The sequence below is a fragment of the Onychomys torridus genome, chromosome 9, assembly GCF_903995425.1.
Source record: "Onychomys torridus chromosome 9, mOncTor1.1, whole genome shotgun sequence".
NCBI classification, from domain to species: domain Eukaryota; kingdom Metazoa; phylum Chordata; class Mammalia; order Rodentia; family Cricetidae; genus Onychomys; species Onychomys torridus.
Window position 1 is genome coordinate 99,034,107 of NC_050451.1, and position 72,089 is coordinate 99,106,195.

At 35.7% G+C, this 72,089-nt stretch overlaps 1 long non-coding RNA gene across 1 annotated transcript; it reads right to left on the reverse strand.

Moving 5' to 3' along the window:
- Window positions 1-48,505: 48,505 nt before the first annotated feature.
- Window positions 48,506-56,099, reverse strand: LOC118591526. Its single transcript, XR_004945939.1, has 3 exons — window positions 54,415-56,099; window positions 53,134-53,184; window positions 48,506-48,534 (listed from the first exon to the last, which is right to left on the reverse strand). It is a non-coding gene; the product is annotated as an uncharacterized LOC118591526 (long non-coding RNA).
- Window positions 56,100-72,089: the final 15,990 nt, after the last annotated feature.

Genomic DNA, 72,089 nt, shown 5'->3' on the forward strand with positions numbered 1-72,089 from the left:
ACCACTTTTTATTACAAACATTGGATCAGATGGCACTGCTTCCAGTTGTAACTTCCATGGTCCTGAAGGTGTGAGTGATTTGTAGTATATCTACTTTCTATGATCATTCTATGTGAAGTGCTCTCTCCTTGTCCATCTATGAAAATGCAAAGTTCTTGCTTTATTGTAGAACTCACGCTCAAAGGACTATTCTTAAAATTATAATCATGAGCAATTTTTACCCGTGTGAGTATTAAGATCAATCAGAATTGGCTGAATTTTTCTGTTACACATCATTATATTTTAATTCATGATCCTATATGTTGAAAATAGAAAGAAATAGCTGTTTGACTAATAATGATTAAAAAGTATGTATGTATAGGTATTAATAAAAAATTAAAACTAGTGTTTTCAGTCAATGCTATAATAAAGTCTCTAATACATATATATCATTGAAAATAAATGCATAGATTTTAGATGTAGCTAAATGCAGGATAATTGTTCATATTAACAAACTTGAGAAGCTAATCTCTGGAAGTATTTTTTTTTTATTTTAAAGTGTAGACATAACTGTATCAAAGCAAAGTTTTCACTAATTATTTTTGTATTCTTCCTGAATATAGTTACAGTTTGTTATCATCCAAAACACTAATTGGTAAGAAAAATGTACACAATTAAAAGTAATAATAGCATGCTGAGAAGGTGATTCAATAGTGATAGTATTTTCTCCATGTAGAAAGGAAATGGAACTCCTCAAATTCCATCCTCAGTAAGCAGAAACAGGGTATGCATGAAGCAAACTGGCTGGGTAACTATAAAAGTGAGCTCTGTTCCTCAGTGAATAAAATGGGGGAAGAAATCATGGAATATTTCTAACATCAACTTTGGGGCTCTATGTGCACACATATTTGCAAACAATAGGTGCCCACAAAATATGTGAACATGTAAATAAACACACATGTCGCCTAGATGTATATGCACGAAAAGAGAAAATAATGGTACTTCATGTACCAGACATGTTTTCCTTCTTCTTCAGATGCCTCAGCTCCACACAAAGAACTGCAGGAACAAGAGAAAGTGTTTTCTTCCAGAGCAGAGCACATGAATTGGTTGTCCAATACAAAATAGCACTGAAAAACATATGTATGAGTAATGTTATACACACTGAGGAGGTTATAATTAGGTTATAATTAGAGTTATAAATGTATGTATATATGTATGTATATGCATGTAATAACAATTATGAAAAAACAGGCCTTAAATTTGGAAAAGAGAAAGCAGGGATATATGAAAGGGTGTGGAGGGAAGAAAAGGAAGGGGGATTGATAAGATCACTGGACAATATTATAATCTCAAAAATAAATCAAATATGAAACTAGAAAGTAAAGCATATATACAGAAAAAAATGGTATTTCAATCTTGATTTCTATTTCTCCAGAAACATCTTTGTCTTTCTTCTTCTTTTTTTTTTTTTGACAGATACAGAGAGAGACAGGAATTTAGCAGGAAAGAGAGAAAAAAAAAACATAAGAGAAAAAAAGTCAGGTTGCTGGGGATGTAAGGAGGGTCTGGGAAGAGACGCAGGAGGGAAAATCTGGATCAATACAGTTTTGTGTAAAAACAACTACATTTAATAAATAAAATTTATTTTATCTCAAATATATTTATAAATAAAAACATTATTTAAGAAATAATTTAACAAATAGAATAAGGAACTAAAGTAGCTTAAGATATAAAATATGCTGACCTGATCATTTTCACACTTTCATGAGGTTAGATAAATGTTATATTGCTTTATGTTGATGTAGATATTTTTTTCATGCACATATTCATTCACATACATTTGTGTATATTATGTATAAGTCTATTTATATAAACAAAAGACACTTTCTCATCAGAATTTAAAAAAATTGTTTAAGTTCTTAAAATACATAATTCATGTCATTTAAGTTGACTAGTACATAGTTTTTTTTAGAAGCTCCTGAAAAATCTAACAGAATAAATTTATTACCTTTAGCTAACTCACATCTTTTAGATATCATCATATATTTAATAAATGCTTTAAATCATGAAAAGCTGTGTAAATTATTAACTGGAAAACAAAAGCTTGTTCTCTCAATTTTAAAAATTTCCAAATCATTAACAATGTATCATTGCATTTATGATGCAAAAATGTTAAAATATATAGCCTCTGTTGTCATCAAAAATAATATCAAGTTTGTTAATTTTTATTAATTTTCTTGCTAAGGAGGCTCCACCATAATGAAGTTATACAAATTAACAATTTTTAATGAATTTTGAAGCTCCATTTTCTTCAGGTAATTTGTTTGATAGGCTAAAGTGATATCACAATCCTACATACAATAAAGAAGCCATTAACTTAGTCAGTTTCATGATATCTTACATAAAGAACATTTAAATGAATTCAGGTCTACACCTATTAGTAATATAACTCAGCAACCAACTTCCTCTAGGCTGGATTAGAAACAAGGTAGAATATTGCTAATAGCTGTCACCTCAGAGAAAATATTTTGAAATGACAGACAAATAGTCATGAAAGAGAGTCTATAGCCAGAGATAAGAGCTGTTTATGCCAGCAGGAGGGTCCTATTTCTTACATGCTTCTGAGGGCATTGGAAAGGCACTGGAGAGTGGTGATATTTTGTTTCTGCACCCCAATAAAGCTTATCTGAAGATCAGAGGAAAAAGCCAGCCACTATATTAAACATAGAAGTCAAGCAATGGTAGCACATGCCTTTAATTCTAGCATTCGGGAGGCAGAGACTCATCTGGATTTCTGTGAATTCAAGGTCACTCTGGGAACAGAGCCAGGCATGGTGGCACATGCCTATAATCCCAGTACAAACCATGGAGGTCTGGAGTCTGTACATACAGACAGGAAGTGATAGAGCTAGGCAGAGAGAAGAAGTGAGATGGCAGTGACAGAATGGATATAGGAGTGAGTGTCCAGGAAGTAGCCCTCTCTTTAGCTGATTTCTAGTAGTGAGAAAGTGGCTGGCTTCTTTCTGCTGCCCTGATCTCTCAGTTTTTAATCTCAATATCTGGCTCTGGGTTTTGTGTTAATAAGACAGTTTAGCAATTCATCTTACACTGGACCTTAACTTCTTAGAACTTCAGGCATTATACGGTTCAAAGTGATACCTAAACTTTTAACATTTCCAAATATGATAAAAATAATTCTGAGTATTTTAAATCAATTTACACACTAATGTGAATTTATGTATTTATATAAGAAAACATGCTATTGTAAACAATGATTTGTACCATAGAAACCCACTGTTTAACAATATTTAATTAAAATCACTTGGTTGTTTTTGTTTCTATTTCCATCCATTTGGCTGCAAATTTCATGATGTCATTGTGTTTAACAGTTGAGAAGTATTCCATTCTGTAAATCTACAACATTTTCTTTGTCCACTCTTTGGTTGAGGGGCATCTAGATTGTTTCCAAGTTCTAGCTATTGTGAAAAAAAAAAAAAAAACTGCTATGAACATAGTTGAGTAAGTACTTCTATGGTACAACTGAGCATCATTTGGGTATATACCCAGGAGTGGTATAGCTAGATCTTGAGGTAGATAGATAGGTTCCCAACTATCTGAGTAACTTCCACATTGATATCTGAAGTGGCTATACAAGTTTGCACTCCCACCATCATGGGGGAAGTACTCCCTTTGTTCCATATTCTAGGCAGCATGAACTGTCACTTACGTTTTTGATCTTAACCAGTGTGACAGGTGTAAGATAGAAACTCAGGGTTATTTTAATTTGTATCTCCCTTATGGCTAAGGATGCTGAACATTTCTTTAAGTGTTTCATAGACATCTGAGACTAGAAAACAATCATCCTGAGGCAATCTAGACCCAGAAAGACAAACATGATTGGTGCCTAACCCAAATGTAATCAAAGAGGCTTTATCCAGAAACTAATGGAAACAAATTCAGAGAAAGACAGCCAAACATTAGGGAAAGCTCAGGGAATCCAACAGAAGAAAGGGAGAAAGGATTGTAGAAGACAGAGGAGTCATGGATATCACAAGAAAAAAGAAAAAAGAAAAAAAAAAACAGAATCAACTTCACCTTGCCCTGCTAGAGCTGTTCTCTCAGAAAACTCATGATTTTGTTTCTATTTTTGTTTTGTTTGTTTATTCCTTTTATAGTATTTTTTGGAGTCTTTCAAATCATGATTTGTTTAAAATACCTTCTACCTCAAGGTTTGGCTTCACCCTTCTTCCACCTTAGAGACAGTGTAGTGTGGGAGTCATAGTACTGTACTTTCTGTGTGCGTCAATAAGCATGGTATATTCTTCCTGCAGGTGCTGACCAGCTTGTAATTGGATGCTCATTGTTGGATGTCAGAAGAGAACCCCACACTAGTATTCTGCTCAATGCATACAGTAACAAACTGCCACCAGAGCTGTTATCTTTATACCCATGGATAAGTGCATCTCTCAAGACTCATTATAGTAACTTCCGTTTGTGGTAGATGATAGCAGATACAAAAATGCACAGCTTGTGCAGACAGTAGGAGACAGTGGAGTGCCCAGCTCTAAATGGAGTATCCATATCACCTCTGTCTCCAGGGCTCAGGAATAATTGCAGAAGAGGGAGCAGAAACATTACAAATGCCAGAAGCAGTAGACATTTGCAAGCCAACAGTGTTTGCCACACATGACTATGCATACCTTTGCACACATGGCGTTCCATTGGCTTTGACTGTATACATCTGCAAAACTGAGGCTGCTAGAATGGCAGCAAGCAGAAGTGAGGAGTCAGAACGTCTTATCATTAGGTACTGTAGAACTCAACTGACAACTGATGGCAGCTGTGAGAGACACAATCAGATTTCTTGGGAGATGTGGTTCCTGAGAGGCTGCCTGTGCTCAGGATATGGCCTGACATTTGCATACAGACAACATTAAATGACCTTGATGGCTTTTGCTGTTTTGTTTTGCTTTTTGAAAAGAGATAATATGAATTTCTGTAATGATAACGCTAGATGAGAAAGGGGAAAAATTGGGGGTGACTTTAATATAAACACATTAAATGCATGTATGAATACTAAACATATATTTTAAGATATTAAAGGAAACAGTTACATCAATTGACCTAAAAATTCCATGATTTGATTTTTCATTACAGCTGAATAGAAATCCTTTGTGTGTATGTAAACACATTTTTCTTACTAATTCCTCAGTTGATGGACACATAGAATGTTTCATTTCCTAGCTATTGTGAATAACTAGGCAATTGACATGGCTGAGCAAGTGTCTCTGTAACAGTATATCAAGTCACTTTGGCGTGTGCCAAGGAATACTAGAGCTGTGTCACATGCTGGATCTATCTTTAGCTTTTTGAATTTTTTCATACTTATTTCCATAGTGACTGCAAGAGTTTGAAACACCATTACCAATAAATTAGGGTTCCCATTCCCCCACTACCTCAGCAGCATTTGTTAATCAAACCTTCAGCTTGAATGAGGTTTAACAGGTTTATAAAAGTATTCCAGAATATTTCAGATTAGCAAGAATATTTTCATATGTGTTCTGTTATTAGGACAGCTTGAGCTATTTACCTCCCCCCAGCTCTTCCTAGAACTTTCCCACCTAGAACATGATAACTTGATTCTTTCTCTCTCTCTCTCTCTCTCTCTCTCTCTCTCTCTCTCTCTCTCTCTCTCTCTCTCTCCCTTTCTCCCCACTCTCCCTCACTCAAAAACATATAAAACAGTAACAAAGCAAAACATAAAAAGAAAACAAAGGAGAATCAATAAGACAAAACAAAACATGGAGCTTTGTGTCTCTTGCCTTTTATTTTTCACTAAACTAGGATATTTCTATTTTTATTTTTCACCTTTTTTTTAAATTAACCATAATTACATTGTTTTGCTTTTCATTTTCCTCCCTACACTTCTTACTCTATAACCTACTCCCAACCCTGTTACTTGTTCTCTCCCAAATTCATAGCCTCTGCCTTATTTCTTTCTTCTGTTGGTGTGTGTGTGTGTGTGTGTGTGTGTGTGTGTGTGTGTGTGTGTGTAAATTTGCAGCAAATAAGCAAATGATTATAAAATAAACTCTGAGATATCTTTATTTTCTTTCTCTCATTAAACATCTTACATTTGATGATTTCATTATCAAAGTCAAATTCATATTGCCATTTCCCTAATTGTCTCTTTTTCTGTCATACACTCATGATAAAATATTTTTTAAGATCTATCTGTTGGCCAGGTCCTGGTGTCACATGCCTTTATCCCAGCACTTGGGAGGCAGAGCCAGGTGGATCTTTGTGAGTTCCATGCCAGCCTGGGCTATGGAGTGAGTTCCAGGAGAGGCACAAAGCTACACGAAGAAACCTTGTCTTGATGAGGGGAAAAAAAAAGATCTATCTGTTGGACACTACTTATCTTCCTGTGGATACATTGTCTCAGACATCATCAATTGTTTTTGTATGGGACCAACAGTATTCTGCTGGTCTATTCTGGTTTTGTCTTTTGGTTTGTTTATTTGTCACAGTGATCCAAGAGTAATCAATGAAAACAGCAAGGGTTTATTTTCATTAAATGTTTCAGAAACTTCATTCTATGGTCAGTTGGTCCAAATTTTCTAGCTTTTGGACAGTCTTATAGCTAAATAAAGTTACTTGCCTCATGGTAGCCGAGATGTAGCAAGAAAGAAGTGGACAGGAAGATACAGGTGGGGGAGTAGTCAGGCTCCATCACCCAGAACAGTGTTACTGACTAGGACAATGCCTTAAATACACCAGTGTTTGGAAAACACCCAAACACCTTATATCCACACAATATGCTACGGAGGACTCTTCTTTTGAATTCTGATTAGTCACTGAATTTGGGGATAATTAATTGAAATTTTTGCTTCACCAGGTGTTTCGTAGAGATGATTTTACCTAACTAAATATTTTGTTGAGTGACCTCTTTCCTCTCACTCCTAATATATGTGTTTGTGTGTGTGTGTGTGTGTGTGTGTGTGTGTGTGTGTGTGTGTGTTTTTCTTCCTCCTTCCCCTCTAACTGTATTCCCTCAATTTCATACTTATTTTCTACCTTATTAATTTTCTTTGGTATATGAAATTGAAATGCTCAAGACAATTTCAAGTATTTTCAAAAAAAGAAATCTGAGAAATATCCCTCCACCCATTAGCCTATTGAAACACTCAGCTAGATATGTTTAAATGAACCAAGTGGTTGAACCCATTAATTGTGTTAAGCTGCCCTCCCAGCACATTTATTTCCAGCCTTTATCCATACACAATTCCATTAGTATTCAACTTTAGTCTACAGTGTGTCAGTATCCAAAGCAGGAGCTAAAGTGCATAGACTGGATACTTTGTAAAATTTTAAATTTTTGGTGGTATAGGAAAATTATAAAACTATTTCATTTATTTCAGGCATTTACACATAAATGATATTGGATTATTGCCTACTGTAAAGTTGGTTATAAGATGAATAAGATAAGAAACTGAAAGAATTGTTGAGACCAAGATTGGAAAAAGCACAGGGACAAATAGCCAAACTAATGGAAACACATGAACTATGACCCAAAGGCTGTGGAGCCCCCAACTGGATCAGGCCCTCTGGATAAGTGAGACATTTGAATAGCTTGAACTGTTTGGGAGGCATCCAGGCTGATGAGCTGGCTGTTTGGAACCTTGGACTTACACAGGGACACTTTGCTCAGCCTGGAAGGAGGGGACTGGACCTGCCTGTACTGAATCCACCAGGTTTAAATGAATCCCCAGGGGAGTCTTGGCCCTGGAGGAGATGGGAATGGGAGGGAGGGCCTGGGGGGAAGGTGGGGGCAGGGGTGGGAGGGGGAGGACAGGGGAACCCTGGCTGATATGTAAAATTAAAACACAAATATAATTTTAAAAAAGTTGCTTTAACTCTCCCAAAAAAAGAAACTGTATTTTAGAATAATTAATATTATTTTACAAAACTGAATAAAAGCAGTTAACCTTATCCAATTTGGATAATGCTGTTGTGTCCTAAAGTTTTAAAAATACACTATATTAAAAAACAAAACAAAATAATAACTATAATAAACCATTACTTTTTATAACTTTTTTCTTTATTATTATGTGTTTTAAATTTTATACATCAGCCATGGGTTCCCCTGTCCTCCCCCCTCCCGCACCCACCCCCACCTTCGTCCCAGCCCCTCCCCTCCATTCCCATCTCCTCCAGGATCAAGGCACCCCTGGGGATTCATTTAAACCTGGTGGATTCAGTACAGGCAGGTCTAGCCCCCACCTTCCAGGCTGAGCAAAGTGTCCCTGTGTAAGCCCAAGGTTCCAAACAGCCAGCTCATGCACTAAGGACAGGTCCTGGTCCCACAGACTGTGTGCCTCCCAAACAGATCAAGCTATTAAATTGTCTACTTATCCAGAGGGCCTGATCCAGCTGGGGGCTCCACAGCCTTTGGTTCGTAATTCATGTGCTTCCATTCGTTTGGCTATTTGTCCTTGTGCTTTTTGCAATCTTGGATTCAACAATTCACGCTTTTGCAGACCCTCCTCTTTCTCGACAGTTGGACACTTGGAGCTCCATCTGGGGCCTGGTTGAGGATCTCTGCATCCACTTCCATCAGTTATTGGATGAGAGTTCCAAGATGACTGTTAGGGTGTTTAGTCATCTGATCACCAGACTAGATCAGATCAGGCTTTCTCTCAACCATTGCCAGCAGACTACAGATGATATATCATTGTGGATTTCTGGGGACCTCACGAGCACTCTGCCTATTCCTTTTCTCATGTGGTCTTCATTTATCATGGTCTGTTATTCCTCATTCTCCCTTTCTGTTCTTGATCCAGCTGGAATCTCCTGCTCCCCTAAGCTTTCTTTCTCTCAAATCTTGCCCTTCATTACTCCCACTGTTGTCCAGGTTGTTCATGTAGATCTCATCCATTTCTCTTTCATTGGGTGATCCTTGGATCTTTCCTAGGGTCCCATTTTCTAGGTAGCCTCCCTAGAGTTGTGTAGCAGTCTAGTCATCTTTGTTTTACATCTAGCATCCTCCTATGAGTGAGTACATACCGTGTTTGTCCTTCTGAGTCTGGGTTACCTCACTCAGGATGATTTTTTCTAGATCCATCCATTTGCCTGCAAACCATCATTTTTAAGAGATAACCAATCAGCTGGGATTGATTTTTGTAAAACAGTAAACAAGTTGAAGTCTTCCTTCTATGTAGATATAAAAAGAACAAATGATACAGATATTTTAAAATAAGTTTAAATATCATTGAGAATAAAATCAATATAAAAGGGTTGGGGATTTAACTCAGTGGTAGAGCGCTCGCGTAGGAAGCTCAAGGCCCTAGGTTCCATCCTCAGCTCAAAAAAAAAAAAAAAAAAAGTTTTGAATGTGCACAAACTCACTTTGCATCCTCAAGTCTGTCTTGGGAATTTACTGGAGGGTGAAATTCAAGCAGCTACAAAATGACTTGGTAGATTACAGCCAGGGGCTACAAGTGATAACTGGATATATTTCCACAAGTAATATATTAAAGCAAGTATAGGTTTTTAAAATAATGAGATTACTGAAATGCTATACCTTTTAAATATGCAAACATATTAAAAACTAGAACAAATTAGCTAATAAATAAGAGATTGTGTGGAAAATGAGTTCATGATTTGTTCCTTCTGTAATATTGTGAACCAAGTGATATGACTTCATTGGAATGTAAGAATTGAAAGAACAAGGAATACAGATATTTGTGAGCATTATTTTGCCCTGGTTGAATGTATGAGAGTAATATATATATATATATATATATATATATATATATATATATATATAGCTTTTGATCTTATTTGCATAGTGTTCATGTATTTTCATACTTGTTCATGTATCTTATTTCTCTAGCTAAGAATTCAAGAAATGTATTGAACCAAATTGAGGAGAGGAGACATCCTTGTTGCCTTCCATAACATACTGGATATGCTTCAAGTTTTTTCTCATTTAGCAAAATGTTGTTTGTGGGGGGCGGGGGTTATGCATATTGCTTTTAATATATGTCACAGATATCCCTGAATTATGCAGGAATTTTAACATAAATGCATGCTAGGTTTGTCAACATCCATTTCTTTATCTAATAGGATGATTATGTGATTTTTGTCCTTGAGAGTATTCATGAAGTGGATTTTCTTCATTGATTTGAATATATTGAACCATCTCTGGAAATAAGTGTTGAATCTCTTCACAAAGTTGCAAGTAGATCTATACCATGATCCAGTAGTAACACTCTTGATCACATAGCTAAAGGATTACATATCTTTCTGTAGAGATAACTGTTCACCCATGTTCATTCTTTTTATTCACAATAGCTATTAAAAGGAAAGAGTATCGACAAGTTGGAGCTGATAAGTGGACATACTTGAGTCATAGAACATGAAGGAAAAACAAAAAACAAAAACAGGTCATCACCTGGTAGCTTTATCTCATTGGACAGTTACCCTACTGCTGGAAGGTACTATACATGTTATGGCAAGAAACTAAAAGTCATCAATATTTCTCAGCTGAGAGTTACTACAACGACTAGCCTGGCAAGTCACATGCTTCAGTGCAATATTGGCATAAATATTATGGGAGTAACCAATCACTCTATGATTGAATTTAAGGCATGCCCCACAAAAATTAGTCCCATTACTCATGCCATTATCAGGAAAAATAATCTAAAAGTAGACCGATTATAGATCCTAAAGCAAAGCCTACAGCTATTATTCTGTTAAGTAGACATAATGTTAAGTTTATTCCCAGTGACTTTTCATTTTGAGAAACTTCTATTTGTAGTAGTGAGCGATTAATACAGAACCTATAACTGGCCACAATTCAGATAATTATAGACTGGAGTATAATCAGAAATAAAAGGAACATATATTTCACCCTTCACCCAAGGATTAGTGATATTTGAGAAAAGGAAAACAGTCAAAGCATAACAGCTAGAGATAGTAGGTTACTATATATAGAGATAGTAGGTTACTACAAAGATAAAATGTCTTCTGGCAGTGAAATCATTTGTGTATAGTACAATTCAGTCTATATTACATGAAGCAGAAAAATATGTGTTCTATAAATTTTTTTGCTTGTATCCTCTCTTTCTTCCCATCCCAGAAACTTTTCCTGAAAAATTTGGATTTTCGTGGGATTATTTCTTTTGAGTTAGATAGAATGAGCTTGCTATTAAAATGCATGGGGAAAAGTTGTTCCTATTCAACCAATGTTAACTTTCCTGGACTGCATTTATTGTGTTAGTAGAAAAGGTTTATACAAATTAAAATCAGTGGAATGCAAGTAAAAGGTAATTCTTGCATTAGGCAACTCTCAGCAGCTGAAAATGTTCACAGAGTAGTATGAGGAGAGGACTCTTAGGAAAAACAGGAGTGTATGCAGTATAGAAAGCATTTGATTGTTTACACTTGGATCTCCTTTATTCAGGGAATATGTGATTTAGTGCCTGAAATCATATAACACCTACTTAATAGTGACTCTTTGAAACTCAGCTATATTTTCTTTTGGTTAGGTAGTAGTATTTCATCCCTGTGCTCAGTAATGCTGTAACATTTTATCTAGAAATTTGACCTGTGGACATAGTATTAGTTTCATTGTCTACCTATTTAGTGGAAGAGTTTAGTTCATAATACACCATCCTTTGTTGAACAAACAAAGCAATGTAGTCTGCACAGGCATCTGGAATTCCAGAGAAATCTGCAAAGAGAGGTATTCAATTGCATTGTTACTTTTGAAAATTACTTTGTTTTTCATTATCACAATTAGAATCAACATAAAATTACTCAATTTATAAGTATTATCTTAGATATCTCTCATTTATATTATCTGCTTGATATTACATAACTTTTTTCTAATTAGGTAAGGCTTTAAAAGCCATGGGTATAATTTACTTTACCAATATGTTCCTTGCACTGTTGCTTCCAATTCTCAACCTAAAATATCTAAAATTTCAACTAAATATATTTTTAAAGGTATAAATAATTAAAGTAGAGAAGCAATACTGTGAATGCTTTATAAATAATTTATTCTATTATAGTCAGAAAGGCAATTAAAGTACATGTACAGTAAATATATAAAATTGAGGTTTGGATAGACTGGAGGCAATAGAGACTTCTAAATGTTGTTAATGTTATTAACAATAATATTTCAAATCTAGCTTAATGAAATTGATACATTATTTTGGTGTTGTTAAAATATCATTTTTTAACTATTTCAAGTAAGAAAACTCACTTTTGATTAAAACAATCTCCCTGCATTAAAAATAATTAAAATAGAACAGTCATGACAGCTGTTACAAAGTTGTCTTTAACATCTGTCTTAATTAGCTAACATACCCATTTGGATCAATATCTGCAGTCACATTTTTAAAACATATTCATATGTGGAATTCAGAAAGATGGATATCAATGAATCTATGTAAAGAGAGCATTTCACTAAGAAACTGAATTTACCAACTTTGCCAACTTTAAGGGTCAAAAATTAGTATCAATAATTAAAGTGCTGAGGTACATTTTCTGTGAATGTTCTAAGAAGTTGGTTCAAGCATAAAGAGCATAAAGAAAAGGTTTTACTTTGAGATGTCAATTATAGATTCTATTGAAATTATTACAGAGCTTATTAAAATATTCAAAATCTCATTTAAGTGGAAATTATTATGTAAAATTCCATTAAAATCATTGCTGTCCTGGTAATCAATGTTCAACGGAAGAATGATTAAGCCTAAATTTAAGAATCTTTCTATTTACAGACAATCTTTATAGAAAAGAATTTTAATTATTTTGGCACACCCCACTTTCTTGTTTAATCCAGAAGAAAGTTATATGTTTCACACAACTTCTGCCTATAATATTGCATGTATATGAAGTTTGATCAATGAGAGGTAACAATTGTTGGGAAACTCTGAGTAGAAGTTCATAAGGGGTTCCTCTCATCCATTTCTGCAAAGAGTCTTCATTTTAGTTTCTTTTTCGGAGGGGGGGAGAGGTTGGCTTTTTGATTTTTCAAGGCAAGTTTTCTCTATATAACACCTGTGGCTGTACTGGATCTCGTTTTGTAGACCAGGCTGGCAGGCTGGTCTCGAATTCACAGAGATCTGTCTGTCTCTTCCTCCTGAGTGCTGGGATTAAAGGAGTGCATCACCAAGACCTGGCTTGATTTAGTTTCTTAAAATGTAAAATGCAGATAATTTTTCTTCTTTCATTATGATCCAGAGAAGTAAGTGATATGATTTGTTTGGCAGTTAATCAAGTATACACAATCACTTAGGTTATTTTTAGAGATTAGATGAGATAATAAATTGTTTTACATATTATAAACATCAAATAAAAATAATCTAGATGTCAGAAAATAATAGTTTCTACAACTTATATGTTTTCTGAAAACAGACAATATGCAAAACCTGCCATTTATTATTTATTGAAGTTAGAATGTGCTGTTTGAAAAATATTGCTTCCATATAGTGTCTCCTTTTAGTGCCAACTTAATTTATTTTAACCTAGTAAGCAATTGAACATCAATTACAGTTAGTATAGCTACATGATTCTCAGTTTGTCTGCTTGCTGGACTCTGTTGTAGGAATACTGACTAAGCACCAGACCAAGCTCCAGGACTCCAGTCAAAGAGAGAAGAGGGATTCTATGACCAAAGGGCATCAAGATCATGATGGGAAAATGTACAGAAACAACCAAACCAAACTAGTGGGAACTTGTGAACTGTGGAACACTAGCTGTGGAGCCTCCATGGGACTGGACTAGACCCTCTACATAGGCAGACAGTTGTTTAGCTTGACATGCTTAGGGGCCTCTGACAGTGGCATCAGAAACTGTCCATGCTGCATGAGTGGGATTTTTGGAGTTCAGTACCTATAGTGGGACACCTTATACAACCTTGGGTCAGGGGGAGGGGCTTGGACCTGCCTCCACAGAATGCACCAGGACTTCTTGCCTTGGAGGAAGTAGGAATAGGGGTTGGAGTGGGGGGAAGGAAGGAGGAGAGGGGAACTGTGGTTGGTATGTAAAATAAACAGAAAATTTCTTAATAATGAAAAGATAAACAAATAAAGCATTAATCCCAGATCATCCTTAAAAAGTTTACCAGAAGCTCTTACTTACAAAGTGATTTATAAGTATGGAAACTGGCACTTCAATTCTGTTTTAGCTGTAGGCTTTAGGAAAAATCATACTCTAATTAATGAAAGCACAATTTCAAAGGGAGAAAAATCAGAGTGTTGTAAGAACAAACAAATGTTCTTTATGAGATGTAACATTTGAGTCTTCTAAGAAATATAATTTCTGAGTCTCTAAAGAACCTTGGAAAATTGCAGTTTCATTGAATGGGTTAGTACTAAAACTTTAGTTGATATATGACTATTCTCTGAAAGCTCAAAGGCTTATTAAAATTAGATGGGTTTACAGGTTTTTATTATTCTTAACAAATTGCTTGTGAATTGATTTGGGAGAGTAGATGGGATTTCAGGAAATTCCATCTCAACTGCCAATTTTTCTATCATTGATATTGTTAAGTACATTGCAAACTCAATGATAAGAATTTACAATGTACATCATTGCCTATACACTCATGTTATATGTATGCATACATGAACATTTGATATTAGCCATGGAATACAATTGCAAATCCATCATCAACATTTAAGCAAGATCTCATATAAACTGTCTAGTACTATAAACAATGTAATGAAGATATAACTTCTAAAAATTACATAACTGTATTGTCAAATAACCTGTTTGAAATGATTCTTTATACCTCTAAGACTGACTTTCACTATGAAAATCAACTTAGTGGTTACAAAGTCAGATTAGGTCTTAGTTGGTTTTTCCTTTTAACATCATATTATGGAATAGCTTCACAAAGCTAGTTGAGGATAGACCCAAACTGAAAGCTGCAATTTGTAAACAACAGCATGTAATGTGTATTTGAAGTGAAGAATTTAATGAAAAGGAAAGCTTGGAATTATTCAGAACTTTGCTGGGTGTACGATAAGGACCTGAAGGGCATCAAACAGGTGAGCGCGTCCTTTTCGCATGGCCAAAGCGACCATGCAGGGCAAAGATAAAAGAAGTTAGCAAATGTGTCTTTTCCCATTTGACCTACATCTGTGTCCGAAGCCTTATCTATCATACTTGACACAAATGAAAATTATAGGCATATATTTTGTTGGGATGTTTCTTTTTTGGGGAGAAACAGGAAATTGAAGTCACAAGTCTGAATAAATTCACCAAAGAAAATCCAAAGTGATGGATTTTAGCAAGACACTAAATATGGTGTATTAAAGTCTCGATGTCTTTTTAAGATTTTTCAGAATTTTATAGCTTATCAGACAAAATAATGTATATTTTGCAATAGTTTAAGATATGTTTTAAGATAGGAGACAATAATAATAAGAATAAATTAATTGAATATAGCCAAGTATTTTAAATGTGTATGTTTTTCAAAGTTACAGTCATTAGAGTAAATCTGTCTGTATATCAGAAAGCAGGAGATATGATATGTATGTACAAGTAAAAACTCAGTACTCTAAAATTCTAAAAGTGACACAATGAGTCAAAAGCAAGGAAGCAGGTCTGGAAACATTGCTGAGTGGTTAAGAACACTGTATGTTCGTTCAGAACTCTGGTTTGATTACCAGAAACAACATGCCAGTTTACCAGACATAAATGAAGGAAAATATTCTTGCCCATAAAATAATAAAATGAAATAATGATAATAATAATAATAATAATAATAATAATAATATCTTAAAAAAGAAAGAGGGCTGTGTTTTTCCATCATCTCTGGTTTTTAAATCCTCTAATATTACAATAATTTACTTAAAGCTAGGTCTGACTTAAATCATTACCAAAATAGTTCTATATTTTTGGATAATAGATAGAAATGTTCTTATTATTTTTCTTAATTTTTATTCTCCTCTTGTGCATTACATCCTGACCACAGTTTCCATAACTCTACTCCCCAAAGTTACTCCCTACACCACCACTCTCCCCATATCCAAATTTAATGAAGAATATGGATACAACATTAACTCAAAATATCAGTAGCCCTATTCTATTCAAATGACAGGTGGGCTGAGAAATAAATCGGAGAAACTGTACCATTCAAAATAGCCACAAATATTATAATTTATATGGGGTAATGCTAAGCAAGTATGTGAAAGACTTGTGTGGCCAAAACTTCACGTATTTGAAGAAAGAAACTGAGGAATGTATAAGAGGATGGAAAAATCTCCCATGCTTATGGACTGGTAAGATTAACATATTAAAAATGTGTATCCACCCAAAAGCAATCCACAGATTCAGTGCAATTTCCATCAAAATTCCAACACAATTCTTTACAGAACTTGAAAGGACAATATGCAACTTCATATAAAAATCGAAAAACCAAAAGTAACTAAAATAATCCTGTACAACAAATGAAATTCTGGAGGTATCACCATCCTTATTTTAAGCTGTCCTACAGAGCTACTGTAACAAAACCCACATGGTATTGGCATAAAAATAGATAGTTTGGTCAATGGAGTTGAATTGAAAACTGAGACACAAATCCATATACCTATGAACACTCTATTTCTGAAAAAAGAAGCTAGAAGTATCCAATGGATAAAAGGACCTGGTTGAATCAGCATGGAAAAGAATGCAAATTGATTCATATTCATCACTCTGCACAAAACTTAAGTCCAAATGGATCAAATACCTCAACATAAAACAAGAAGATATACTGTTCTTATTCTTAAATGACACAAACAAGTGTAAAAGATAAGAATGAAAAGAACTTGAAAAACCTATGTGAATTTGAAGGTATCTGGAAGCATAAATCTCTAGGTAGGAACAAATGCATAGTTGTAATATACCATGGAGTCTAATGCATTTATTCATACAGCTTGGGATGGTCAACACAGATTTGGAGTCTTCCTGCCTGGCCAAGAATGGCAGGATGTTCTCTTGTTCTATTAGATATACATTATATGCAATTAAAATCTGTAGTCGTGGATTATTTCTTAAATTAACATCATGGCTATATTTGCTTCTTTGATTCACAGCTTTATAATTTACTATTCTGTATACTACAGTAAGTTTTGACTCTTTCCATATGCAGTTTAATAATTCTCCCCAGATTATTTTTTCTGTCTGTTCCCTCAAAAGTGCTCTACACAACAAAATCCAAAAGATGAGATATTAGACTACAAACACTCCCAAAAAACTAATTGGAGAAACAAGGTCTCAAATATACTTAAACTTTCACTTTGCAACTTGAATATTCTGAAAGCTATGACTTTCAGGGTTTTTTTTAATGTTACACAAAATCGTATAAAAAATACAAAAGTCTGGGTTTTATCTTCACTCATCTTCATCTCTATCATAATTCACATAATTTATTTCTAAATAAAAAGATCTACTTGTATTGATGACTTTCTTATTTAAGTCCTATTGTTCTTTAAAGTATTAGGATTCTATGTTTCTTCAGTAATTTTATGCTCTACTTCCTCAATTATTAGCTCTAGCAATGCAATTTGCCATTGTGAAGATGGTCCATAAGTCATAGATTATGTGCAAAGATTTTCCAGATGACATTTGTGTGGTAAAACATTACTATAACCTTCTTACCCACATTGTCCTTTAGTCTTACAATGGATTCAATTATATAAAATGCAATAGAATTTTCTAGTACAAATTTATATTGAAGAAACAAAGATAGCATCATTTGATGACTGAAAAAATCAACTACACATTCACATTTAAGAAGTCACAGCACTGTTCTTCCCTTAATCTTTTATATTTATTATTAGAATTGATTTCTGAGTTGCCTGCCCATTATGGATATACCAGGAGGATGTAGTTTTGTTTTGTTTTTTATCTTACAGTTTTTCTTTAATTTTGATATTATAATATCATTACATCATTTCTCCCTTCATTTTCATTCCCTTAAGCCCATCCATATGTCCCTCTTTGCTCTATTTCAAATTTAAGGCATACTTTTTCATATATATAAATATGAAACTCTCTTGCTCTTTCTTTGGAAAAGACTGTTTCTCCCACTCTCAGAAGTCCTCAGTTGCCTCTAGTTCTTTGTGCTGTGTAGGATTATTAGCTCATGGACTTTCTCTACTTTCTCCACTTTGGGCGGCTTTATCTTTTGTTTGGTTTTTGTTTTGATCTTTTATTTCAGTGTAATGATGGTGATGATAATGATGATGATGATGATGATGATGATGATGATGTGTGTGTGTGTGTTTCTCTCTCTCTATGTTTATCTGTGTATCTGTGTGGCTTATCTGTGAATGTATCCATACCTGTGTTTTCATGCTTGAAAGCAGGAGGACAACATCAGGTTTGCTGCTCTAACATTCTCTACCTTCTTCACTTGAGGCAGTCTTTCCATTAACCCATAGCTAAGCATGGGACCTGTTGTCTCTAATGATACTTTCTGTCTTCCTCCCTCAATGGACACAATGGACATATCTGGCTTTCTAAGTGGCCTTGAGTGATTTGAGTTTACATCTTTCTGCTTGCATATCAAGTGATTATATTCACTGAGCAATTTTCCCAGTAGCTTTTCTTTTAAATCACAAATACAGAAAATCTCAGATTAATTTTAACAGAACTTAACTTCATATCTTACTGTTAATAAGTCAAAATCATTGCCTTTTATGTTGACACACCCCTGTAATTCCAATATTCAAGAATTTGACAAAGTCAGAAGTTTGTGTCCTGCCTTGCCTATAATGCCAGTTTAAGACTCATATGGGTAAAATCATAGCATGAAGCTGTAATCTAAATCTTTACAATGATGTATTCATAAGAAATTTCTCAAAAGCTTTCCTAAAGCAGTATGGTAAAAGGTTCTTGAAGACTATTTTTTGTATAACACATTGATAAATGTTAAATGCAAAATTCCAAGTCAAAAATGTAGAAACATATCTTCTTTATGAATAGCTATCATATGTTCATTTACAAATAAACTCCAAATACTTTAGTGAATTTTCAAATAATTTCTGCATAATAACTAAGATATATATTTTTATTGTGAAACTCTATATTCCATTACATTTTCATATGTGTGCAGATGAAAAGATATGTATTTTTACACATACAAAGGTTTATTATATAATTTATTAAAATAAGTTATGCATAGTATATAATTTTTATTAAGATTTTTTTTTTATTCATTTTACGTACCAACCACAGATCCCCCTCTCTTTCCTCCTCCCACCCACTCATACTCCCCTAACAACCCAATGCCCATTCCTTCCTCTGACAAGGTAAAGCCTCCCATTGGGAGTCAGCAGAGCCTAGTACATTCAGTTGAGGCATGTCCATCCCCTCTTCTGCATCAATGCTGTGCAAGGTGTACCACCATAGGTAGTGGGCCCCAAAAAGCCAGCTCATGCACCAGGGATGGATAGATCCTGATCCTACTGCCAGGAGCATCTTAAGCAAATCAAGCTACACAACTGTTTCACTTATACAGAAGGCCTAGTCCAGTCTCATGGAAGCTCCACAGCTATTGGTCTAAGGTTTATGAGTTCCTACTAGCTTGGGTTGGTTGTCTCTGTAGGTTTCCCCATCATGATCTTGATGCCCCTACTCATAGAATTCCTCTTTGGACTCCTGGAGCTTGGCCTGGTGCTTAGCTGTGGATTTCTGCATCCATTTCCATCAGGTACTGAATTAAGGCTCTATTATGACAGTTAGGGTAGTCATCAATCTGATTACTGGGATAAGACAGTTCAGGCACCCTCTTGACTATTGCTAGTAGTCTACAGTGGGGTCATCCTTACGAATTTCTGGATAGTTCCCTGGAATCAAGTTTCTCCATATCCCCATGAAGTCTCCCTCTATCATGGTATCTCTTTCATTGATCTCTAGATAACATCATTGCAGTGGATAGCCATCCCAGCATTGGCCTGAAGTTCCAACCCCCATTGAGGCTTCAGTAATGATCACACCCACAAGGCGGGGCAGAGGAGGGAGCGGAAGACTGAGGATCAAGAGGAGGGCTCTCTCTTGGTTCCGGGACCGTGGACACTGGAGGTAGACTGAGCAGAGTTCTCCAGAGAACACCGCCGGACTGTGCTATACCTTTGCCAGACCCTGCAACCTACCCCTTCATTTGTAAGTTACCCCACAAAATAAACCTCCCTTTTAACTACGTGGAGTGGCCTTAATAATTTCACCAATATCTGGCACCCAATGTGGGGCATGAACCCATGACCCTGAGATTAAGAGTCCCATGCTCTACCGACTGAGCTAGCCCATATATTCCTTCTCAGGTCTTTGATGAGGTTGGAGATTAACAGTTATAGTTACAACTTAGTATATATACATATATAATATCTTAGATAGAATATATTAAGTATTAGACTCAGGTTCTTTAGGATAGGACACCTTTTGGAATGATCCTTGTAACATGCCACCTACCCATGCCCTAGACTTCCCTGGATTTTACTATGTGTTTTTTGCTTGATATTGTTTGCACTTATTGTAATTCCAACTTATCTAAGTCATAATCCCTCATTACTCCTGGACAATATTTGATAACCATCTCTTTGTATATAGTCTTGTATTAGGTTAGAACTTTCTTATTTAGATAAAAGGGGGAGATGTAGTGGATAGCCATCCCCACATTGGCCTGGAAGTTCCAACCCCCATTGAGGCTTCAGTAATGATCACACCCACAAGGTGGGGCAGAGGAGGGAGCAGAAGACCGAGGATCAAGAGGAGGGCTCTCTGTTGGTTCCGGGACCCTGGACACTGGAGGTAGACCAGGCAGAGTTCTCCAGAGAACACCGCTGGACTGCGCTATACCTTTGCCAGAACCTGCAACCTACCCCTTCATTTGTAATTTACCCCACAAAATAAACTTCCCTTTTAACTACGTGGAGTGGCCTTAATAATTTCACCAATATATCATCCTGAGTGAAGTAACCCAAAATCAGAAAAACAAATATGGTATGTCCTCACTCATAACTGGATACTATATGTAAAGGAAAGGATGACTAGATTAGAACTCACAGCTCCAGAGAAGCTAGCAAACAATCAGGATCCTATGAGGGACTCATGGACTACCCTGGAAAGGGGAAACAAATGAGAACTCCATGAGTAAACTGGGGGTGAGGGGGAGCAATGGAGGGTAGGGAATGGGGGATAAGAACATAAGGGAATGGGATGGTCAAACTAGAACAGGAATGGAGTGGGAGAATAATTTCAAAATTGTAATAAGGCTCATGAAATTCTTTATGTCTAATTTAACATAGTTGGAAAATTTTCATACACTATTTCAATTAGTTTTGTAAAATATGTCTAAGTATTGAAGATCCCACTCCCTTGGAGAAATCTAGTTGATATTCAACTAGAAGCTTCATCCCTACTGGCTTGTATTCATGATGCTGGAAGTTGCTATATACATGACTAAAAGGGAAAAGTAAGCTTCAGTCACATCAAACTGTGAGCCCTGTGTTGACAGTGATGACTCTCCTAGCAGTAAATGCTCACTCAAGCAACAGTAACACAAACATCATGAGACTAACTAACAATCTTCTGCTAGGACTAAGACACACTTCACAAGAAAGAACCCTGTCTGTTAGCACTATTTTGTCAAGAACATAAGGCCAGGCCAGGCAGCCTACATGCTCTAAGAAAGAACCTACTCTTATTACCTTGTTAAAAGGACATGATATTAAAGCAATTACTAATGACTTACTATTCTATCCATTAAAGTAAGAATTTCTCAATCCACCATCAGAAAGGCTTCTATTTTTATTAGATGATGACTAACACAGAGACTCACACCTGTCCAAAGGGAAGAGAATGAGAGACTGAAAAACATTCACCCACAAAGGGAGCATACATACCAGAGCCCCTATTCCAAAGGCTCAAGCATCATTGCACATCAGTGAGCAAAAAGTATGTAAGAGATAGAAGCAATTGATGGGTACAAGAAAATAGTATTTTCTGTACAGAGCTGAGTTTATGGCCTCAAAATGCATTGTAAGAGAATGCACAAGATGTTTCCCTGATGGATAAGAACTTTGAACAATTTTGTAAGTATTTTCAGGTGTTAATAATATTGTTTAGATCTTTATGCCATTTTAATGGGATTATTTGGATTTTTGTGATCTAGTGTCTTTAGTTCTTTACACATATTGGATATTAATCCTTTCTCAGATGTGGAATTGGTAAAAAAAAAAAATTCCTATTCTGTAAGCTGCTGCTTTAAACAAATGGTGAGTCTTTGTCTTACAGAACCCTTTCAGTTTCAGAAGGCCTGATTTTTTAGTTGTTGATCTTAGTGTCTGAGCTATTGGTGTTGTTTTCAGAAAGTCTTATCCGGTGCCAATGAGTTCTCTGCTATTTCACGTGTTCTCTTCTATCAGGTTCAGTGTATCTTGCTTCATGCTGAGGTCTTTGATCCACTTGTGCGGGAGATTTTGTAGAGTGATAAATATGGATTGGTTTGCAGCATTCTACATGAAGATATCAGTTTTGATCAGCACCATTAGTTGAGGATGATGTCTTTTTCAGTGTGCAGTTTTGGCTTATTTAGCAAAAATTAGGTGTCAGGAGATGCATGGACTTATGACTAAATCTGCAGTTAGATTCCATTGATAAATGTGTCAGTTTTTATGCCAGTATAAAGCTGTGTATAGCTTTGTAACACAACTTGAAATTTGGAATGATGATACCTCCTGCAGTTCTTTTATTGTTGATCATTGTTTTAGCTATCCTGGGTTATTATTTTTCCATATGAAGTTGAGAATTATCCTTTCACAATATGTTAAGGATTGAATTTTAATTTTGATGGGGCTTTCATTGAGTTTATAGATTGCTTCTGGTAAGATGTCAAGCTTTACTATATTGTTCTTATAGCTCCATGAACATGGGGGATCTTCCTGTCTTCTGATTTCTTTAATGTATTTCTTCAAAGACTTGAAATTTTCATCATAAAGTTTTTTATTTGCTTGGTTAGAGTTACCAAAATATATTTTATATTATATGAGGATATAGTGAAAGGTGTTCTATTCCTGATTTTTCTTTCTCAGTAAAATTGTCATTTGTTTATGGGAAGGCCACTAAATTTGGGGGTTAATTTTGTATACAGCTACATTGCTGAAAGTGTTTATCAGCTATAGGAGTTTCCCAATTGAAATTTTTGAGTTATTCATGCATACTATCATATCATCTGTCAATTAAGATACTTTTGCTTTTTTCTCTCCAATTTATATCTCTTTGATGTCTTCCAGTTTTCACATTGGTCTAGCTAAGACTTCAGGAAATACATTGAACATCTATGGATATTGTGAATATCCTTGTTTTGTTCGTGATTTTAGTGGAATTGCTTTGATTTTCTCACCATTTAAGTTGATGTTGGCAATGGGCTTAGTGTAAACTGCCTTTTCTTATGTGTAAGTATGTTCCTTATATACTTAATATCTCCAGAACTTTTATTATGAAGGGGTATTTGATTTTGTCATAGGCCCTTTCTTCATCTCATGAGATAATCATGTGGTTTTGTTTCTTTCAGTTTATTTATAAGGTTAATTTCACATATTGATTCCCATATATTGAGTCTTTTTTGCATCTCTGTGACAAAGCCTACCTGCTTTGTCATGGTGGCTAATTTTCTGATGTGTTCATGCATTCACTTTGGAAGTTTTTTATTCCATATTTTCACATCTATGTTAATAATGAAAATTGCTTTGTAATTCTCTTTATATAATCTTTATGTGGTTGGGTATCAAGGACATAAAATGAACTTGGCAGTGTTCTTTCTGTTTCTATTTTCAAGAATAATTTTAGGAGTAGTGGCATTAATTATTCTTTGAAAGTCTGATAGAATTCTACACTGAAAGCATCTGACCTGGGGCTTCTTTATATTTTTGGGGGGTAAGAGGTTTTAATGATTGCTTCTGTTTCACTTGGGGTTATAACTTTATTAATCATTTATCTGATCTTGATTTAGCTTTGGAAAGTGGTAACTATTGAAAAATTATCCATTTCTTTTCTTATTATCTAATTGTTGTAATAAAGGTTTTAAGTATGTCCTTATGATTCTCTGGGTTTCTTTACTCTCTGTTGTAATGTCTGCCTTTTCATTTGTGACTTTATTAAGATATGCCTTTCTGGATTTTAGTCATTTTGTATAAGAGTTTGTAAATGTTATTGATTGTCTCAAAAAAAGAACCAATTTTTGTTACATTGTTTACAATGTTTTTTTTTTTTTCAATTTTATTCATTTTTTTGTTTTCTTTTGGTTCTACAGATATCATGGGGGCTAAGTTTCTTTTTTTCTTTTTTTGTTTTTGTTTTTTTGTTTGTTTGTTTGTTTTGTTTTGTGACAGGGTTTCCCTGTGTAGCTTTGCACATTTTTCCTGGAGCTCACTTGGTAGTACAGGCTGGCCTTGAACTCACAGAGATCTGCCTGGCTCTGCCTCCCAGGTGCTGGGATTTAAGGCATGCACCACCAACCCTGCACCCCTCCCCCACCCACGGCTGAGTTTCTAATACAACATCTCCCCTTTTTCTTTTCAATGTAGTGCTTGAACTTTCCTCTTAGTACTGTTTTCATGGTGTTCCCCATGTTTTGGTATGTTCTGTATCTATTATCATTGAGTTCTAGGAAGTCTTTCATAGCTTTCATTATTTCTGTCTTGACTCATTTTTAATTCAGTAGAGAGTTGTTCAATATCCGGAAGTGTGCTAGCTTTATCTTGGTTTTGTTACTGTTAATATAGAGCTTTAATCCACGTAGTTTGATAGGAAGTAGGAAATTATTTTAATTTTCTTGTTTTCTGTTGAGACTGCTTTCTGTCTGCATATGTGATCAACTGCAGAGAAACTGCCATGAGGTTTACAGTAGAACGTATATACTATTGTGTTTGGGTGGAATATTCGACAAATATCTGTTAGAACCATTTGATTGATAATTTCAGTCATCTCCAGCATTACTCTTTTTATGTTTTGTTTTATGATCCTTCTATTAGTTAGAGTTTTCTGGATTTTAGATTATCCATTGTGAATCCAGGCATAATTCAAACAGATATACCTATATATGCTCCTTTTTTGTAGTTTTTAATACTCTTTCTTTGTTGAGTACATTTAGTTTGTTGATTATAATGTGCTGAGGGGACTTTATATTCTGGGCCAATCAAGTTCACATTCTGTATGCTTCTTGTAGTCTAATAGGCAGCCCCTTTAAGATAGGATAATTTTCTTCTATGAATATGTTGAAATTATTTTCTGGATCTCTGAACTGCTTTTCTTCTCCTTCATCTATTTCTGCTATTTCTAGATTTGGTCTTTCCATAATTTCCAAAAACTTTTTGGAGGTTTTGTGTCAGGAGGTTTTATATATAACATCTTCTTTGACCAATATATCATTTTTTATTATACCTTTAATACCTGAGACTCTGTTCTCTGTCTCTTGTATTCTGTTGGTGAACCTGGCCAATGTAGTATTTGTTTGAATTTCTAAATTTTTTATTTAAAGAATTCTCTCAGTTTGGGTGTTCTTGATCCTATTTTCTTTTTTAAGTTTGAAACAAATTTATTCTCTTCTTTATAGTGTTTACTTTTGTTTTCCTGGATTTAAGGGACTTTGTATATGTAACAGTCTTTTTAAAATAAGATACACAGAGCCAAATGCAGAGTTAATAGCCTGAGAGGTCAGAGAAATAGCTAAGAGCTAAAAGCCCTTTCTTACCCTTCACTGCTGCTGCTGTCCTTCTCCTCAGAGAAAGAGCTACTTCCTGTGTGTCTGTCCTTTTTATTGACTTTCTGTTCTGCCTTCTCATTGGTTGTATACCCAACCACGTGACCTCCTCATCACTGCCTGTCTGTACAGACCTCCAGGTCTTCTATGGTTGGTATTGAGATTAAAGGCATGTGTCACCATGTTGGCTGTATCCTTGAACACACAGAGATCTGCCTAGCTCTGCCTCCCAAGCGCTGCTGGGATTAAAGGCATGCACCACCACTGCCCAGCTTCTGCTATGGCTTGCTCTGACCCCAAGGCAACTTTATTTATTAACATACAAATATAGTCACATTTCAGTACAAATAAAATATTACCATATTTCCCCTTTTCTATTTTAATAAAAAGAAAAAAGGAAAAAAGATATAACTAATATAAGAAAGACTATATACAAAAGTACAATAACTATATACCATATATACAAGCAATAAATACCAAAACAATGTCTAGTCCATTTGTATTTGACAAATTCAGAGAAAATAATTCCATTGTCTATCCTATTTTGGTAAGTGCAAGATGTATCTGATTTACTTTCTATCCTAACTTACATTACTAACAGAACTATCTTGTAATGTCTTTCAAATGTATACACTTACGCCTTAACAAGGAAAACTATAACTATAACTAACTAATCTTCAACTCTCTCAGAGACCCAAGAAGGAAACATTATTACCTAATAAAAAATCATATATATATATGTTGACAGAAACAGCCAGCTGCCTGGACAGTCACCTGAGGTTTCTCCGCAGTGTTGGGGCATCATCTTCAACCTATAGGCTTAGCATATCTGACAGACTCATTTGTGAACTAGGATGTACACAAGGTAAACAGTTCAACCTCACAGTTAGTAAAAGCAGTCCATGTACAAGAAACACGTGAATTCCACTAGTGTTATGTCATGATTCAGGATTTTAAATTCTGGAAATTGTTGATTTTTTTCAATTCAGCTGTCCATTCTTCTTGTCTGTGTGTGTGTGGATTCATCTCAGCATCCCATTCTTCTCCACATCCCTCTGTTAAATGCCAGTCTACTATTGAGCGGTATGAGCATAGTTACTCTTCAAGAATAACTGTTTCAGCTGCTATTCCACTGCACCTCCAAAGTAATCAGTCCACTGCCTGTTCAGCTGCCTTTGAAGAAAAGGGCACTGTATGTTTTCTGGATTACAAAGGCCACTTCAGGAATGGTGCCATATTGTCCTGGCCTCAGAAGATGCCTTTTGTTAAAGCCAGAACCACAGTTGTTTTGGCAAGAATTGGTAGTCCTTTGTTTCATGTCCTGTTTGTCAGCAGTTGATTCAAGGATACTTTGTTGTCCAGTGGATAACTTTTACCACAATGAAAGTTAACTCCATATACAGTTTCTTCAATGCCCATATTTTCTCTGAAGTAGATTGGTACTGCCAGGAGCCGACATGTCTCATAGTCATAACAAAAAAGAATTCTAAGTTATAAAAACATTTTAAATGTCATATTCGGTAGATCTCTGAAGGGTTTGAAGATGACATGTCTATCTAAAATATATCTTCTCAATCTTGCAAATATACCTAATATGACTACATGTTTGATTATAATGTCTAACTACAAACTTTCATGTCTTTGTATCCTAATAGTTGGTAGTAATAACATTTAAGGATCAGCAAATTGCTTTCATTGCTAAATGAATGATAAAAGTACAATATCTTGAACAACATTAGAAATACACATACAGCATTTTCTAACAATATCTATCTGTATATCTATATCTATATCTATATCTAAATGTGTAATTTATACACAATATAAAAAATTCAATGCAATGTAAAGTATTTAAAACTAGTAATTGTCATTCTCTCTTTTTTAAAACAAGACTTATATAACCAGCAAAACTTTCAATCATCATAGATGAAGTGAATAAGACATTCCAAGACAAAGCCAGATTTAAATAATACTTATCCACAAACTCAGCCCTACAGAAAGAACTAGAAGGAAAATTCCAACCTAAGGAAGTCAGATATATGCTCAAAAACACAGGCAACAGATAACACCACAGCAGTAAACCCCAAAGAAGAGAAGTACACACACACACTACCACCGGGAAAAAAAAATGGAAGCACATGAATTATGAACCAAAGGCTGTGGAGCCCCCATCTGGATCAGGCCCTCTGGATAAGTGAGAAAATTGAATGGTTTGAACTGTTTGGGAGGTACCCAGGCTGTGGGGCCGGGACCTGTCCTTGGTGCATGAGCTGGCTGTTTGGAACCTTGGGCTTACACAGTACACTTTGCTCAGCCTGGAAGGAGAGGACTGAACCTGCCTGTATTGAATCCACCACGGGATTCAGCCCTGGAGGAGATGGGAATGGAGGGGAAAGGCTGGGGGAAAGGTGAGGGCAGGGATAGGAGGGGGAGGACAGGGGAACCCATGGCTGATGTGTAAAAGTAAAACACAAATACAATAAACAAAAAAATAACAGGAATGAACAATCACTGGTCATTAATATCACTTAATATCAATGGACCTAATTCACTTATAAAAAGACACATGCTAACAGAATGGACACAGAAGCAGGATCCATCTTTCTGCTGCATACAAGAAGCACACCTCAAACTCAAAGATAGACACTACCTAAGAATAAAAGGCTGGGAAAAGCCTCTCCAATCAAATGGTCTTGAGAAAAAAGCAGGTGTAGCCATCCTAATATCCAGCAAAATAGACTTCAAACTAAAATCAATCAAAAGAGACCAAGAAGAGCATTACATAAACATCACAGGAAAGATCCACCAAAATGAAATTTCAATTCTGAGCATTTATGCCCCAAACACCAGGGCACCCACATATGTAAAAAAAAAAACAAAAAAAAACAAAAAAAAAACATTACTAGAGCTTAAATTACATATTAAACCCCACATGTTAATAGTGGGAGACTTTGACACCCCACTTTCACCTCTGGACAGATCTGTCAAATCCAAACTTAACGGAGACATAAAGGACTTAACAGATGTTATGACACAAATGGACTTAATCGATATCTACAGATCATTCCATCTTAACAAAAAATAATATACCTTCTTCTCAGCACCACGTGGAACTTTCTCTAAAATAAACCACATACTTGGCCACAAAGCAAATCTCAACAGATAAAATCAATCGGAATATCCTCCTGTATTCTATCAGACTTCCATGGCTAAAAGTTAGATTTCAACAACAACAAAATCAACAGAAAGCCTACAATCTCATGGAAACTGAATAATGCTCAACTGAATCACCAATGGGGTAAGGAAGAAATAGAAAGAAATTAAAGATTTCCTAGAGATCAATGAAAATGAATACACCACATGCCCAAACTTATGGGACACTATGAAAGCAGAACTAAGAGGGAAATTCATAGCACTAAATGCCCATATGAAGAAACTGGAGAAATCTCACACTAGTGACTTAACAGCACACCTGAAAGTTCTAGAACAAGAAGAAGCAAAGTAACCCAGGAAGAACAGATGCCAAGAAATTATCAAATTGAGAGCTGAAATGAATAAAATAGAAACAGAGAACAATACAAAAAAATGAATGAAACAAAGAGTTGGTTCTTTGAGAAAATCAACAAGATAGACAAGCCCTTATCCAAACTAACCAAAAAAAAGAGAGAGAGAGCATCCAAATTAACAAAATCAGAAATGAAAAGGGGGACATAAAAACAGACAATGAGAAAATCGAGAAAATCATCAGGCCATCCTTCAAAAACCTCTACTCCAAAAAACTGGAAAATCTAAAAGAAATGGATAATTTTCTGGATAGGTACCACATACCTAAGTGAAATCAAGACCAGATAAACTATTTAAATAGTCCAATAAACCCTAAGGAAATAAAATCATTCATTAAAAGTCTCCCAATGAAAAAAAGCCTAGGACAAGATGGTTTGAGCGCAGAATTCTACCATATCTTCAAAGAAAAGTGAGAATCTATACTCTTTTGTTCCACACAATAGAAGCAGGAGGAATATCTAATATCAGGCTACAATCACCCTAATTCCTAAACCAAACAAAGATGCAACAAAGAACGAAAACTACAGACCGATATCCCTCATGAACATTGATGCAAAAATACTCAGTAAAATACTGGCAAACCGACTCCAAGAACACATCAAAACAATATGCACCATAATCAAGTAGGCTTTATCCCAGGGATGCAAGGGTGGTTCAACATACAAAAGTCCGTCAATGTAGTGCACCATATAAACAAACTGAAACAAAACAAAACAAACAAACAAACAAACAAAAAACACATGATCATCTCACTATATGATATAAAAGCCTTTGAAAAAATCCAACACGCTTTCATGATAAAGGTCTGGGAGAGATCATAGATACAAGCAAAATACCTACACATAATAAAGACAATTTACAGCAAGCCAACAGCTGAACATCAAATTAAATGGAGAGAAACTCAAAGCTATTCCATTACAATTAGGAACAAGACAAGACTGTCTACTCTCCACATGTCTATTCAATATAGTACTTGAAGTTCCAGCCAGAGCAATAAGACAACAAAAGGAGATCAAGGGGATACAAATTGGAAAGGAAGAAGTCACACTTTCTTTATTTGCAAATAATATGATTGTCTACATTAGTGACCTCAAAAATTCTACCAGGTAAATCCTATAGCTGATAAACTCTTTCACTAATGTGTCAGGTTACAAGATTAACTAAAAATAAAAATCAGTAGTCCTCCTAAACACAAATGATAAATGTGCTGAGAAAAAAATTAGAGAAACACCACCTTTTTCAATAGCCATAAATAATATAAAAACCTTGGATTAACTCTAACCAAATAAATTAACGAACTGTATGATAAGAACTTTAAGTCCTTGAAGAAAAAAAATTTGAAGAAGATATCAGAAAATGGAAAGACCTCCCATGTTCATGGATAGGTAAAGCCAACATAATAAAACTGGCAATATCACCAAAAGAAAACTACAGGTTCAATGTAAGCCCCATCAAAATCTCAACATAATTCTTAACAGACCTGGAAAGAACAATACTCAATTTCTTAGGGAAAAACAGAAAACCTAGGCTATCTAAAACAATCCTTTACAATAAAACAACTTCTGGAGGTATACCATCCCTGACTTCAAGCTCTACTTTAGAGCTGTAGAAAAACAAAACAAAAAACAGCTTGGTATTGGCATAAAAACTGACATGTCTACCAATGGAATTGAATTGAAGATCCTGGCATTAACCCTCACACCTGTGAACACTGGATTTGAAAAAGAAGCCAAAACTGTACAAATGAAAAGAGAAACCATCTTCAACAAATGGTGCTGGCATACTGGATGTCAACATGTAGAAGATTACAAATAGATCTATATCTATCACCATACACAAAACTCAAGTCCAAGTTGATCAAAAACCTCTACATAAATCTAGCTGTACTGAACCTGTAACAGAGAAAGGTAGGAAGTAGTCTTGAATGCATTGGCACAAGAAATTACTTTGTAAATATAACACCAGTAGCACAGACCCTGAGAGAAACAATTAATAAATGGGACTTCCTGAAACTGAGAAACTTCTGTAAGGCAAAGTGAATAAAGCAAAATGAGAACCTACAAAATAGTAGAGATAGAGATCTTCACTAACCCCACATCTAGCAGAGGGCTGATTTCCAAAATATATTAAAAAACTCTACTGAGTAGTACTCCATTGTGTATATGTACCATGTTTTCTTTATCCATTCTTCAGCTGAAGGGCATCTAGGTTGTTTCCAGGTTCTGGCTATTACAAACAATGCTGATATGAACATAGCTGAGCAAATGCCCTTGTGGTATGATTGAGCATTCCTTGGGTATACACCCAAGAGTGGTATAGCTGGGTCTTGGGAGAGATGGATTCCCAGTTTTCCAAGGAAGCACCATGTTGATTTCCAAAGTGGCTGTACAAGCTTGCATTCCCACCAGCAGTAGAGGAGAGTTCCCCTTGCTCCACATCATCTTCAGCATAAGCTGTCTTCAGTGTTTTTGATCTTAGCCATTCTAACAGGTGTAAGGTGGTATCTCAGAGTCATTTTGATTTGCATTTCCTGGATAATTAGAGATACTGAGCAATTCGTTAAATGTCTTTCAGCCATTTGAGCTTACTCTGTTGAGATTCTCTGTTTAGTTGTATAGTCCATTTCTTAATTGGACGGTTGGACATTTTGATGTCTTATTTCTTGAGTTCTTTGTATATTCTGGATATCAGCCCTCTGTCAGATGTGGGGTTGGTGAAGACCTTTTCCCATTCTGTAGGCTGTCACTTTGTCTTGTTGACCATGTCCTTTGCTCTACAAAAGCTTCTCAGTTTCAACAGAACCCATTGATTGATTGTTTCTCTCAGTGTCTGTGCCACTGATGTTATATTTAGGAAGTGATCTCCTATGCCAATGTGTTAAAGACTATTTACTACTTTCTCTTCTATCAGATTCAGAGTAACTGGATTTATGTTGAGGTCTTTGATCCACTTGAAGTTAAGTTTTGTGTACAGTGACAGACATGGATCTATTTGCAGCCTTCTACACATTGACATCCAGTTATGCCAGCACCATTTGTTGAAGATGGTTTGTTTTTTTTTCCATTGTACATTTTTGGCTTCTTTGTCAAAAATTATATGTTCATAGGAATGCAGGTTAATGTCAGGGTCTTCAATTCGATTCCATTGGTCCACATGTGGGTTTTTATGCGAATACCAAGCTGTTTTTAATTAATGTAGCTCTATAGTAGAACGTTAGGTTGGGGATTGTGATGCCTCCAGAGAGAAAAACAATGACATCGTGAGATTTGCAGGTAAATGGATGGACCTAGAAGAAAATCATCCTGAGTGAGGTAACCCAGACTCAAAAAGACAAACATGGTATGTACTCATTCATAGGAGGATACTAGATGTAAAACAAAGATGACTAGACTGTTACTCACAACTCCAGGGAGGCTACCTAGAAAACAGGACCCTAAAAAAGACACAGGGATCACGCAATGACAGAGAAATGGATGAGATCTACATGAACAACCTGTACATGAGTGGGGGTAATGAAGCCCAAGGTTTGAGGGAAAGAGAGCTTAGGGGAGCAGGAGATCCCAGCTGGATCAAGAACAGAAAGGGAGAACAAGGAATAACAGACCATGATAAATGAAGACCACATGAGAAGAGGAAGAAGCAAATGCTAGAGAGGACCCCAGAAATCCACAATGACTACTGGCAATGGTCAAGAGAATGCCTGAACTTACCTAGTCTGGTTACTGGTTGGCCAAACACCCTAACTGTCGTGCTAGAACTCTCATCCAATAACTGATGGAACTGGATACAGAGATCCTCTGCCAAGCCCCAGATGGAACTACAGAGATCCTCTGCCAAGCCCCAGAGTCTAACTGGTGAGAAAGATAAGGGATTGTGTGAGTGAGAATTGTTGAGTCAAGGTTGGAAAAAGCACAGGGACAAATAGCCAAACTAATGGAAACACATGAATTATGAACCAAAAGCTGTGGAGCCCCCAACTGGATCAGGCCTTCTGGATAAGTGAGACAATTGAATAGCTTGAACTCTTTTGGAGACACCCAGGCAGTGGGACTGGGACCTGTCCTTAGTACCTGAGCTGCCTGTTTCGAACCTGGGGCTTATATGGGGACACTTTGCTCTACCTGGAAGGAGGGGTCTGGACTTGCCTGTACTGAATCTACCAGGTTGAGCTGAATCCCCAGGAGAGTCTTTGCCCTGGAAGAGATGGGAATGGGGGAACAGGCCGGGGGGTGTGGGGTGGGGAGGCTGGGGAAGGAGCGGGACGGGGGAGGACAGAGGAACCCATGGCTGATATGTAAAATTGAAACACAAATATCCATATAAAAAATAAAATTTGTAATAAAAAATAAACTCAAGAAACGAGACAGCAAAATACCAAGCTATCTAATTATAAAATGGGCTACAGATTTAAACAGTGAATTCTCAACAGAAGACTCCTAAATGTCCAAAACACATTTAAGGAATTATTAAAATCTTTAGTCATCAGGGAAATGCAAATCAAAATGACTCTGAGATACCATCTTACACATGTCAGAATGGCTAAGATCAAAAACACTGATGACAGTTTATGTAGTGTAGATGTGGAACAAAAGGAACACACCTCCACTGTTGAAGGGAGTCCAAACTTGTACAGCCACTCTGAAACCAGTATGGTGACTTCGCAGAAAATTGGAAATCACTTCAAGACCCATTGATATCACTCTTGTGTATATACCCAATGGGTGCTCCATATCACTGGAAGGACTTTTGTTCAACTATGTTCATAGCAGCTTTATTCATAATTGCCAAAACCTGGAGGCAAACTAGATGCCCTTCAACCAAAGAATAGATAAATTAAATGGGTACATTTATACAACGGAGTACTACACAGCAGGAAAAAAACCAATGACATCATGAAATTTGCAGAAAAATGTATGGAAATAGAAAATATCATCCTGAGTGAGGGAACCAGACTAAGAAAGACAAACATAGTATGTACTCATTCATAAGTGGATACTAGATGTAAAGCTAAGGATGATCAGACTACTACCCACAGTTCCAGAGAAGATAGAAAATAAGGAGAACCCTAAGAGGGACTTAAGGATTGCTTTGGGAAGTGGACATAGAGATCTTCATGAGTAAACTGGAATTGAGGTGGGTAGGTAATTGAGGGTAGGGGATGGGGATGAGAACATGAGGGAAGAGGATGCTCAAGCTGGGAGAGGGACAGAGTGGGAGAATAATGAAAGGTATCTTGATAGAAGGAGACATTATGAGGTAAGGGAGGAACATGGAGCTAGGGGAATTTCCAGGAATCCACAAGTATGATTCCAGATTAGACTACTTGCAATAGTGGTAAGGGTGCCTGAACTGGCCTACCCTGGTAATCAGATTGATGCATACTCTGTCATCATAGAGCCTTCATCCAGTAACTGATGGAATCAGATGCTAAGATCCACAACCAAGCACCAGGCCAAGCTATGGAAGTTCAGTCGAAGAGAGGGAAGAGGGATTATATGAGCAAGGGGCATCAAAATCATAATAGAGAAATCTAAAGAGAATACTGAACCAAGCTCATAGGAATTCACCAACTTTAGACTGACAGCTGTGATATTTGCATGGGACCAGACTAGACTCTCTGTATATGGGAGACAGTTGTGTAGCTGGTCTGTTTGAGGGGCCCCTGGCAGTGTGATTGGAATCTATCCCTGGTGCATTAGCTGGCTTTCTGTATCCCATTACCTATGGTGAGACACCTTTCTCACCCATGGGGCATGTGGGAGGGCCTGAGTCATGCTTCAACTGAATGTACCAGGATTTGCCATCTCCTCATTGGAGAACTTTTGGAGGAGGGAATGAGGAGTGGGTCAGAGGGGCTTAGGTGGGGGTGGAGAGAGCAGGAGGAGGGATGAGAGAGGGATCTGTAGTTATGTAAACTGAATTAAAAAAATAAAAAGGTTTATGTTTTGATCAGTGGTAGATCTTCACGAGCTCCTTACAGCAGATGCATTTAACTTCTACCCTGGATCATGAAACATTTTCATGAAACATTTTCTGTTCTGAAAATTTTATATCTGATCTCAGTAAGTCCCCTGACTCATCTTCTAGAGATGAATCAGAATTCCCTCACTAACTGTGACACACTGAAGCTTAAGATGAAAATTATCAATAAATCAAATCACAAAGATCCTGGGCATCCCATGGCAGAATAACTTCATTTGGTCTGCTTCATTGTGTGGTAAAAGGAACAGTCCGTTGCTAAATCTTTCTCTTTTGTGATTTACAAAGACTTTGGAAAATAAAAAAAATCTATCCTTCAACTTACCTAATGCTGGTTATGTTAAATGATATTATAGTACACAGATGAAAAAATCATGCAGATTACTGAAGCTGTTGCATACATTGTTAAAAAGAGAAAATTAGAATGAATCTCTTAATCATGAGGTATGAATAAAACATTTTCCCTCATTTTTTTCTTCACCTTTTCAGGAAACTTAATTTCTTTAGCTTTTCTCATTTCACATGGATATTCATGAAAAGTCTGCTGAAGTGTCTGTTCTGAAGTGGGATTCTTTAATTATTTAAGTTTAACCTTTGTTTTTATTCTTTATTTATTTTATTTACTTAAATACATTTCTTTAAATAAAAAATATTTATTATGCTGTGTTTATTTTAACACATACAATACAGGCTTATAAGTTTTCTCATCTGTAATTCCAACATTAGTTCACTTAAGGAAGAAGACCAACTACAATAGTCTTGACACTGAAAAACTGCTTCGTTCACATTTATTTAGACCCTCAGTGAGACAGTCCTAGAGAAAGAAATACCCAGGCCTCACTACTACTTACACCTCTGAATTCTGGTTTGGTAAAAATTATTAGTTATCAGAGACCAATTGGAATTAATAAAGTAGAGTTGGCTAAAATATTTTATGTTTTTTTCTTTCTTTTTTTTATTATTATATTTGTGTTTTAATTTTACACATCAGCCATGGGTTCCCCTGTCTTCCCCCTTCCCGTGCCCGCCCCCACCTTCCCCACCCATCCCCTCCCCTCCATTCCCATCTCCTTCAGGGCCAAGACTCCCCTGGGGATTCATTTAAACCTGGTTGATTCAGTACAGGCAGGTCCAGTCCCCTCCTTCCAGGCTGAGCAAAGTGTCCCTGTGTAAGCCCATCCTGAGTGAGGTAACCCAGACTCAGAAGGACAAACATGGTATGTACTCACTCATAGAAGGATACTAGATGTAAAACAAAGATGACTAGACTGCTACACATCTCCAGGGAGGCTACCTAGAAAAAGGGACCCTAGGAAAGACACAGGGATTACCCAATGACAGAGAAATGATTTTTAATATTGTACGTCTGATGTATTATACAACTTCAGACAAACTAAAATGAGGGATCTCAAAAAAGATATTCATCGCTTTCCTGTATTAGTCAGGATACCCAAGACAACAGAAATAAAGAACTTTTGAGTAATTATACTAAGGAGTTTTATGCTAAATATATACATTAAAAAATCTTAGAAAATAAAGGCTGGAGAGATGCTTATAAGAAATGGTGATTACCAACTGTAGGGGACCAAACACTTCCTGATGTTCATAAGCACACACATACATACATAGTTTCACACTCATGAACATACAGACACACTTACACATGTTCATGAACACACACACATAAGTAGAAGTAAGCTAAATCTCTTAAAATATCTTAGAAAATATTTAATGTAGGACAGTCTTTATCATGAACAGAGTCACTCTCTTAGTTCTGAAATTTATTTCTGCATTTTAATTAATTTTAATTAAAATTAAAGCTAAACATTTTAAGTATTTTCTCTAAATGTATAATATATACATTTTCATTATGTCATAGATTTTATTTTATGTTTTCTTTCTGGCTTTCTTGATTAATAAGATGTCCACAAATAAAATGCTAGCCCTCAGCACCATATTGCATCATTGCTGACAATTACAAAGCTAAACAAACTCATGAATATTTAATGTTTAATAATAATATACAATATTAAAAGCTATAATAATCAGAAAGGATTATAGTTCTTAAATTAACTTTCTTGCAACCAACTATGTAGCACAAATGAAAACATCAGAAAATACATTAAAAAAGAATTAGTTTGTAACCATATTTTAATAACATTTTCAAAACTAGCTATCCTGATTTCTGTGAACCCAACATCTATCCAAAATGTTGTCTTCATAGGCAGAAACTCACTGCCAGGTTTTTTTTTTACTTCTTGGAATTTAGATTGAAGACCAATATTAAAATTAGTTGCAGATGACCTAGCCATGAATAAAAATGCAAAGGGCTAATAAGGTTCATTTCATTAAGCATGCAATGAGGTTGAAATTCTCTTCTCAGAATGAAAACTGACATGATTTTCAGTACTAATCTTATACAGTAAAATTAGCCTGTGACTAAAATTTTAATATTGGTTTAAAATACATGAGGAAAAATCTTGAGCACAGATTTCACTTTCTGATTTTTTTTAATTCTACCTAAGATTTTATAATTAAATTTAACTTATATTGATATGTGTTCAATATTATAAAATCATCTTTCCTCTATAGGTATGAGGAAATAAGGTTTAATAAAAGATATGACATGTACATGGTGAACATTTTATTAGAGTAAAGGGTCATAAAGTATAAAAGGCCAAAAGATAATTAAGGACCCAAATATTATCTATACACCCAATAAAACTCTTGTACTTACAATCTCATAACAATGCAATTACCTATGCTGGTCAATACAAGATAGGTGCTGTCAAGAGTTAATCATTTGTCAGCTTGGCATATGCTAGAATCACCTGAAATGAGTATTGATGGATGATTGTCCATTTTGGGTTGACCTGTGAGCATTATTGGGAGAATTGCTTTAATTAATATGAGAAGATTCATCTCTGTATTATTCCCTATACTAGGGGTCTAGAACTGCCTAAGAATACTATGGAAGTACAGCTGGGTGACTGCTCCCACATTTTACAACAGGGTACTCTTGAGGAGAGAGGGATAGGAGATATTAGATAGAAAGATGGATGGGAGCGAAATAAATAGAAACACAGGATAGCCTTGAGAAGGACTGGATCATTATCTACCAGCCCCTCTTGTCTCTTCTAAAGGGCTATTTAAAGGAATGCCAAAGGGTGGAGCAAAAGACTTCCCCCTAGCATAGCCAACTGCAGAGCCTTCCAATCACTTGGTTGTAACTTCCTGGTAACCATGCACATGGTCAATCAGTTCTCTAATGCAGCCCTGTTGGGTAAAGCAACCTCAGATATCACTATGAAACCTTTATGTGCCTCCACAACTCCCCCTTCTTCATATAATGAAGAGCTCTGAGGCCCCTCAGATAGACTGTGCCTGTATTAGGTCATTCTTGTTGATTCATTTCACAAACATACATTCAGGAAGCTATCAAGAAGGAAGTTGTCTGTCTTTGGCTATTAGCCTCTGGCAGGAGCAGGTACAGAGCTCTGACTCAATTTCCTACTAAGAACATTCAAACATCCACAGTGATCTCCATAGCTGCCATACCTCCCAGTAAGGGAGTAGAGGATAATAAAGATGGAATATCCTTTTTGGAATGGGTCTAAGGTGATTAAGGCAGTTTAGCTACACCAAGCCCTTTTCCTGGATCAAAACTCTCTCCTAAAAGATGTTCATTAAATCTTCAAGAGACTATTTTAATTCCTAAGAGAAAGCAGTTATTTCAAATCACTTCAAAGTATTCACTCAAGTATACATAAACCAATCCTAAATATAAAGTCAATTTACAAACTAACTCAACTGTGGGAGGCTTATCTCTTTGTGAGAGGCCTACCCCTTTCTAAACAGAAAGAGCAATGGAAACTTTTAGAAAGAAGAAAGAAAAACTCCCCTAATTATGATTATTTTGCTTAAGTTTTCCAGGGCCCACTGAGATCATAAATTATATTTTAAGCTATCATAAAAAGAATTCCAATATATTTGAGGGTAAATGAGTAATAAAAGCAATTCTAGTATGAACATTACTATACACATTTTACAAACTTACATTCAACATTTACACTTTTTATGAACTTACATTCAATATTTAGACAGTTTACATATTTACTAGCATGAATATCACTATATATTTACACTTTTTACAAACTTATATTCAAAAGAAAACTATAGAATTTACAAACTTATCTAGAAGAATCTCTTTTTTAAATATTTTTGTTTTATAATTAATTCAATTTTACATATCAGCCATGGATTCCCCTGTTCCCCTTCCTCCCACCCCCCAGCCTTCCCCCCTAATCAACTCCCCATCCCTACCTTCTCCAAGGCAAGGTCTCCCCTGGGGAGTCAGCCCAGCCTGGTAAATTCAGTTGAGCCAGGTCCAGTCCCTCCTCCCTACACCAAGGCTGAGTAAAGTGTCTCAGCATAGGCCCTAGGTTCCAAAAAGCCAGTTCATGCATCAAGGACAGGTCCCAGTTCCACTACCTGGGGGCCTCCTAAACAGTTCAAGCTAATAAACTGTCTCACTTATCCAGAGGGCCTGGTCCAGTTCCATGAGGGCTCCTCAGCTATTGGTTCACAGTTCATGTGTTTCCACTAGTTTGGCTATTTGTCCCTGTGCTTTTTTCAATCATGGTCTCAATATCTCTTGCTCATATAATCCCTCCGCTCTCTCACCAGTTGGACTCTTGGAGCTCCATCTGGGGTTTGGCTGTCGATCTCTGCATCTGCTTCCATTAGTCACTCGATGAGAGTTCTATCATGACAGTTAGGATGTTTGGCCACCTGATCACCAGAGTAGGTCAGCTCAGGCACTCTCTAGACCATTGCCAGTAGTCTATAATGAGATATATCTGTGGATTTCTGGGGACCTCTCTAGCACTCTGCTTCTTCCTATTCCCATGGGGTCTTCATTTATCATTGTATCTCTCCTTATTCTCCTACTCTCTTCCTTATCCAGCTGGGACCTCCCACTCCCCTAAGCTCTCTTTCCCCTGACCCTAGCCCTCCAGTAATCCACCTGACTCCTAGTTTGCTCATGTAGGTCTCTTCCATTTCTCTGTCATTGGGCAATCTCTGTGTCTGTCTTAGGGTCCTCTTTACTAGGTAGCCTCCCTGGAGTTGTGAGTTGCAGTCTGGTTATCCTTTGCTTTACATCTAGTATCCACTTACAAGTGAGTACATACCATGTTTGTCTTTCTGAGTCTGAGTTTCCTCACTCAGGATGATATTTTTTTAACAGAACTAACACATACAAAATAAACTTTCTAGGGCTACTTCACAACCTTTAACAAACTTCTAGAATAGATTTCCTAATAGAACTCTTAACAAGACAAGAAGTATACAAATTATTTCTAAAGTTCAGAATTCATAGTCAGCTTTGATATCATTGTGAACGTTTTCTTTTGAGTTTGAAGTCAGAGCCTACTTCACCAGTGGCTCTAAGTTTTAACAAGGGAAAAATTTGCTTTTCTTAAATTTTTAAAGCAGTTTTTTAAGATTATCAAAGATATTTCAATGATGTCAATGTCTCTCTCTTATATCTTAAGCACAAATCAAGTTTCTTTCTTTCCCCTAAGTTTTCTTTTTTTTTCCTTTTACACTGAAAGCAATTTCCCAGTGTACAGACTTCTTCCTCTTGCTTTCTTAGAGGTTTCAAAAAGATTTGAGAAGTGCCATTAGCATCTTTATTGCCTCCTGACAATCATCACTTTTTTCTAGTTTTCAGGAAGTAAAGCTAAGCTTTCTAGCAGCACTTGGGAAAAAGCAACATTTTACAAATTACATTTCCCAAACTGCCTTTCTCTATATCATCATTCTGTTATAAACTACATTTCCCAAGCTGCCTTTCAAGCTACATTTCCCAGGTTGCCTTTCTGGGTCCACCACACTACTGTTTCCATTTACACAGTTTGTGTATATTTTGAAAATCAAGAATAAGTGAACTTTTTGCCACAGAATGTTTCTGTTCTTCCTGAGCCATTATTAACATGTGTACTTCCTTCACCTAACATTGTTCCCAAATGGGCTATGTCTTTCTGTCCATGCACACTCACAGAGGTATGTGTGTTCCTCTGACTTACTGGGTCAGTAGAAAAAAAAAATATGAGAGTACTTGAAAATAGATTTAAAGAAAGATTTTTCCCCTGATAGAGAAAGAAAAGAAAGAGCTTTTTCATAAAGACCCTTTGCCTGATAGAAAAAGAAAAGAAAGGGCTTCTGAGTTTGTTTGTTTGTTTTTCTAATACTAGCTTGTAGGGGAAATAGGACTAGCAGAAAGAATGTGTCCTTTTCCAAGATGGTTTTGTTTTGTTTTTGTTTTTTCAAGAGTAAGTACAGGTGATTTTCCCATTTTGATAGATGTTACTTCCAGGTGAGTTAAATATTTGCCCTTATAGAAAGAAATCTGAGCAGGAAAGACTTGAAAAAGTTCCAGGTTTTTAGAGAGAGATGGCTAAATTTTTCACAAGAAAGCTTTCAGTTTTTAAGAGAAAGAGTACTAAAATTTCCCCCAGAACTTTTATTCCTTATTCTTGGCTTCCTGGCCAAGGAAACTAATTTGATGGTACAACATTTTCATACAGTAATAAAGTGAAGAGTTTTATTTCACCCACATCTACCTCTGGCAAAATTCTTTGTCTGTTGCCAAGGACTTAATTTTAAGCTCTTCACGGGCCAAAAGCTTCCACAGGAATTTTTTACTGCCCATTTTTCTCATCTTTAATAGATTTTTAACTGATTCTTCCCCAGAAGTTTGTGTTCATAGTTCCATAGTTGGAAAATCTATATATAGATATAGTTCCTCTGTCTTGTTGCTTATCTTGTCCTAGTTTTTTTCTAATACTATACTACTATATTCTACCTTATTTTTTCTTTTTCTAATTGTAATTTTTATTTTATAATTTAATTTAATTTTACATGTTTTTCTACACTATATTTCTACATTCTACCTCCTATTTTTTCTTCATACCATAAGTTTTTTCTACATTATATTCTTACATTCTACCTTATATTTTTCCTTAATTTTTATAGACATAAACTGAGAAAGGAAAAAGAAAGAAACCTAGATAGAGAGAAATATATGCAGCAGCCTCACTTTTCAGTTTAATCATTCAGCTGCCTAATCTTTACTCCTGAGAATAAAATACCATCACCTTTATTTTTAATTCCTTATTAGGCATACCCCCTACATCCATGATGCATCCTCTCTCCTTTTGGCAAGTCCCCTGTCCCTTTGGGGGCATCATTTTTGGGAGCTCAGCTGGGGGACTTGCTCCCATTCTTTACAACAGGGTACCCTTTAGGAGGGAGGGATAAGAGATTTAGATAGAAGGACAGAGGGGAGAGGAACAGAAAGAAACACAGGATAGCTTCGGGAGGGCCTGCATCCTTATCTACCAGCCCCCTCTTGTCTCTTCTAAAGTGCTGTTTAAAGGAATGCCAAAGGGTGGATCAAAAGACTTCCCCCTAGCACAGCCAACTGCAGGCTCTTCCAATAACCTAGTAACCATGCCCATGGTCCATCCATCACAGCACAGACTATAAATGAGAGGAGAGTGTCAATGATCTCTATGCTAGACTAAGGATATACTGGCTACTAACCTATTCTAGGAGATGCTAAGTAATTGTCCTCAGTTACAGACCAATTTCTGAATGTATCAGGCTCTAGAAGATAGCCCCAAACTCAGTGTATACTCAGTTGATCACAAAACAAATTAAATAAATGTGAACTTAAGAAAGAAAATTGTAGAAAATAGGGAGGATGACATGGTTCTTAGGGGGATGGGAAGGAATAGGAGATAAGAAATGTAACTATATTTTATGTATATTTGTGAAAATAAAAAATCCATTTAATAAGGATATTAAATATTTATTGTATATGCCTTTTACTTAAAATAAACCACAGGGAGCACTGCTAATTTTTTTGACAATGTTTCAGATTCTTCAATTTTGCCTGTTGTTCTGAACTGATATTTGTCAACAGAGAACCTTCTATTTTGGCCACTAGTGGGTCATCTTTCAACGTATCTCTGAGGCTTAAGGTGATGCATGTATGCCTTATAGATATTACAACATAAAAACAAGGAACAGTGGAAATTAAGAATGCTCTGCAACCAGAGATTTTTCTCTAGTCAAAATTTCCTCAGTCACAGTTTGTAATTACTTTGGACATGCCACTTTGAACAAGACAAACTTCAGAGAACTATAGAAAACCCCATTTAACATGCATCTCTTCACACTGAAGGTAGAAAAAAGAGCATATTCCCAGTTATTCAATAAAAATGCCATGAATGGTCCAAAAATCTCTTGATATTAATCCTTATAAAGGTGGGCATATGATTGTTACACACACACACACACACACACACACACACATATATATATATATATATATATATATATGCACACACACATATATATATATATATATATGTGTGTATGTATGCCTCAAAATTAGTGAAAATAGAAGTTCTATATGTGTAGTTTATGCAACTATTTTCTGTGTGAAATGCCGGGTATGGCATATAATATGGCTGATGTGCTGCCAGCAAAAATTGGATAAAAGGGGACCCAAGATTGTGGACCATCAACCCTCCGTGTGTTACCCTCCGGATCTTCTGCTTAGTATACCTCTAGAGGGCCAAGGCAGAAATTCCTATGTGTCCCAAGGTCATGCTTTATGGCGTGAATATGTCATGCCCTCCTCCATATAAATATTCCTTGTAATACTAGTTTTTTTCTTCTATCTGATTTTCATGTTCTATGTTCCTAGATCAATGGTGATTTCTGTGATACAGGAAAGGAGTGAAGTAAATTTCACCGGAAATTATACATAGATGATCACCCAGGCTGTGGTTAAGGCAGTTACATATTTCATGGAAAAGAACCTGCACCTTGGGGAAGCTTTACAGGCTTGGATAAACTGTACTGAATGTGTGGTCAACTATAGCACATGGTACAATGTGTATCAACATACTGGACTTAAATCGGCCATGATGAATAATTCAGTTTCTAAGGATATTCCAAGGACATTGTGTAAAACTTGAGACCCTAAGGTATATTGGCTGAAGACTGTGGATGGAGTAACATATAGATGGGATGACAAACTAGAAGTGTGGGAACCTAGAACAGGAGGAAAATAGTGGCCTCCACCAAGAAAGGGAGATGGCAACTTTAATTCAGATATTTTTTTATTCCTCCTGAAGGAGTGTGGAGATAATGTGACAATTGATGGAGTGATTGCTACAATTTTATTGGGTTCCTAGATAAAAAGAGCTGCCAAAAAAGATGAGCTTCCTTTCATGGAAACTCTGAAAATTAGATTAGGTCTTCCTTGCAATTGTTAGATATAGAATGAAATAAGATGCTGACTTGCAGGAACAAATTTCTTGTCCGAGGTCTTTGTAGCTCACCAGTCATGGGGCTTAGTGTTTGCAGAGGGCTGAGTAGGAATTTAGGCGGCTACAGGGGTCTTGAAGTAGGAGCAGGCTGTGTGAGAAGGAAATGATTGTCTGGTACATTGACTGACCACTGTTCTTATTTATTTATTTATTTTTTAAAATTGCATGCTGATAGCCTCTGGGTCAAGTGCTGAGAAGATTGTATAATCATTAATAATAAAAATAGATTATGCTTGCTTTGGTGTTAAGTCTGGGATAGTTGCTATGTTTAGTTAAGATGATGAAGAATATATTGGTGATTTTTTTAAGAATAACCCTTGTAATCATGAAAACATTTTGTATTGGGTGATTTCCCCTTTTCTTTATGTTCCCCTTTACTTATGATAATAAAAGACTGAGGTCACCAGGGCAAAAAGAGAACATTTTATTTTCATTTCTTTTGTTTCTTTACTGTTTGGATTAGTATGAGAAGCTGCTTCTTAGGAACTACCTCTCTCCACATCTACTATTGCAATATTAGATCTCCTCAGATTCTCCCAAGAGATGAAATTGTACAATTATGAAATTTGTCACAAGTAGATCAAGCAATGGTGGTTGTACAGAAAACAGAAATGGCATCCAGTTTTCAGATTATGGTGATAAGATATAGAATAAGAATACTAGCAGCATTCATGTTTAGGGGATTGATCAGTAACAGAGAGCCAACAAGGACTGTGGACCTTAATTCATGGAGTTCTGATTTCTAACCTAGCAGGTGATTGAAAATTTCCAACAATACACCACTGGTAGAAATTTCAAAATAAGATAGGGTGTTGTGTAAGAATTGTGTAAGCAAAAGGCTATGAGAACCAAGAACTTGAAGAATGAAAACATTTTTTAGAAAAGATTGAAAAGCAGTCAAGAAGGGTAAAAGAATGAAGTGGCCAATATTTAATTGTACGTTGCAATAATGCAGCTTGTTGGCAAACACATAAAGAGTAACCAAAGATATAATAATGTATTTATTTAGGAGTATAAAAACAGATTATATAAATTAGGACATGAAAATAAAGATTTTATTTCTTTATACTTAATGCCTCATTCCAATGTTCATGCTTTAAAATAACAGAATAGCCTATAATAGAGAATAATAAATTTCTCTTTAATGAAACAGAAGAAATGCTTTTAGGAATGTAACTTTTTCTGCTGTAGCAGCTAAAGCTGTAATTGCCTTGGAGAAAATTGTGATTCTCTGGCACATTTAAGAAGTTTTCACTTACAAATGTGGAATAAAACAGAATATGAAGATAAACTTTTTTGTTTCAGTTTTGTCATGAGTTTCCACAAAACATTAAATTTTAGTTGGAGAAAATTTAATAAATATAGGAATAATAGGAGCAAAATAGTGTCGAGTTCTCCTTTTACCATTTCTTTTGAAAATAGAGAAAGTAGGCAATTATTCTTGTGAAGTCTGCTTACAAATCCATGTCATACTTTTCTAAATATACTTGAATAATAGAAATTGTTGGAAGATGAATATTTCCTCCTTCTTGAAAATTAGATATCAGTATGTTGAAGTCATTGTTTGATGTATTTTCAGAATCGCAGTGTTCTGATTCTAAACAACCTAGTTTAGCTCTTACAAATGCAAGAGCATGCTCCATATTAATCCTTTCTGCTTAGCCTCTCAGCAGGATGAATTTAAAGTCCTCTCAATGGCCCCAAGCAATATTTAAAAAAAGAAGCACAGAAAAATCCTAATAGATCATCTGGATCTTTATGATGCCAGAAACACCATTGCTAAATACAGCCCTTCACTGCTTTAGTTCAGACTCCACTTCCAGAGAAATAGAGCTTAAATCTCAGGGAAAGATAGTAATCAGGAGAATATTTATAGTTATGAAATATAGTTCAAAAGTAATTGGCTCCTTATGGTACTGAATATGAGCTGGTCATTGCAAATACTCCAAGGAGACTGAATTGTATCACAACTGTTAAATTTTACAAAATGAAAATTGAACCTGTTTAGGTGTCAATAATTAAGATATGAGGTGTCTACAAAATATTGTACTACATACTTACTTCAGTGTTCAAACTGAAGATAAAATATGTAGTAATTAATTAAAATTGTAGTCATTTTTAGATTGTAGTACTAGAATGGCATTTTACATATGATTCTATAATGTTTCTTAGAGATATAGAAAAAATTATTTTGACCTAAAATGATACATCTCTTAGTTTACAAATTATGGAAAAATAATATTATCAAAATACATTTGTAGTATATATGACATTGTTCATCTTGAGAAAGTTGTGACAAATCTGAAGATATAGTAAAAATTTTTATGACTGTGTTTAAAAGGCTCAAATTATCTGAAATTTTTCATATATAAACTTCCCTGTATTTTATCAGAAAATTATTGAAAATTGAAATCAACTTCTAGTGGCCTGTGTACTGTAGTAACATGAGATAGTTACAGACTACCATGAACATCAGCGCAAATAAGGATCCTATATTGAGGCTGGTGTCTGAGATGATGCTCCTGCCACAATGAACTCTTGACTATATAACATCTCAGGGGAGGGAGGTTTTAAAGACCAAACTCACAACTACAGAAGACCAGGTGAAGCCTGAGCACTTTCCCTACCAAGGGTCACTTCCCAGGAAGAATGGAGGAACCCTTGGTCTCCTAAACTTCTCAGTGGCAGATTACTCAGAAAAGGGTAGAAAACTGTCACTTCTGTCTGTCACACAGGCTGATATTCTGGAGGGGAGGAGGGATAGGCTCAGGACAGCTGATCTCTCTTAGCCCATTAGTGTGAGGTGTGGATAGGTTTTGTACTAGAAAGAAAAGTCCTGATGACTTTTCTTTACTTCACATATTCACAACCCATAAATGTACGCATGAGATTACTGGATTTGTTTCAGGAGAAATGGACTTCTTTCTTTTGATGGGAAACTTGTTTAAATGCATAAAAATTTCAGGTAAATTACCATGTATTTGTCATTCAATATTGTATTAAAAATCAAGTGTTACATTTAATGAAGAGAGGAGAAAAGTCTTAATTATTCCTCTAAAAGACTTGAAGTTGTTTTCAAGAATGAGATTATGTATAGGATGTTTTGTATTTAAAGGAGAGCAGTGAAGTGTAAGAAAGCTCAACATAAAAAATAGAAAGAAGACAGGATGCATAAGGCATTCCAAGTTTAATTTAGCATATTAAAATTTGGGCATTCCATTGAAATTGATGGCTGAGAGTTTGACTCATATATCTTGTCACTTCTTGGTACAATCATTTAATAGCTCTGTGATCTTACACAGTCAGCACAATAAAAAGCACACATTAACAAAAAAAAATTACTCACATTACTAAGAGTGACTTTGGGAACAGTATTTATCAATATTATATAAAATCAGTTTATTGTTCACATTGCCACTTACTACACATTCAAAGTCTGTGTATTTTTCTGTATGTAATTTTTGTCTTATTCTGTATGTGATAGAATAGCCATATTTTGTATTGTCCTACCCATTAAAGACAAAGTAAAATCTGTATTGGTGAAATTATTAAGGCCACTCCACATAGTTAAAAGGGAGGTTCATTTTGTGGGGTAACTTAAAATGAAGGGATAGGTTGTAGGTTCTGGCAAATGTATGGCGCAGTCCGGCGGTGTTCTCTGGAGAACTCTGCTCACTCTACCTCCTGCATCCAGCGTCCCAGAACCAAGAGAGCCTTTCTTCTCAATCCTGGGTCTTCTGCTTCCTCCCTCAGCCCGGCCTTGTAGGCGTGACCATTACTGAAGCCTTAATGGTGGTTGGAACTTCCAGGCCAATGCTGGGATGGCTACCCACCACAAATCTGTTTAGTGGATATATGAGAATATAAAAATAAACACCAATTTAGGAAGATTTAAAATAACATGAAATTAATTTTAAGTTACAGATTTTTTTTCAGTGTTTTCACATCCGCAACACTACAAATGTGAAGCAGAGGCAGCGTCTGAGAATTACAGCTGGGAGGAAGTACTAGGTAAACTTCCTATGCTGAAGAAGACAGAAACCGAACTTCTGAAGACCACAGAGTACATAAGGTACATGGAGTCCCAAAGGAACATCAGAACCAAAGCCAAAAATAAAGCTTTCTTCCAGTTTGGCTGTGCTTAGTCCCAGGACATTGAAACAGAACACCCTTGCTCTCGATTCCTTCTGTTCTTTCAACACTTAGCCACAAATGTTAGTGGAATCATTAAAGAAGCCAGAGACATAGATGTGAAAATTTAAGTTGTCTCTATAGTGAAACCAAAGATAAAGCTCCCAGGAATAAGGAGGTATCAACATAATGATAAAGAAGTAAGTTTGTGGAGGAGTGTCTAGTTATGATATCTGTTAACTCCTGGGTTAACTGTTGAATTATTCATTGTAGTAAATTAACAACAATTAAATTGATTCTGTGAGATATGGTCACAATGATCACATATAAAACTAAAACAAACATATTGAAAGAATGCACTCAACTATGTAGATAGTTCAATCGAAATTAGGATAAATGTTCAGTATTTTTGATGATACAGTGATAGACATTACCTGTCGGGAAGACATGCAGAGAAAAAGTAAAATAAAACAAAAATCAGGTACCTATTTTCAATTTTAAGATGTTAAATTGTTAGTTAACAGTTTCAAGAAGAACAAATGATCCAGGTGGTGATAGTTACAGTTTTAATCCCAGTGCTCAGGAGCCAGAGGCAGGTATATTTCTGTGAGTTCAATGCCAGCCTGGTTTACAAAGAGAGTTCCAGGACAGCCAGGGCTTCACAGAATAACCCTGACATGAAAAACAAATAAAAACAAAACTAAAAAAAAACAAAATAATACAGTGAAGAAGGAGGAGCAGAGGGAGAGGGAGAGGGAGAAGAAGAAGAAGAAGAAGAAGAAGAAGAAGAAGAAGAAGAAGAAGAAGAAGAAGAAGAAGAAATGAAGGAACAAACCTTTTTATACAGGCTTAGTGTCTTCAAAATAGGAGTATTTCCTCATCCTCATCATTTGGTCATTCAAGTATTTCTTTATGTTAATAACCTGTGTAATTATTATTAACCCCAAGCTCACTGACTTGAATTAAGTTATTGTGCTTCTTACAGTATGTACAGGTCTTCCTATACTCAATTAGTATCATGGAGGATGCATCACATGCTAGAGAATCACAAGCCACATCGTTTTGTACTGTTTTATTTTGTTGAACCTGGCTTTCAAAGTAGAAGCACTGTACAAACATCTCCACCTCTCCCTGACTAATGTGCCAAGGGATCTATGCCTACAAAACAGACATCATCCTTAAGAGGTGCTGTTTGCTTGCAATGTTAAGAAGCTATTAAGTACACAGGTGGCCATTCTCTTTATTTCCGTTAGACATTTCCATATTATTACCTGAACTTGGATGAACAAATTTATTCTGTCTATGGAGAACAAGTGCTTGATTTATTTCTATTTCTGCAGAGACACCTATTCAGATGATTTTGTTAGTCATTCACTTTAAATCTTCCAGGGCTACCACAGTGGACATAATTATGTAAATTTTTTATGACTGTAGTCTATTCACACAGATAAAAGCCATTTCCTCCCAATTTCTCACATATACTTGGCAGTAGGGGATAATGTGTTTTGTGGTGTCAAAAGCCACCTCCACATTTGCAATTATGACCAATGGGCTAATAAAATAATGGAAAATAGACTAGCAAGAGAATGTTATCAAAGTATAAACCATAGTAAAATCAAAATTCCAGTAACTATCTGTAAGACAAATTTCTAGATGGTCTTATTTAAAAAAAAAAAAAAAAAAACCTCAGAGCCAGATATGATATTGAGGTGTAAGCTGAAAGATCAGAGAAGCAGAAAGAAGACAGCCACGTTCTTACTGTTAGGAAATTCTCAGTCCAAGAAAGAGCTACTTCCTCTATACCTACACATATATACCTTTCTGTGTCCTCAATTTTACTTCCTCTCTCCACCCAGCTACATCACTTACTTTTTCTGCCCAGCCTTATCACTTCCTGTCTGTCTATATAGACCTCCAGACTTCTATGGTTAACTAGTGCTGGGATTAAAGTCATGTGCCACCATGGCTCTGTTCCCAGTGTGGCCTTAAACTTGGATGAATCCCTGCCTCCCAAAAGCTAAGATTAAAGGCATGTGCTACTATTATCTGACCTCGATGTTTAATATAGTGGCTGGCTTTTACCTCTGATCCCTCCTAGATAAGCTTTATTGGGGTGCACAAATAAAATATCACCACAACTATCTGTTAAAATATGGTATTTTTCTGTTTCTTTAGACCTTAACTACAAGGATGGTCTCCTATTTTTCTTTGTTATGGTGTATGATCATCATTATTTGTCTGGAAACAATCTATAATTATTAATTACTATGTGTTTCATGAAATGTCTTCTTATATATTCATATTAGTGCTACAGTTGTCCATAAATCTTTCAGGTTTAGGATCATGTTGCATTTGTTTTAAATTTTCTCTTTTTTATATATTTTTTAATTTCTTATATTTGTGTTTTAATTGAACTCATCAGCCATGGGTTCCCCTGTCCTCCCCACTCTCGTCTCTGCCCCCACCTTATCCCCAGCCCCTCCCCTCCATTCTCATCTCCTCCAGGGCCAAGACTCCCCTGGGGATTCATTTAAACCTGGTGGACTCAGTACAGGCCCTCTGGATAAGTGAGAAAATTGAATAGCTTGAACTGTTTGGGAGGCATCCAGGCAGTGGGACCCAGACTTGTCCTTAGTGCATGAGCTGGCTGTTTGGAAACTTCAGCTTACACAGGGAAACTTTGCTCAGCCTGGAAGGAGGGGACTGGAGCTGCCTGTACTGAATCCACATTGCATTTTTGAAAAATTGAAATGACTGCTTTCCATGGCATTAATTATCCTATGAAAGGATGCTGAGAAGTATGTAAATATATGCACAGAGGAGAATGATCATAAAGTTACAGGACATTGGAACTGTCATTCAAACTCAAATTAATAATATTATTGAAGTATTTTGTTCATACAGCATACTGTTCTTTGAAATTGTGACTACATTACATAGTTTACAGGACAAAACCTTATTGTGTATTTTATGAGATATTCACTGTCTAACACAATAACTAGAGAAAATTTAAAACTGAGTATTTCAAAGGGGTAGAAAAAACTGAGTATTTCATGGATACAAGTTAATATTTACATTAACCTATAAAATTTCTTGTTATAAATATCTGATAGACATTAAAATAAAACAATGTGAAAGATTGTTTTTTAAAAGAGTAATAAACATGAATGATGATGCATATATTAAATGCACTGTAACATAAGTGAAAGTGCATGCATTTTAAAGAAAATGCTAAAGACATTCTCATGTATTAAGAACATTTTGTGGTGACTTTTTTTTTTTTTCTGTCTCATCTGCAGCTCCATAACAGTCATTTAGCACGGATGTGTAACTCCCTGGGAAACAAGACAGCAAATGAAAATTTCATTTTAATATTGCACAGGAGTAGCCAAAATTAGATTGCTAATTATAGACTCTCTAATTAGAAGTACGGCATCCCCATGCATAAAGCATGTTTTATAAAAATGTCAATGCATATTGTCATTTAGAGATGAGCTTAGGTAGAATATGATTCTCGGTACAGATTTCAAATTTCTCTAATGTCACATAGAAATGTTAGGTAAAATATTAGAAAGTGTTATTTGGCTTTAGCTCTTTTACTGTTTACTAGAAGAAGCATGGTACTTGCTCTATGCATATTGAAAAGCCTTATCCCTTGGTGGAAATCATTTAAATCCCTGAATAAAAGTACATTTCAATTCTGGGTTTTATAATTAGCTTTGCATTATATACACATTTTCAGTAATCAAATCCTAACTTGTGGTACCAAACATCAATTTGTTTAGAAAGCATTGTTTATAGTGGATATATCCCTTGGGCAATGCACAACTTGAGCAACATACTCAAAGAGGCATGAGTAGCCTGTAGGGAAATTTAAGGCTTTATTGTTCTTATATCTATGGCATTATTATACCACGATTTTTACAGTACTGAGTTATAATTTATGTTACTTCTGTCTGTTAAAAGCCTTAATTGAGAATGAACTCTTGGGATAATGTTTAACTTATTTTAGATTTATATTAAAACGGAAAGCTAAAACTGAAAGTCTTTTGGTAATATTTTTACCCCACTATATTAACAATTAGCCTAAATCTATGTGCTACTTGGAGAAATGCATATTCAGTATATGTCCCATTTACCTAATTTGAAAAATAAATGAGTAAAAATAATGCACACAGTCATTCACAGGAAATGGTTATCTCAATTCCTTTTTTAAGGAAACCACTTATTAGAAGACAATGAGAAAAAGAACTAACTGCAAACCAAAATGTAAAATGTAGCTTCAGGAAGAGCTGCATCTGTACTTACCAGAAGAGAGGTGGCTGGATTCATTCCATTCTTTTTTAATATTGACAATCACTGAAAAAATAAAATAAAATAAAATAAACCTCCAAATAAACAAAGAGAATCAGTTTTATCCAGTTTAGTTTGTCTACAAAAATATTTCAATTACCTTCAATATGGTGTGGAAAACCATCGATCATAAAAATAATATCACTATGTATGTATGTATAAAGGAAATGTATTTTTACTAAGATGTATTTCTCTTACTGGAATTTGTACCAAAATTATGTTACAGCATACATAGATTTCTTTGAGTTAAAAAGGACATTGAGGTTAATTATTTGAGAACCTAACTCTGTTTTTATTCTTATAATTATTGCTATTTAGTTGCAAATTATTATTCCTAACACAATATGTTGTAAGATGAAATGTTTCCCAATTTTGTTTCAAATGATACAAAAAATGTATTGAAGAATCATATTAGTATAGATAATAAAACTTATGGCTAAATGAACTAATGGTGAAATCTGATATTGCAGTTTCAATAATATCACCATGAATGTATTGGCAATTTCTTTGTTTTAAGTCATAGATATTTTAGAATATATTATGACGGTGTTTATGGCTTAAAACAGATTTGATTAACAAGTTTCTCAATTACTTTAAATATTTGACAAAATATCTAATATTACACAATATGAATAATACTTTTACTTATTTTATGTTTATTGAAAATAGATTTTAAATATAATATATTTTTACTATGAATTCTCCTTCACCAACTCCTACTTGATACTCCATTTCCTTACAATCAAAACACACACACTATCTTTTCCTCTCTGTTACAAAACAAATATTCATATAAAAAATAATAGAAACTAACAAACCTGAGAAAGAGTCAAAGAAAAAGTTCAAGAACCACAGTTACAAACATTTGCACATGCAAAAATTCCAACTAAAATACAACACTGGAAGCAATAGCCAATACACAAACGACCCAGAGGGTAAAAAGTAAAAATAAAGTTGCAACAAACTGTTATGAAAATGGCCTTCAGACCATATTCTTTGGCCAATTAGTGCTGAGAATAGGACTCTTTTGAGAAAACTAATTTCTCAGAGTGAGTGGTTATCACTTTATGAAATTTGGGCGTAGAGATGGAGGCTTATGTCTACTTCCCATCTCAGCCCTTGGGACCCGTTTGTTCCAGGCACGCATAGGCACTGTGCATTCTGCTACAGATTCTAAGTTCATATATACATCAATTCTAATGTATTTAGAAGGCCTCCATTTCCTCTATTTCTTACCATTTTTCTATCTCCTTTTTCACAGAGTTCTCTGAACTCTGACAGTAGGTATTCAATGGAGACATCCCCACTGGGTACTGAGCATTCCAAGGTCTCTCACTTTCTGCAAACAGTCCAGCTGTGGGTCTCTGTACATGTTCATATATGCTAGCGGAGGAAGCCTCTTTGATGGTGGCTGAGAAGGCACTGATCTAGGAGTCTAGCAGAACATCGTTAGGAGTCACTTTGCGGCAATGTCCATTAAACAGAACAGAAGTGTGTGGTTTGCCCTTAGGTCCCTGGCCTCTCTTCTCACATTCTTGATCATCCCAGCTGTATCAGTGATGGGCTCTACAATTGTGGATTGGACTTTAAATCCAGTGAGATGTTTGTTGGTGATTCCTGCAAGCTTTTGTTACTGTTGATCTAGTGCCTCTTGCAGGCAGTTTACACTTGCAGATAGCAGGGTTTGTAGCTGGGTCTCTGCTCACCTTTCTCCTTTGGTAGCCTGCAGAGTAGAGTGCCTTACAGTCCCCTGAACACTAGCCAATAGGGAACAAGGCTCTAGATAGGTACGGGCTCAACTTCCCATGTTCATTGAGTTCTGTAGGTGTCAATTTCAGCAATAGGGTCTTGCTATCAGCTTTTGAAGAGCAACCATTAATGTTGCCAAAAGCCTGAGTCATTTGGGGTTTTCCATCAGGCTCCCTTGCCCAACAAGTTGACTAAAAGTAACCCACCCCTATTCTCACTACTGGGAGCTTCTTTGGGTGATAGATTTCATGTTGGGCTACATCTCTATTATTTTGTGATCCCATTTATATCACCTGCATATAAGTAGATATTTAGAAAGCTTCAACTGGGTTATGTTTCCATAAGATTCCTCAAATGGTACTCAGTTTTAGTTTGCCCTCTCTGTATTCTCTCCCTCAGCCTGTCTTATCCCCTTTTCTCTGTTTGAACCTCTGATTCCAGGATCTCACATTGCCTGTCTATCCATAACAGCTATTCTATTTCCGCTTCCTAGAGTGATCATAACCTCCCCCAGACCTTTATTCTTTATCTAGATTCTGTGGTTATTTTGATTGTACCCTGCTTATCTAACACTTAACAGGTAGCAATCTGACATTTATTTTTTAAGTAGAACTAATGTGTTCCAACATTATATGGAGTTATAGTATATCTTTTATAAGAAAAGAAATTTAAAATAATTTGAAACCAACATAAAGAATGCATACACTGAGGGTTTTTATAAAGAGTGCATTTTTTTAAAATGTGAGAAATAATTTCAGATAGTTTAAAAATTAAATTCCTTTCCAGGGTGTTTGGTCTTACACAGTTGCCATCCCAACTGTTAACACTATTAGCTATTAACTGTAGAGGGCTTATCAGCTACTGACTTCTTTACATTCTCAAAGGATAATAAGATTTGAATTCTTAAGCTTGATAGATGCCAAATGTCAGTATTAGGAAATTATAAAATATCTTAGTTTATTTACTTTAGAATTACCTGTTAAGCAACTATGAAGGTTTAGTTATCATTGACTCAAATTTAATAGGTATGTACATCAGTTTTAGTTAACATAGCTATAAGAATTAAACAGTCAGTTTCATTTTGCATTGAAAGTTCAGATACACACTAATGTGAAGAAGAATGAAAGCTATGGAATTATGATATCTGACAAAAGGTATGTTAGATAAAAACAGAGAAAGATTATTTATCTCATTTTATGTTATATGAATAAATATAATTTCTAAAGTAAATGATGTGAATATATGAGCATACTTAAAGATGATCATATTTGAGAATTTATTTCCATCTCATATATTAAGGCCTAAAATTACTCCATTTAAAAAATATAGTATAAATTATATATTTCTTCAGTGCATAGTAAAGAAAATTTGAGTTACACACAGAATAATTTAAGGATTTTGAATTTTTGAGAATACTTCACCATATGATAACACTGTATATAAACTTCAAGGAAGATTCTGTCTTGAGAAATTCTTGAAGATAAAATTAAAGTGCATTAATAGAAAGAAAGAGATTATAGTATATAACAGTGGTTAGTGCTGAACCCACAACTTATTAAAATACAGAGAATGATAACTGAGTGCACTGCCACAGATATCATATTCAATCATGACCCCAACGGCCCAGAAATCATTATGAGAAAGTATGAGAAATGATTGTAAAAGCCAGAGAGCAGAGAGGACAAGATATAAAATTGTCCTCTACACATGACAGGAATTCATGATTCGTGGACGTACAGGAGGTGTGATTGCCTGAACAAGACCTGTAAAAGATCATTCCAGTCAACATTCTAGGGTATAAGGAGGTATGGACTTCCTGGCTTCCCGCTGACTGGGGAGCTATTGAGAGTTAATAGCTTCTAGGGGAAGGAGAGACCATTTTCTTTAAGAGTGTGCTGCCACATCTATTGACCATGCTCCAGTGGATAGCCCACCCCTAGGATTATATGGGCAGCTAACATTGGATTCAGTGGATTACTAAACAGAATAAAGGGTACACAAAGTTGCTGTGGATATCGCTCTGTGTAAATAAAATTCTGATTGGCCAGTGGCCAGGCAGGAAGTATAGGTGGGACAAGAGAGAAGAGAATTCTGGGAAGTAGAAGGGTGGGGAGACACCGCCAGCCGCCACCATGAAAAGCAACATGTAAAGACACCGGTAAGCCACAAGCCATGTGGCAAAGTATAGACTAACAGAAATGGGTTAATTTAAGATAGAAAAAGTAGATAACAAGAAGCCTGCCACAGCCATACAGTTTCTAAACAATGTAAGTTTCTGTGTGCTTTCTTGGTTGGGTCTGAGCAACTGTGGGACTGGCAGGTGAGAGAGATTTGTCCTGATTGGCCCAGGCAGGAAAACTCTAACTACTAATGGCGCCCAATGTGGGGCGCCAGATATTGGTGAAATTATTAAGGCCACTCCACGTAGTTAAAAGGGAGGTTTATTTTGTGGGGTAACTTACAAATGTAGGGGTAGGTTGCAGGGTCTGGCAAAGGTATAGGGCAGTCCAGCGGTGTTCTCTGGAGAACTCTGCTTGGTCTACCATCACGCCGCACATAGAGAAGGAGGCCTTGGGAGCTGGAGAAGGGGACTGGATTGGGAGAATCTCTGGAGGTTTCAGGCTGAAAGAGAAGCCAACGCCATACTCAATTTCTTCTAGCAGTTTCCCTGCTAGAGCCTGGTGTCAACGTTTGTGGTTCTTACACCTTGATGTGAAATGTGAACGAGAGTTCCAGTCTATGTTCCAGAGACAGAAACTCAAAGAACAGCAACATGGAGAATGGCTGTGTGTCCTGTAAGTGAGCACCAGATTCCTCTGCATTAAAAGAGTGGCATCCAGTGGACCAACTGCAGCTATCCGCCCACTGACTTCTGGGGAGCAGCGGGAACCTGTGTGTGTGAGTTGGAAGCTTTCCTCTGGCTGTCTGTGCAGGAAGGAACCACACTGGCACTACTGCAATTTCTTCCAACACTGTCGTGGCAGGGCCTGGTGCTAAGTTAGCGGCAGCCTGCCAGTTTGAGCTACTATGGCGGGTTCCTGGCGTGTGCATCTGACCTGCAGTGTGGCAGGAATGAGGAGTCTACAAGCAACACTTTACTCTGCTGTGTGGTATATTTCGCCTTTGCTAGTTTAAAAAAAAGGGGGGAGGGGAGTTCTGGGCTATGCACTGCTTTGATAGAACTGCTTCTGATAGTTGATGGTACACATGGCTCCAGACCCAGAGCTGGCAGTAAACTGTACCACCGCCATGTTGGGAAGCTGAGGTGGGCGGAGCCAGCAGCCACAGCAGCATTTCAGTCTTATAAAGATGGATTTTACACAGAGAATCTGGTTTGTCTTTTCTTTGGGATTTGTAACTATAGAAAAAGATTTGATCATAAAAGCTGTTGAGTTAAACAAATATGTAAATTTTAAAGGTACCTTGACTTCAAAATTTGGATATAAGTATATGTTGCTTTGGAAAAGAGCCTCTGCTTTTGTTCCCACAGAATGCCAGAGGCTGTGGATTTGTTCCAGATTAAGATACATCAGGTTTGATCAGCCAAGACCACCTGAAAGGTCTCCAATGACACCATGGCCCAGATGATCCAACATCCAGAATGGTTTCAAGGCAACTGGCTCAGAGGTTTAAACTCACAGACTACTCCATAAATCCTAAAATTTTCTTTGTGTCCCCATGAGATACAGCGCCCCCCTCCAGCAGGAAGTAGTAAGAGAAACTACGCCCAATTTCCCAAAATTATCAAGCTGGCTTTGGAGATGGAATTGGCTCACTCCTTCTCTAAACCCAGACATATTGCTAAAAGAAAAGGTTAAGAGATTCTTGTGTCCCAAATCAGAAGAGCCCTCTTGTGTGGGACAGAGAAAAACCAATATTTTTCTTTAAAGCAGTTTGATTATAAATGAGATCTCTTTCTAAAGACAAAAAGGGGATATGATATAGATATAATAGGATAAAAGGGTAGATTAAGGAACTTACTTCTAAAGAGCAACAAGTTGTTTAAAATGTTTTACATTGGTATAGATTTTAGTCTATTGATACAAACTTAAAGTTAATTTTGTTATACTGTGTGTATATTTCTAATCACGTTTAAGGTATTATGTTTGTATAGCTCATTTTAAATTGAAATGGATAATTAAAAATAGATTAATAATTAGTCATCTATGATAATCATACTCGTAGCCATGTTAGTTAAGTCTTCTAGATATACATAGACACATTTCAGATAGATAGGTAATCCTCAGTTACTTCAAAGACCTACAGAATATGGCATTTAAAATACTTTTAAAATTTAGACTTTCTGGACAGTGAGACATGTCTGTTCCTGGCAGCACTGATTTACTTCAGAGAGGAGGATGGGCATTGAAGACACTTCATATCTTATCTTCACCTTGGCAAAAATAGCCATTTGGGCAAGAAACTGTTCTTGCCTAGAATTCTCGATCAACTGGACATGCAGGGCCCATAGAAAGGTGACCACTGAACTTTGCTTGACAAAATGGTCCTTCAGGTTCCTGCTTTGCAGAGGAAACTGCCAGACATTCTACAGGACACTGAGAGAAGTGACTGAGAGACTCTAGCCCTGTGGGCTGAAGACAAATGCCCCAACTTTACAAAGGAACATTAGGTGACTGTTCAGGCTGCCAGCTGTCTCTGTCTACCCTGCAAGACTCCCGAAAGTTGCTTGCATCCTTCTCCCGGTTCTCAGGTAATATTATATCCTTCTGAGGTCTTTGATGTGATTGAAGAATAGATAGTTATAATTTCCTCAATTATGATAAAAGATACGTTAGATATAAAACCTTAGACTCATAAATATAAGATAGATAGGATATCTTCTTTAATATTGTAACTGTAATTCTTGCTTGATAATTGTTTTGTTATATGTAATTGTACTATGTAAAAGTTAAAACCTTCCTTAAAAAAAAAAAGAAAAGGGGAAGTGCTGTGGATATCGCTCTGTGTAAATAAAGTTCTGATTGGCCAGTGGCCAGGCAGGAAGTATAGGTGGGACAAGAGAAAAGAGAATTCTGGGAAGTAGAAGGCTGGGGAGACACCGCCAGCCGCCGCCATGAAAAGCAACATGTAAAGACACCGGTAAGCCACAAGCCATGTGGCAAAGTATAGACTAACAGAAATGGGTTAATTTAAGAGAGAAGAAGTAGATAACAAGAAGCCTGCCACAGCCATACAGTTTCTAAACAATGTAAGTTTCTGTGTGCTTTCTTGGTTGGGTCTGAGCGACTGTGGGACTGGCAGGTGAGAGAGATTTGTCCTGATTGGCCCAGGCAGGAAAACTCTAACTACACAAAGTAGTCAGGAAGTTGAGACCTGTAATTGCAGCACTAAGTTCATCAACACACAGGCACATACAGACACACACACACACACACACACACACACACACGAATTATACTATGCATATAGATCATAATAACTTACCCTTTAGAAGCTAGAAGAACAAATCAGTGCAATAATCAGTGAGGGTTGAAAAGTGGTCAAGGAAATTTCACTGTTTCTTAACCATTAGTTCATGCTGTCCCTCTGGAGTATAAATGGATGTTCAAGAACAGGAAATTCATTATGCTCTCTCATTAAAATACATTGACTCATGCCAACATCTGAATCCTTAATCTTTGATCCATTTGGAAACATAGAAAGAAAGATGAAGTGGAGTGGATGTATCAGAGATATTACTTTTCAACTGTACATTAAGATTATTTTGCATCCATTCACCCGATCCTTCTCAAAACATATGTATTATCACTCACTTTGTTGACTCAGTGATGAAGAAAGGAAAATTATGAGACGGTTTGAAAACTACTGACCTCCAGGTCCTGTAATGACATATATTTGCTGACAGATGCCCAGTTGTCTCTCTGTGATCTCATTAAAGTTCTACATTTGAAAGAAATGACATCATGGTTTATGAAGAATTTATTAGATGGTCAGATACAAGAAATGAGAACTGATATAGTTATTAGTTGGAGTAACTGCAAAGCTTCTCTTCATGGGCATGTGAAAGTCAACTTAGCAAGACAGATTAGAACCCAAACCTATGAAATTCCCAGATTTTCACCACTTAATCTAGTATGTGTTATTTGACATGTTCTGTCAAAAGAAAATACCTGGCAAGAAAAATGTAGAAAATACCCTTAAATATCAAAAGGAAGCATAAGCAGAATAAAAATAATTGAGGAATCTATAGAAATATGTTTACAACCATGTCAACATCAAATAAATAAAATATATCATAGAAAAATCAAATATTTAGAAATAGATTTAAATCATATTATGTTGCTATACTGTAGTAGAGAACAATTACAGAATGATTTGACAAGCACTCCTTAATTCAAATTATTTAAGATCTGCAAACTAAATGCTATATGAAGGCAATGCTTGGGGAAGACTACACTCCTAATTGTATGCCTAGACCTCCTAGATAAATAAATTCATAGAATATGAAGGCTATAAGACAGGATCTTCAGTTCAGAATTAGCTTAGCCTGATTGATTATCCAGTTGATACAAATGTTGAAACCAGAGCCCTACTTTTTTCATTGGCAGAGATTATGGACCAGGCATCTCAGAGGGTGAAGAAAGAAAAGAAAATGAAGAAACTTGGTTGAACACATTATTAGTCTTGAAGGATGGCTCAGGAATTTAGAGCTCACAATGATTGTGCCGAGGTCATCAGTTTGGTGCAGAGAATGTACTTTGTGACACTCTAAGAGCCTGATTTCCATCTCAAGCTTCCAAGCTTACACACACACACACACACACACACACACACACACACACACACACACACCACTTAAATATAAAGTAAAAACCCTTAAAAATAGAATGCAACTCAAAATTCTTTTCAGTTTCCTCTAAGATTTAAGTATTACCTGCAGAGTATCATGATAAGATAATAAATAGAAGTAAAGCCTGGAATATTAATTCTGCTCTTTCCCAAATCTTACCTGTTTTGTTCACAGGTTCTTTGCAGAGTTCATTCCTTCACTGTGATTACTATATGGAATTGGAAAGGAAGAAAATGGAATTTGAGTAATTTCAGACATTCAAGTTATCTATTATGTAAGTAATTTGTCATTGAGGCACTTACTGTTATGTGTAGACACAGGAACAGAGAATTGAAATCTGCCATTTTATTTTAAAATATCTTCACATAATTTAGGAAACTGGACAGGAAAAATTACTCTGAATGAATCTAACATGATTTTATTTTTGATTTGTTGGTGGTAATGGAGTTCAAAACAAGGGATTTGTGCAAGAGAGAAAACCATTCCATCACTGAGATATGTCAAAACATGGTGTTTATTCCTTTATAAAACATGGCATCTAGAAAAATTATTAAGGGGTAACATTTGAAGAAATATTTTAATTGTAGTGACTTGAAATAAATACCACAGAGCTGGAGACTGATTGTTATTTAGTAATTGTTAGGTAGATGTGCGCAAATGTGGTGAATCCTCTGCTCTTTTAGGACACACTGCTTTTGCATAAGCAATTACACTTCATCATGATTTAAATTCTAATTGTCATTTCATTGATTTAACAACTAATATTAACTAATGCTGGAAGTCCAGTTTTCACTAAACCTGTACTATGCAATTTTCTAAAGCTAAGACAGGAACATTGCTCTCCAGGAGTTTGCACACTCCATTTCTGCTAGTGGCCTTGCTTCCTGCTGGGGCTTGGAAATACGCCTGGAGAATGAAGCGAGTAAGCAACAGGAAACAGTAATGAGAGTGGTAAGATACGAAATGACAGAGAGTTGAGGGCTAGTACCCAAGTTATATGTGGTGCCGAGGCAGGGCGCCTGTCTACCTTTTCTCAAATTATATTAGTTTTCCTGTAAATGGTCTTGATCCTTAAATGCTCTGATTTGGGTGGTTTTTCAGTTGTCCTATTGAAGTAATAAGAAAGATAGGAATTAGAGAAGTTGGCTTCTGTAAAATGACTTTTTAATACTATTATATTTCAATATCGCATTATTTTAAAAGAAGATATAAGTTACTACTAGGTAAGTTAGAGCTAATATTTGGGTCATATTGCTATTGGTAACTCACTTTAGTTATATTGTCTTTCATTTTACTACATAGAAGCCTCCTTTGCAAAAGGTAGCTTATCCATTTTGTTTTCCTTATGCATTTAAAAACATAGTCCAATAATACTTAAACAAATAAACTTGTTTTTAATACTAATATATTTTGCATTTTATTGACATCTGTAAAGCAGGATGCATGATTCAGTTGGTCTAGTTATGAAAAATAAATTCTTATTTAAGGTTAAGCTAACAAATTAAATTCACTAAACAGGATGGAAATAATTTCCTCCACTTTTCATTCAACACAATAGCATTTGGTTTGTGAGGGTGTGTATACAACATGCTCCAAATGAAGGTATTGATGAGGAACACTTTTTTATGTTGTCTTCCTAGCAAAGCTGCTCTCTCATTTGTTACTCCACATCATAACCAATAACTTTCTTCATTCAAAAATTTCAAGTGAGAGGAGCCTCTATTTTAAGCATGGAAATCTATTATTTGTGAGTTTTTATAATTTCAGTCTGACATAAATGTCTCACTACTTTTTTTTAAGCTAATAAGTTCAGGAACAAAAATAAAACTATTAATTGAACCCAACACAAGATATGTGGTTAAAATGTATACTGAAATAAAGTAACAGAACAATAGGAAAGAATGCTTCCTTAACTGCTGTATGTATCAAAAGGAAAAGAACACAGTCCTTCAGAGAGAAATTCATAAAATATTGTACAGTAACTGTCTGTGCTGCTGTAACTCCCAGACATGAGTCCAAGAGGACAAAATGGCAATTAGTGATTGATATTAGTTTATAAGAAATATCAATGTGTAAAGTTCATCATTCAGAAATTACTTCCAAATTCTATTATTATATTCAAAAGGATTACAAAAATACCACATGCACACACACACACACACACACACACACACACACACACACATATGGGTGTGTGTGTGTGTGTGTGTGTGTATACATATATATATATACCCACACATATATATGTTATAGAAAATTAAAGAGGATTTGTTTGTGTATGTTGTATGTGTTTTTTATGTGTATTTACATTGTTGTTTGTTGAAAAAAGTCATGAATATATCTGAACATGAAAATTAAACATGGAAAAAATGAAAGATATATAGGATTTAAAGAAAACCCCAACTAAAAAAGATTTTAAAAATATATTTTTGTGTGTTTCTTAGCTATTTCTATTCTTTTATGAAACTGGAAGGACACAGATATCACATATATGTATGTATATACATATATATATGCACATGTGTGTGAATGAACATATTTTCAAAATCATGATAAATACTGTTTTTTCCTTGACAAGGTATACATAAATAACATGAACAAGCAAAGAGTTACAGAATAGGTAATGGGAAGCACACATCAACATGTATGAGGAAGTGGCTCCTGAGTCTGAGTGCACCATCATAACCCTCAGCTTGGATCTCTATCACATCACTTTTCTCTGACACTCGGAAGGAATGTCATCAATTGATCAGGTATATAGGAAATGTGCTTGTCACTTCTGGTGTGTCTGAGTGTATTCGATAATTTTCTACTGCTAAGATGAAAGCTCATGACCAAGGCAACTGATAGAAGAATGTATATTTGACCTCATAGATTCAAAGAGTTGGAGCCCATAACGCAGTTGGAGGCTTAGAGCTAAGAGATAACTTCTCAAACAACAAGCAAAATTGGAATGGCTTCTGGTTTTGAAACCTCAAAATGCACCCCCAGTCAACTACTTCTCATGTGAGACCATCCATCCCAAACCTATTCAAAGTTCTACAAAATGGAAAACATGTATCTTCTTATCCCAAGATGATGGAGAGTCTTTCTTTCAAACCATTAGATATTCTATGGTCTTGTCCTAACATTTGTCATAACACACGACAAAGGCCATAAACAATAATGCAGGACATTCCTAGAGGGTAATGTGACTTCTTTAAGAAAATGACAATTTCCTTTATTTAGGAAATAAAAGTACAAGAAAATGTGGGAATGCTGTGGTTTAGAACAACAAAAACGCTTCTTATGTAACTAACCACAAATACGTGCACAAATTTGAAGGGATGTATGTATGCTCATGTCTGGGCAGGTGTGTGTGTGTGTGTGTGTGTGTGTGTGTGTGTGTGTGTGTGTGTATGCATATCTTTATAATTGATGTATAAAATAGGTAATCTCTGGAGCCTTCCACTGTTTTTTAAATGCAGAATTTCTTACAGGGACGTGAGACTTGTCAATTATAATGTGCTATCTGACCAATGAACTCAGGACAAGTTTGTTTCTGCTCATACCAATATAAACGTGCTACTATTGCCTCACCCCTAACCTCGCACTCATCAAACACTCTGCTCCAATCTCTTGAGTCTTTATCACAACTTTTAGTTATGACTATTTTATTTACTACTTCTATTAAATCCACTCATACAGATTTCATATATGAGTAATATGCATACTTTCACAAACATATAATCAAAAATCCTTCAGTCCTTTTCTGTATTTTAAGTTTTTCAAAATAATGTTAATATGCAAGTTATGAATAGGACATTCAAATTCTCTTTGGAATAAAGAGTTACTATGAAGTCAACTGACTAAGCACAAAAATCACCAAGGAAATGTAATCAACTCTGATGAAACAGAAGGGCATGTACAAGCAACGAAACTGAAGAGTCTGCTACCTAAAAAATAAATCATTCTTTCTGCTGCCTAGGAATCCATCAACAGGAATCTTTTTCATATAAACTATTCTGCATTAATGAATGATTCTCTTTTGTATCTCCCTTTCTTTTTATCAAAGCATTTATTAAATAGCTGGCATAAGCTATATGGTAAACATTACTTTATAGAAAAGAGCTTTTAAATTCTAAATCTGTGTAAAGTCTTATATAATAATGCCATTGCCTTCAGCAAATTAAGGAAAGACATAGAAATTTTAATTTTCATTCAAATGTTCTTAAAATACTTTAAATACAAAAATATGCATGTTCATGAAAACACATTAAATCAAAGTGCATAGAGTATCAGATTCCATATAATCAATGGCATTCAAATAGGCAAACTGTCATCTATTAAGGGGCCCTGAGCACACAGGATCCCCATACTTTTCTCCCAGAGCTGCATAAAGAGAACCAAACCCAATAATATAAAAGAAGTACAGTCTACAAAATAACTCAACCGTGACTTTCAGAAATTAAAAGCTTCTAAGAGCTAGAACTTAGTCCAAATGAAACGAAAGTATAATAATGAATTCAAATTGTGCTTTTATTGTACCTATTCCAGATGGGTTCCCTACTCTATCATAAACTCTGGTATTTGTTTCAGCTGTTATCTGAGGCCAGGTTGGCACCCCATGAGACTCATTTTCTTCAAATGGGTGCATAAGAAACATCTTTGCCATTGCCAATATTAAGAGAAATCACAACTTCACAATTAAGCTTCAATGATCAGCTCACTTAATAAATATGTCATCAAATGAGCAATAAGGCCCTGCCCAGCATCCATGAGTAAGATGGCATACACATATATCCCATTGCTACAACAGAGGAGTGAAGAACTGACACCTGGTAACTCAACCAAACCTGCCTACAGTGTAAGCTTGCTATATAATCAAACACAGCAAGGATTAGTTACAGTCTTAGGCATAGATAAGTTCCAACCCCACAGTTGACTACTTGGCTCATGTCCCTGATGGATATATCAAATTCAAGCACATTATTTTTTATCATTTTTAATAAAGAAATTGAAAAGTATTTTCTCCTATGATGGTTCTAGGCAATGGTTCTCACCCTGAAGAACAGTTTCATGAATGATAAGATCTGCTAGCATTTTACGGTACTGATTATACTGTGATTCTCTGGTAAAAATCATCATAGATATAAATTATTTTTAAAGTTGAGAAATAGAGAGCTTACTCACAAATCACTCCAAAGAGAAGGAACTAAGTAATTCTAGTATTACCATGTGGGAATGGGGTTCTTTTACTTTTTCCTTCATGAGAATAGTCATCAAATGCCATAAAAGATGAGCATAAAGTTTTGGTGAGGAGAAGCTATGAATGAGGAAGTCCATTTTCCATAGTGAAAATTGCATATCCTAGCCAAGTCTTAATGGCCCTTACTTTAAAGCCAGGTAAGGAAACAATAATTCGTGGAATTATCAGAAAATTAAATGAAATTATGAAAGTAGAGTTGATGAATTGATAATTTGGTATAAGTAAAAAGCATTAGAAATATAACACTAAATTATTGTTAGATGCATTTATTAATTTTACCATAATGGTAAAAATATTTTGTAGTTAAATTAAAACAAATGTTTCAAGAAAGAAATGTTCATAAAACTGAGTTAGAATAGCTACATGATTAATAAATTAATATTTATAAATAAAAATGCACACATAGACATATATACATACACACACATATATGTATATGTATGTGTGTGTATTGTATGTGTTAGTGTCTATGATTATCAATGGGAATATATAAGCAAATATTTTATTTTTATTAATGAAATAAATGAATAGGATAAAGAATAGCTCAAGCTGAGACGCAATGGTGCCCGCCTTTCATCCCAGCACTCGGGAGGCAGAGTCAGGTAGAACTCTGTGAGTTTGAGGCCAGTCTAGTCTATAGAGAGAGATATAGGACAGGAACCAAAACTACACAGACAAACCCTGTCTCATTAAAAGAAAGAAAGAAAGAAAGAAAAAAAGAAAGAAAGAACTAAATAAATGGCTCTGTGGTTAACAGCACAGCGCTCTTCAAGACAGAACTGAATCTGTCTCCAAAAATCCACATTAGTCACTTCACAACAGCACACTCCATACCCAGTGCATCTGAAAGTGTACATTAACATACACAGACACATGTATAAAATTACATATAAATAATTTTGAATATTAAAAATGAAATAAATGTGGTAATCTAAATATATAAGTTACTCTTTAAATATATTTATACATTTTCCAAAAAGTTGACATATTTTCATATAAATTAAACATTTAAACATGATACAAATATTTTAATTGTTGTTCACATAAGCATTAGGGAAGTAAATGCTATTGCTCAGTAGCAGCCCAATAACTGCAGCTGAAGAAAATTGTTACCTGTGGAGGATGAATAAGCATTCTTTTAATATTCTAAAGGTGTGGACTACCATCCATCTATGGGTTTTGACCAAAGGCTCCATGCAGCATCCCTATGGACCTCTGCTACATGATGAATTGTTAGATTTACCAGGTGGTATGGCTCAAGAGACAGAAAACCTTGCATAGCAGCCTGGACCTGCTAGGCACTGTATTGTGTTTTATGTCAAATTCAGAAGTACCAGCTTGTTGAGTCACTGAGTAAATGACTCAGAAAAATACTCTCAGGTCAGGGTAATATTGTTTCTGGTGAAGCCCACTGCATGTTGCATTCCTTTTAGGCATAGGATAGGCTGTTTGCAAAACTCACCCTTTCCCTCCAATGGAATATATCTACATGCCCACACCACTACATTTATAGCATTTTCAATGAGGTACAATTCCCTGAATATTTTTTTCAGATTTGTTTCTATTACTGATTGACGATACCTTTGCAATGAGTCTAGAACAGTTACTTTTGGTCTATTGGGTCCAACTGGTTTAGCATCATCATGTAATGTGCCAGTGTAATATTTTATACAAGGGAAATGCAATCAGGATCCCTATAATCTAAGTTAGGACACAGAAAGGGGATTGTTATCTGTCTGAGTTTGCCAGTGAAAGTGTATTGTGGTCTTGCTACTTGTAGTCAAATACATTCTGGTGGGGTTTAAAAATGTGGGTGGGGGAAAGGCATATTTCCTCTCATTAGTTGGAGAATTTTGTGTGATGTTTTTTGGTTGTTATCAACCTTCTCCCAGTTCTCCCCTATGAGCCTAATTGTGTGTCTTCTTTTTTAATGTCTTTACAATTTTCATACAATGTATTTTGAACATATAGACCACACATAATCCCTCCTCTTTCTAGTATCTCTAACCTCCTATCCATTTCCAAAAAAACTTTGAGAATGTTTCTTCTTATTTTTCTTCTTTTCTATAGCATCCTTATGTGTTGTCTAGATAGCCTTGGGACTGGGTCCTGCTCTAGTACATGTTACACCTACCAGAGGTGGCACAATAAAAATAAATCTGATTCTCCCTCCCTTGAAAACCATTAAATGCTAATAGCTGTGCTGCTAGTGCTGCAGTTACATATCCACTTATCCCCTCTGTTTTGGGATCTGGTTTGACTGAAACTTGGAAAGATCATGTGTGTGATGTCAAAACCACCTAGAGTTCATATGTGCATTTACACTGTTGTACACATAAAACACTCTGTTCTCAAAATATTATACTACCTCTGACTGTTAAATTATTTCTGCTTCCTCTTCTGCAAAAATTCCTGAATCTTTGTGTAAGTCAATCTAGCTCTCAGTGTTCACAGCTAGGTACAGCTGACTACGGCTTCTCTCCTGTGGTAGCATCCCTAACACCTCCAAAAGGCTGGAATAAAGGTGTGCACTATCACACCTGGCTAGAAGAAAGTTTTAACTAAAAATAAACTAGACTCATGAAGTGAATGTTTTCCTTTTCAATGTTTTTATTTATTTTACTCTATTTTTTTCCGTGGATATTTTTTTAATAAATAATTTTTTTCTTTATTATTATGTGTTTTAAATTTTATATATCAGCCATGGGTTCCCCTGTCCTCCCCCCTCCCGCCCCCACTCCTGCCTTCCCCCCAGCCCCTCTGCTCCATTCCCATGTCCTCCAGGATCAAGACACCCCTGGGGATTCATTTAAACCTGGTATTTATTTTACTCTAAAAGAGAAATGAGCACTACAAATTAGCTCTTCTGTAGTTGAAACTCTTTCTCCAAGCTTATCTGGTTTGTTATTTTTGCATTGGCTACACAATCTTCTGTCAAATACATTCCTTAGTGCATGGTTATCTTCAATTTATTCTCTTATTACTAATTCCTTTTTCAGTTAATGTCTCTCCTCCAGGTAAAGGACACTATTGCATACTGTGAAAAAAATCCTAGTCTCTAAACATCATAATTAGGCACTCCTAATTATAATTCCTAGAATCTAAGAATTATAAAGGAATTTTGAATGTTTTCAAAGAAAGAAATGATACATAATTGACAATACAAATTTAACCTAATTTCAATAATAAATTATGCACATATGCAAATAAATATGTGTTTCTGTATTAATTTATATAGTATACATTTATGATAATTTTCTTTTTGCCTATATAAATGGGTGGTGTGTGTAGGTGAACTTTTTCATGTTTGTGGGTGCAGATATATTTTATGTGTGTGTATGTGTGGTCATCAGAAGGTAATACCAGAAACCTTACTCATCACTTTTCTGCTTCATTCTTTGAGACAACTTCTTTTGTTCAACCTGGTGCTTACCAGAATTGTTAGGCTCACTAGCCGGTATCCACTGGGGTCCTGCATCAGCATTCTAAGTATAGAATTACAGGCAGCTATGGTATCTATCTGGCTTTATGTGGACTCAAGGTATTCAAATCTGGTCATTTTGTTTGAGACACAAGTTCTTTATTTTCTCAGTCATAGCCCATGTACATTTCTGAGATGTTATATACCATTTATGAATGTAAATGAAAAACTGTAATTATTTTATTTTGAAACATAAATTACTAGTCATCTGTAAATATTCATAAAATGTTCTTCAAAAATGCTTGATAATCATCATAATGCATTTTCCTTTGAAGAATAACATCATTGTTTTTCAAAATTGATTGAAGAAAAAAAGGCATAGCTTTGTTTTTAATGTGTGGTCTTAAAGAAGATCAAAATATTAGCATTCATGAGGCCATTTGAAACTAGTTCAAAGTCTGATAATTTAGTGCTCTCTTTTCCTATTACCCTAAATTTACAATAAAGATTATGTGTTCATTTATGAACACACATCCTTCTACTCCTAAAAATATTGCTATTAAGAAAGGTTTTTCATTGTATAAATTTGAAAACACTCAGTAATATATATACATACATATACATCCATATGTACACATACACATATATGACATGACATATGGACATTAATCCTTCTCTGCCTAGATTCTGTTAAGGCATGTAAGTGGGTACATGCATACCAAAACAAAACAAAATATTGTAACAGTAGCATGAACTTTACACACAAGCAGATTCAGTCAAATTCTCAAACGTTTTTCAAATAAACACTAACTACTAACAATGGTCGTACAGATTCTTAGTCACCTAAGCAAATGTAATACTGGCCTCCAGGGAATATTGATGTCATGGTTACTAAGAATCTTAATCAAAGCCAAAATAACAGTATAGAATGACTCCGTTTATTACTTTAAATACATATTATTATTGAATTCAATGAAACAACCAATTATCACCATATAAATTTCACAAATGGAGTAGGTTGTTGAAGGAAAATTTAATGAGGAGCTAAAGTTAACACATTGTGTTTTTTGGTTCAAAGTTGTATATTGTATTTTATGGCATAATTCTGGAGATTTACCTTTATATTCAGAATATATGTCAAATCTTTTAACAGCAACATAGTCATAGCTCAGTATAAAACTCCCACTCAAGATACTCTGTTGGGACACATTCATATAGGTTTACTGTATTTAACACAGCCCAGGCACTAGTCACACTATGCACGTGCATTCATGTGTGTGTGTGTGTGTGTGTGTGTGTGTGTGTGTGTGTGTGTGTGTGTGTACAAGTGTGCACTGACAACAATACCAGAAACAGAAACAGGTATACATTTCAATTTGTGGAGCCGGCTTTAAACCCAGCTGCAAAGTGACTGACTCATAACATTCCTGCAACTATTGCACCAATGGTCATATGTTGACAGGCTGGCCATTAGTGTTGCATAGAGTTCACATTGGAGTAAGACTTATGAGTGATATTTCCTCAGTAGTATGCACACTTCCCCTGCAATACTATGAAATAGTTAGTAAGGATAAAGCTTCTGAGTCAAAATGATTTTTCCACATTTATAACTAAAGTTTATAATTCCACAGGTAAAAATTGCACCTTCCTGCCAAGTTCTGAAGAGTCAAAAAGAGAATTGG